We start from the raw sequence: 71,922 nt of genomic DNA, 5'->3' as shown, positions 1-71,922 counted from the left end.
ATGTTTTTAAACATTGTGAAGGTACCAGAATCGAAGAAAGCCTGGTGCATAGCAATGAGGCATGAAGATGCTATGAACTGAGAAATAGGCAATCTAAGAAAGGGCTGGGGGTCCTGTTGTTACTTTGCCTGATGATTTCATTTTAGCTGAAGATATTTTAAATCTATAATTTTCAGTTGAGCAATTTAAGGGCAAAAGAACCTGAGCCTATGCTCTGTTGTGGCTGTTGCTCTGCAACTAGATTCTCCCTGGTAGTGCAAGATAACACACTGTCCCCTTGCTATCCAGCTAAAAGCTGGCTCCAGCAAAAGGCTTTTGGACAGAAGAAAAGGCATATGGAGAGAGATATGCCACCTCTTTTACCTTGGACCAAATCCTAAGGGGCACCAGAGTGGCCCTGTGGCCTATGTAAAACTTGACACAGACTAGCAACTGTGGGGTGGGGGGTGGCATCAGTGAGGACCTGATGAAGGCAAGTCTGTCACATAACCATTGCAAAACCCTGCTTGTGCTACAGCAGCAACGGGTATACTAAGGAAAACCAGGCGGGAGAAAATAGGCAAAGAGTTCTCTGGAGGGGCAAGAACAAGCTATTACAGAGACTGCAGCAGAGGGGGAGGCAATGGAGGCAAGCACTTCAGGAGGGGTGGGACTCGCTCACCCTTTCTCTCTGCTAGCATTTACAGCAGCATGAATGAGGTGGATACATTGCATATAAAATCTGCACAGAAACATTTAATGGGAGCAAACTAGACACTTGGCAGAGAAAAGTGGTAGGGTTGGGACAAGATTTGTAGCAGAATGTTAACAAGCAGGAGGTTTTCCCACCTTGTCTGTCACTGTTCTACTGAAACACTTTCTCCTGAGTGTAGGAGCTCACCCCACTAAATGCCCAGGGAGAAAGTGTGAAGTTTCCTTTCATTCCACCAATCACTCAGCACTTGGTGACAGTCTCCTGACTCACCAAGAGATCTCCTGCTGGATAAGCAAAGTCCTCTCCCTTGATCCAGGCAGGTATGGGATTGCCCAAGTTAGATACCCAGGGCTCCAACTGCAGTGTCTCAGGGCAAAAGAAGGGATTGGAGCAGGAGTTAATTCCTCCTCCTCCTGGCAGCCCCCTTGAACCACAGGCTTCAAAACCTAGCCAGAACCCTCTGCTTTGCATCCTGTATCCTCTGCCTCCTCTCCATCAGCGGTTGGGGTTTTTAATCCTCCTGGGCCTTGTGAGCAGATCCCCTCCCTACTCACAGCTCAATCCTAGCCCCATTGACTGTAATGGAACTTACTTCTGAGTAGACATGCCAGGTTGGGCCGCCAGACTCTAACCTGCTACTCCTGTTGCCCTGGCAACCCAGGGAGCTACATCAGATCTCTAGAGCAGTGATTCCTAAACTTTCTAGCATCAGGACACACTCTTTTTAAACAATGCTCTATCACAGGGGTGTCCAAAGTTTTTGGTAGGAGGGCCACGTCATCTCTCTGACACTGTGTCTGGGGGCTGAATTAATTTACATTTCAAATTTGAATAAATTTACATAAATGAATATATTAGAGATGGAACTTATATGAATGAATGAAGATCTTACAGTAGCTCAAGGCATATAAAAGGCCTTGCACAAAGCAAGACAGGCTTTCACTGCCTTTCCTTCACTGCCACTGCTGCATTCCAGATGTGAAACAGCAAGTAGTGGAGGGAGCCCTTGTCCCACAGCTCAGGTGAGAAGTCAAACAGTCGTCCTCTTGCTGACCGCAGTTGCGTTGGGCCAGCACAGTCTCCAAAAAGTCTCTGGAGGGCCAGAGACTCATTGGAGACTGGGGGCTCTCTGAGGGCCTGATTGAGAGCCCCCGGGCCGGGGTTTGGGCACCCCTGCTCTATCAGGACCCGTCTAGGCTTACCAGACTTTAGAAAAAAAGGAAATATTTTACTTATTTCAAAGTAATCATAACAAGAAAAAAGACCCTCAAACATTTATCTCCCTATATTTACTGCTGCTGTGTTGGCAACCTTCAGTCTCGAAAGACTATGGTATCGCGCTCTGAATGGTGGTTCTGGAACAGCGTCTAGTGTGGCTGAAAAGGCCGATTCGGGAGTGACAATCCCTTCCACACCGGGAGCAAGTGCAGTCTGTCCCTGGTCTGTCTCCCTGGCTATGGGCCTTCCTTCTTACATGTGCTTGCAAACAAGCTCAGCTCCTTGCAGGGTAATTAGCAGCTATTTTGCAAACTGCAGGAGCTGAGCTCTTCACAGGATAATTAGCAACTACAGTATCTGATTTTTGACTGGTTTAAGGCTTCAGGCAATTAGTTATCTGATTTTTCCATCACTATTGGTGACCCACCAAAAATCAGGTCCTGACCCACAGTTTGGGAACCACTTCTCTAGAGGGCCAGCGTTTTCCAGGGCTTCTTGCTGGCCTCTTAAAGGCACCTCTCATGGGCTTGGAGATAGCAGATACTGTGACACAGCAAATACCTGTCTGAAGGCCAGGTGGAGGAAATGCAGATGTGGTGGGCACTAGAAGGGATAAGCACTACCTTCCTTCATCTGCTTCTCTGGTAGACATTTGCACCTATTTGGTGGAGACCCTTCCACCCCATCTCACATCTACTGTCAAACATCAACTTTGGCCCTCCATTAAATCTCTGGCTGGGGCCCAGTTCATAGATTACAAGGGCACTTTACTAGGTTTGGAATGATGAAGGTCCCCAAAATAGCATAGGTCATCTGCATGGGGGGAATGCTGGCAGAAGTGGTAGCCATAGGAACCCAGCCAGGTTGCTGCTGTGATGATTGAATGATGGAGTCACACTGAGATGAAGTGGCAAGACAAATCATGCTGAAACACTGGGTCACTGTGCTAGAAATGCCAACATTCATAGGTGGTGGTGGGCATGTACTCCTGGGAAGGGACTGTAGTTCAGTTGCTGAGCACAGATTTGGTGTGCCGCAGTCCCAGGTTCAATGCCAAGTATTTCTAGGTAGTAGTATGAAAGACTCCTGCCTGAAACCAGGATATCAGGAAAAAATTCCTGACGGTAAGGGTAGTTTGGCAGCAGAACAGATTGCCGAGGTGGTGAATTGCCCCTCACTGGAAATCTTCAAGCAGAGGCTCGACAAGCACCTGCTGAAGATGTTCTAGGAGGATTTCCTGCCTAAGACAGGGAGTTGGACTAGATGACCTATTAGGCCCCTTCCAACTCTATGATTCTATGAAACCCCAGAGATGCTGCTGGTCAGCATCCACAATACCATGTTGGGTGGCCCAACAGTTTGCCTCTGTATAAGGCCATTTCCTATGCTCAGCCTTCAGCCTCCATTCTGTTGCAAGTGCAGCATGGCTTCCTGACGGAGATGGGCCAATGAGCCTGCACTGTTTTATTCGATCCCATCATTCAAACAATATGGGATCTGGTCCCCGGACAGTGGCTTCTGCACAACAACCTGGTGCTTTGTTGTCACGTCCGGAAACCCCTTCCTCTCTCTGTGACACCCTTTGCCCTCTGCCCTCAGCCAGCCCTGGAGTCCTCAGGGAGCCTGCAAGGCCATTTGTTAGTCGCCACCCTACGACTAGCATGTGGCCTTCAGTCCACAGCCGAAGGGACCAGTGTGAAGAGGGCCAACAAGCCTGGTCACCGGATCCCCTTTGACCCTGAGCAGCAGAGCAGGCTGGGTTTGTGGTTCACCTTGCAACGCTGATTCCTCCCAGTAGTAAGTCGGGTGATTTACAGAAACTCAGCAGGGAGCAAAGTCAGATCACGAGCTGCGCCTGCCTGCGGTTTCATGTGTCGGTTGCAGCCAGAAAGAGGCGTCTGGCCACGCCTGGCTGGAGGGGGGGAGCGCGGGGAAGCTTCCCTCTCCAGCTCCTTGGCGAGGATCCCGCCAGCCCCGGGCGCGGGGTTAGCTTTCGGTTTCTTGCAAAGGGAGCGCTCTGAATGAAAGCGAGCAGAATTCCGGGAATTGGTCGCCGCAGCGGCCGCCCAGCAGAGGGCGCAGGAGCCGAGAGACCAAGACTCGTCTGCGCAAGCAATAAACAAGCCGGTAGGGGGAATTTCCTGGAAGAGGCGGATGACCCAAATGCAGGCAGCGAAGGAGGGTGGGAGGATGAGGAGGAACGGGGATGTTGGTCTGGAGAGCATCTGTTCCTATCTTGGGAGGGGAATGGGCCTGAACCCGGTGCCAGTCTGAGTGAATGCCCTCGCCATGCCTGCCACAAAGTGGGCACCCATGTCCAAAGGGTGATGAACTTGTTTGAAGCTATTAAGATCATCAGAAGAGGCCTGCAGGATCAGGCCAAAAATCCATCTAGTCCAGCTTCCTGCATCTCACAGTGGCCCACCAGACGCCTCCGGGCACACACAAGGCAGCAAGAGACCTGCATCTGGTGCTCTTCCTTGCATCTGGCATTATTCGTTTAGGACTCAGTCGGAATCAAGACCAACCCGCTAATAGATAAGGTGGCATCCTGGCAAAATACTGCTAATGTCACTATGCTCTACCTGCAGTGTAGATCAGGGGTGCTCAAACTTTTAACTTTAGGGATGCTGGACCTTTAACAAGTGTATAGAAGAGAGAATTTCAGCAGGTGTAGCTTGTCATCTGTGGGATGACAAGCTGCACCTGCTGCAATTCTCTCTTCTATACACTTATTAAAGGTCCAGCATCCCTAAAGTTGAAAGTTTGAGCACCCCTGGTGTAGATGCTAATGTCACTGCAGATTCTAATGTCACTGCATCTACCTGCAGTGTAGATGTGCATAGAAAGGACACATAGGCTAGAGCCCTTGGCTAGGTCAGGTGTGCAACGACTGTAGCCAGATTCAGCAAGCTCCAGGAGTGCACATCTGATGTGATGGCAGAAAGTTAACCTCCTTTTCCCCTGCGGTCCTGATCAGGAATAGGTCCTACAGCAGTTTGGAGTGAAAGAAAAGGTACTTCCAGTTGCAAGAGACCTCTTTAATGCACATTTTTGTATGCAAGACTAGTTTGAACTATAAACTCTGGGTCAAAGTACAGTACCTCCAATGTGGAATGCATAAGATGACCCAGTGGTTTTGGACATTTTTAATAAGGGGGGGAATGAACTTTCAGTGGCACCTTTCCCCCCCAACAAAATATCCTGGCAGTCTCCTTATGTGTTTCCTCTCTGTTTTGCCATCCTCTCTATAAACAAATTGGCAAAATTCCACATTGTCATAACATCTTGTTTGATCTTTAGGCCATTGCATCCAGTGGACCGAATGAAGTGAAAGATTGGTGGTTGTGATAAGCAGGACTTCCAGAATTGCATCACGAATCTTTGCTAGTTTTTGTGACTCAAAACCAGAGAGAAATCTTGTCTTCAAAACTTGGAGGCTTTTGGTCCTCTCTAGCCATATGTGTTCCTATGCCATTGTTGTCCAAATTCAGCACCAGAACCACGACACCATTCTTGCTTCCTCTCTATTTTTTAGAGCTGTGGTGTTAGAATAATTGAAATATTTGTGGTTAGGATTACAACCTGAATGTTTTTTAAAATGTTTTTTTTAATTGTGTGCAGATTTAAATGATCCATTAGTTGACCAAAACCTGTTAAGATTTGTTTAATTAGGTAACAACCCCTGCTAATGAAAGCAATTGTGAAATCACTAACCTAGTTGGTCTTCTTATTCCTAATTAAACTGTGACTAAGAAATGGATTAGATAACAGTTTGGATGCACAAATCCCGTGATGCCCAGACACTGCCCTAGGCTGCTAATCCTTCACTTTCTGCTACAAATATGGCATAAATCTTGATTGATGGCAAAAAAAAGTATGATTTCTAAAAAGAGGAATAGTGGGGGAGGGTTTCAAGTGTGCAACTAGCATCCTCTGATCTTAATTGCTGCAGGTCAACTGTAGTTTCTTGGTGGTAGGCAAGAAGTGCCCTGCATGTGGAGATGTCCTCTCCACATATATTCCAGGGGCTGAGAGCCCAATCCTAGGCATGTCTACTCAGAAGCAAATCCCATTATTGTTAATGGGGCTGACTTCCAGGAAAGTGTGGATAGGATTGTAGCCTGAGTGCCCAAACCTAGGCATGTCTACTCAGAAGCAAATCCCATTATTGTTAATGGGGCTGACTCCCAGGAAAGTGTGGATAGGATTGTAGCCTGAGTGCCCTGGCTGGAATGACCCTTAGCGTCTCCATGTCTCCTCCATTAACGCACTTGATGTGCTCCAAGCCCCCTCTGGGCCCCTGCGGGGTCGTGTGTGGGTCTGCACAGCTTCACTGTTGTCGCACATATTTGCGCGGTGCGTCAACGACGGGCACGGATCCACCGGGGAAAACTCGGCTTGGAAGTTCCAGATGGCCAGTGGGGGAAATCCCTGGGCTTTGGAAACGTCTATCCTGAAAGCACCTGAAGTTTTCTTCCTTGTGCCTCTGAATGGAGCTGCCAGGCAGCTGGCGGTGGGGGGAGCCTCTGACAAATATTGAGCCAAGAATCAATCCTGCGGAGACAAAACAAACCAAGTTCACCGTTCAGGCTGGAGAGCAGGCGCTTTCTTGGCAAGCTTTGCCGGGTGGGTCAAGCCAAGCGGAGCATTGTAGCGAAGGTTGACTTTGGGTTGAAATGGTGCGCCATCTAGAGGAACTCGCGGGAGTTTACACCTTGCGTCCCTCCCCGTCACCCCGCCTTTTGCAGGCAGCTTTTGGGGTTCCTGTACAATCTTGTGCTGAGTCTATATTCCCCCACCCCCGCATCTTGCAGCACATTTGCAAGTATAAGCTGATCATGAGGTTCTATAGAAGGTGACCAGGTGTCCTCTTTTTCCAGGACATGTCCTCTTTTTAGCATTGTGTCCTGGAAAAGATCTGAAATGTCCTCTTTTTCCCTGTGTGCATGCAGTGCAAAGCCTGCTGGTAATTAATAAATTATATGTAATACAAATATGTAATATGGTTTTAAATGTAATAATAATTAATATACGTAGTTTTTAAATCCACATGAAATTCATATATGAATGTTTTTGCTCTTATTTTTATTTAGCTTTTATTTTGTCATGTCCTTCATTTTTCTTGGCTGTCCTACATTTTGGGGTGCCTTGTCCTCTTTTGCAGTTGTGATATCTGGTTACCCTGGTTCTAAAGCCTGTGATGATACCTAGCGCTGTTGAAAAAAAGGGCTGCTGTTTATTCTGGACTGAAGTGTGTAGCTTCACAGCCCAATCCTATGCATGTCTACTCAGAAGTAAGTCCCATTAGAGTCAATGGGGCTTACTCCCAGGAAAGTGTGGATAGGATTGGGCTGCCAGTCATTGTGTCCTTAGAGCGAAGGTCTCTTGGGAAAGCCCCAGAGATTGCAAAACATGGGAATAGCAGGCACTTTTGCATGCTGGCCTGTTAGTCTGCCCTCCTGACACTGCAGTTTCTAAATTTAAGCAGACTATTTTGAATGAGGACCCAGAACTACTGAGGGCTATTATGTCCTTACTTAACAACCGTTCACCACTTTGCTTCTATGTTAATAACTCTGTTTGTTAAGCCATTTCTGCCCAATGTTGCATCAGGAATCAAATGTGTACACCTGTGGGCTTTGCAGAAATGGGTTTAAGAATGAGAGCTCTTGTCCAATTAAATAAATCTTAGAGCCTAATCCTATGCATGTCTACTCAAAAGTAAATCCCATTATAGTCAATGGAGCTTACTTCCAAGTCTGGATAGGATTGCAGCCTCAGGGTGCAATCTTACCCACCTTTCCTGCACCTGGTAAGAGCAATGCAACTCCAAGATAAGGGAACAAATATTGCCTTACCTTGAGGAAGCCTCCATGACTGCCCCCCAACTGCAGGATGTAACATGTGCCCCATTGGTACAGCTATGGCAGTGTTCCCCTGAGGGCTGGGGATAAGAATAGGCCCTCAGTTTGGCTGTACTTGTCGTAAGAGGCGACTAAACAGCCACCAGGTAGATGGGACTCGTCAGCCTGGGAAGGCAGCTCATCTGAGAGAAGGAAAACTCTGATCCCAAACCTCCACTGCCTTGTGGCTACATCCAGTTATGGAAAAGGCTTCAGGAGTCAACCTCGAGGCAAAATCCGGAGCCAGAGTCCATGAGGCAGTTCATGGCTGAACACAGTCACGTTCTGGCAACTCCTGCGACGTCACTGGAACCAGCCGTATTGGCTTCTGCCTTTCTATTGCACCATTTCAGCAACGTGGAGAGGGGGGATTTGCTGCATGGGTAACAGCCTATCCTCCATATTTACTTTACCCAGGCTTTGCGCACTGGAGAGGACACTCTGTTCCAGAACACTATTCAGAGTGCGATACCATAGTCTTCCGAGACTGAAGGATGCCAACAAGATGGCAGTGTTGCAAAAGTTGGTTAGGATTGTGCCCTTAATTAATTATGGGAGTTTTAATTGATTCTTTGCACACTTATACATGTTTTATCTGCTAGTAAGCCCCACCAAATATAATGGGGCTTACTTCTGTGTAAACATAGATAGGTTTGTTCGGTAAACTTGCATACGAGTAAAAGTTCTAAAGACCAAAGCTTTCTTTGTTCTAGGATATTTGACCATACTGTTGATTTAAGTAGACCACCTTTTTGCTTTCAGCCTATGTGACCAAACCAGTGTGTGGCTTAAACTGACTTTTATTCCTTCACTGACTAAGAACAAAATGATAGGACAGTACTTTTCTTTTGTCTGCCCAAGTCTGCTATAACAACTTACTTGGAGCATCAATGTTGCTGAATATATTTGACTTACACTTATATACCACTTTTATGCCGCCAGAGCTATTGTGTATTATTAACTAGTCTCCAGATTTTTCTTGTTAAAGTGTTCACATCCACAAAAGTTGGCCACTAGCTTAGGCCACACTCTAGACATGACCTTAAACATGTACATTCCCCTTCCAACTTTCTTTCTAAGAAAATGGTGAGTGGTTGAGACACAAAACAGCCCAGAATTGTGGCAGAGGAGCAGCGGGGCTTTAGTACTTTGCCACCACAGTGGTTCCAGTCATGTCTCCCACGTGCTATTTTTAAGAGAAAACCAATACGACACTCCTTTTCCCATTTAAAATAAGGTGTGCAGGGGGTACAACTCGGACTGCAGCAGAGGCTAAAGTACTAAAGCTCCCCTATGGTTTTGAGCCTTTTCATTGCCACCACTGCTGGGTGCTATTTTTTGTTTTTGTTTTTTGGAAGGAAAGAAAAACCCTGACTGTAGCTTGCACAGTCAGGGTCATGTCTAGTTTGACTCTTAGAAAACTTTAAGAAGGATGAGACAAATTTCAATGGAGGATAAACAACTACCATGTTTCCCCGAAAATAAGACACTGTCTTATATTTTTTTTTGGCTCAAAAAAACTCACTAGGTCAGGGCTTTTCAAACTGGGGCGTCGCGACGCGCCAGCCTGCGGGCCCTGGCCCCTGCCCCCTTAAGGATCCCCAGGATCGCGCCGCTCAGGGGGGCTGCAGAGGCTTGGGCACACGTACCCAAGCCCCTGCAGCCTCCCAGGGGTGCGGGGAGCCCGGCGCGACCTGCAGCAGAGCTCCCCGCAGCAGTGAAAGTGGATGCGGAGCGATTGCGCTCCATGTGGAGGCGGGGCACGATCGCTCTGCATCTACTTTCACTGCTGCGGGGAGCCCTGCTGCAGGTCGTGCCGGGCTCCCCGCACCCCTGGGAGCCTGCAGAGGCTTGGGTACATGTACCCAAGCCCCTGCAGCCCCCCTGAGCAGCATGATCCTGGGGATTGCGCCGCTGCCTCCCACTGCCCCTGCTGCCTTCCCCCTCCCGCCCACACAAGAACTTAGTGGCTCTCAAACTCTCCCAGAGAGTTTGAGAACCACTGCACTAGGTCTTATTTTCAGGGTAGGTCTTATTTTTTTTTTAATGTACAACAATCCACAGTCATTCATGTACAAAAATATACCTTACAAAAATATCCCCTCAGCACCCAGGAGGATGCCTGCCTGCCTGTCTACTCAGAAGTCAGTCCCTTTATAGTTAATGGGACTTACTCCCTAGAACATGTGGAGAGCCTCAGAGCAGGCAGGGTTGCCTCACTTGCTGCTTCCCGCCTCAGCTCCTCCTCAGCGTCCTCTGCCCAAGGCAGCACAGCAGGAGCTTTCTAGGTGGTGTATGGGAGTGCATCGTTCCCAGTCACGTTTGTTGTCCACCCACTCTGCCCAGGACCCCTCCCACCCCCATCCTGGCCCTGATCACAACTAGGTCTTATTTTCAGGGTAGGTCTTATATTTCAGCAATTCTCAAAAAACACACTAGGTCTTATTTTCGGGGTAGGTCTTATTTTTGGGGAAACACAGTAGGTATTGACCATGATAGCAAATTAGAACCTCCATGTGTGGAGATAGTATATCTCTGAGTGCTAAATAGTGGGAAGAAGTAACCGGAGAAAGCCATTCTCTGATGCATGGATTGTGGGCTTAGGGCCCAATCCTATCCAACTTTCCAGCACTGGTGCAGGCACAATGCAGCCCCAAGGTAAGGGAACAAATATTCCCTTACCTTGAGAAGACCTGCGTGATCGCCTCGGCTACACCGGCACTAAAAAATTGGATAGATTGGGCCCTAATTCAGCTACACTAGGTGGTCTTTTGGTCTAACTCAGCATGACTGTTCTCATGAAAGAATAAGAACCAGTTCATGTGAGAAATGGCTCATCTGCTGAAGGTATTCCTGACCTGCTGGCGATTTTGTTTAGTGATTTTGTTCTGTGCTGAATTGAGCAACTTAGGGCGCAATCCAAACCTGCACTGGAGCAGGCAAGCCAGGAGGCTTGTGCTGCATCCAGCGTAGGTTCGTTGGCTGCAGTGTCTCAGCCAGAGGCAAGGGGAAGCTGTTCCCCTTACCCCTGGGTAAGGGCTGCTGGCCGCAATGGGTCTCCTTGGACCTGCGTCACCTCTGGAGGTGGCGCAAGTCCAAGGAGAGTGGAGCGGCTTGACACCACTCCATTCTCCCCAGGGACGGGGGTTGGGATCTGGCATAACCGCTGGGTCCCAGCCCTGCCCCCAGCTCCCCACGCACCTGCCCCCGGGGCCGCCCATTGCCCGCCCTTCCCCTACCCAGAAACGCCTCCCTCCCGCCTCCTCCACGCCCCTCCATGCCTACCTTCACCGCTTGTGTCAGCGTGGGTGCGCTGACAGAAATGTGGGGAAGCACCGCAGAGGCTTCTGCTGGCCTCCATGCGTCGGCACATCTAGATGCGCCGACACACCTTCCGAGGCGCAAATTATGGCACGTTTGCAACCCTCCTGGCACACTTATGCCAGCCTAAGTGCCGGTTAGAATTGCACCCTTACTTGTATACTTGTTATTTGAAAAGAGTGGGAGGAAGGGAACAGGACGTAAAAGCAGAATTTTAAAATGCTGAATTGCCAACAGCCAGACACCTTCCTACACGTGTACCTGGGGGAGGAGATAGCAATTTAAGGCCCAGTCCTATCCAATTTTCCAGTGCCAGTGCAGCTGTGCCAATGGGACATGCACTGCATCTTGTGGTGGGGCTGCAATCACAGAGGCCTCCTTTAGGTATGGGAACATTTGTCCCTTTACCTTGGGGCTGCATTGAGATTGCACTGGTGCTGGAAAATTGGATAGGATTGAGATTGCAGTTGGCTATTCAATCTGAAACCAGTGCAGGAGTGGGTGCCTAACCCTTTCTTCAACTGCCTCTCTCCCTCTCTACGAGTCACATAGTGCAGTTGGTGGTCCATGGCCACTCTTGTAGGGCTGGAACAACTCCAGCAGATCTGTGGGATGATCTTCATCTTCTTCCATATTAGGTTAAGTAGAATGCATTTATTTTATTTAAAATAATAAAATTAGGAAAAAATGTATCTATAGAACACTCCAACCCTTCTTACTTTATACTTTATAATTGAATAGCAAAATTGCTCTCTCTTGTAAGGCCAGCAGAGGGAGAAATAGTTCTGTGACAGCTGATTTTTTTTTAAACTTGCATATTGGTTAATGATTTTTGTAACTATTCACAGATATGTACAGGGCTTCTCAAAAACAGGTGATTCCATTCCTGTAAAAAGAGTAGAAAATTGTAAGGTACCTTGTTGGGAACTGGCTTTGTTGGCTTCCCAGAACATACTTACACAGTAGATCAGATCAATGTGCAATTTTCACATGGCTGTGTACACAGATATACTCTTTTGCCCACTATTCTCCTGTGGGTAAAATGTTATATGAAAATGGGCTGTGAGTCTTTCTAAAAGAAAGCACACCCCATTTTTTGATATTTCTCTCTGGTTTCCTGCAAATTCTTCTTGTGATAAGGATGCCAATTTAAAGCCCAAAGGAAGGTAGAACATTTAAGAACATGAGTGTGTGCACACGCAAGTTCTTTCCTGACTGCAGCAGAAATAGTCATTGCAGTAGAGAAAAATTTGTATTAAATATCACCTCTAAAGTGTGGTTGAATGTGAAAACATCCTGGACCTCCTGAGGGGCTCTCACACTTAGGGCCAAGTTCCACTTGGAATCTGTCTAGGTGGTGGAGCATAGGGTAGTTCCTTTATCATGCTATTTCAACGCATTTTTTAAACTGATAGTCCCAGTGCATACAAGTCTCACTATAACGAGTGAGGCAGTTTTGTCACAGCTCATACGCAGAGTGACCAGTTCCCTGTACAAGCTGGAAGATCACTGAAGCAGTGTCTGCAATCTTGCTCAGAGACCAATGGAGTGCTCTAAGTTTACATGGAGTTTCTCCACACATGGCATCAAAAGCCAACCTTGTATTCTGTCTTGAAGCAGGAAATCAAGTCTTTTCTCCTTAATATTAGTGCATTATTGTCCATTCCATGTCCTGCTTATATTTATTTGACTGAGGGCACAATCCCAACCAACTTTCCAGTGCTGGCATAGCTGTGCCAGTGAGGCATGTGCTGCATCCTGCAGTTGGGGAGTACTCACAGAGCCCTCCTCAAGGTAAGGCAATGTTTATTCTCTTTCCTTGGAGTTGCATTGCCCTTATGTCAGTGCTGGAAAGTTGGTTAGGATTGTGCCCTGAGAGCCCAATCCCTTCCGACTTCCCAGTGCCGATGCAGCTGCAATGCAACCCTGAGGGAAAAAGCATTCTCTTACCTTGAAGAGGCTTCTGTGACTGTCCCCCCTCACTGCAGGATGCAGCACATGGTCAACGGGCATGGCTGCATTGGTGCTGGAAACTTGGATAGGATTGGAACCTGACTTGATTTATATTGGACTCATTTATATTTATAGCGGCGATGCCCGTGCATGTAACATTCTGTTTTATTCATGTAACATTCTGTTTTATTAGGCAATGGTTAACAGTGTTGGGTCAAACTTATAATTTTCCTATCATATCAGTTACTGGGGAGAACATCACACATTCTTGTGGAAAGTATTTGTCCAATAAAGAATTTTAGGTTATTTTATTTATGTAAATTTCTGGACAAGAGCATCTCAGGAAATAGGTTCTCCCTTGAAACTTTGATAAGAATCAACAGCAAATGACAGCATGTTTTTGTTTTTTTGGAGGGTACCATTTCACCTCTCCACCCACTCAAGGTTCTGAAGTTGGTTCTCTTTCTCTGCTCAAATTGCTATTGCCTCATATGTAGGGCCTTACTATAACTACTAGTGGACTACTAGTGACTAGTGACTACTGTGACTACTATGGACATGTTGGAGTTCTCTTAGCCTCCGTTCGACATGTTGCCATCCATCCTGTTTTCCCAGCAGATTTTACGCATGTGAAGAAGATGCCGCATGACATTTGTGGATGGGAGAACAGAACTTATCAAAAAGGTACAAAAGACAAGTGAAAAGAATGAAAAGATTGACACATTACTGTGGGGTTTCCAAAGGGGGTGGCTCTACATTTGTATCATGTAATAGCACTGAGATATGTGGCCTCCGCACTTCTTTGCAATGGTAGCTGCTGGGCCAGGAGGTGCACTGCCCTGAGAGAGGTACCCATCATGCATATTAGCATATACACCCTCCATATGCAGAACAGACATGCCCTGGGTTGTCATGGGACTTATTGTTCCCATCCCATGAAAAAATATGAAGTTGATGCATGTGAAATGTGCAGTTTTTGCAACACTTTCTTTCCTTGGGCCGTATTCCCTGTTGAGAAGTCCCCCAACCTCACTCTTGTTGCAGCACCGGAATTTGAAGTGTGGAGATGAGATAGAGGCATGCTTAATCTGTCTCCACTGGGCATGAATGAATTGTGTCGACTGCTTCCCAGGGATGGGCCACGACTTGGATGACTCTGACTTAAGTCATGAAAACACATATTTTTGCAACTCGTATGAACTTGAGTCACGCATATCAAATAAAAAATGTGGGCACTGACTTGGAACTTGGGGGTTTTACTCTAAAAATGAAAAGAATAGACTAGAGCCAAGAAGACACGCTTTTGTGGGTGCTTGCAACTTGCTTGCTGGCCCCCGCCCCACTTCCACGGCTTGACTCGCTTTTTGAAAGACTCAGGCTTGAGTCAGACTGACTCTAAAAACGTCTCTGGACAAGGTGCAATGGCCCCCATTGTGATTCATTTGCCACTTGAGTCAAGGGAGGGTGGAGACTCGGAACTTGACTCAAGACTTGAGGAAGTGGCTCCAGCACATCCCTGCTGCCTTCATGGATACCCAAAAACTCCGTTCCCTAGTTCTGAATGGAACGGTAGCCCAATCACCCCAGCCCCATGAACGTTACGTTCATTTGGAAATGGGGGGGCATTTTTTTCAAAAGGGGTTTTCCTTTAGGGGAACTCTGCTTCCTTGGTTGCAGAACAGAATAATGGGGTGTGGGACACTCCCATGTGTAAATTGGGACAGGGAATCAGTATATGCCTGAACCAGGAAATTTCCTATCCTGAGAAGGGCAAAGCCACAGGAGGACACTCCTGCCCCTTTTGGTGGACAAGTGCTTCTGGAATTTTTGCAGATCTAGGAAGTTGGCTCAAGATTGATTGGTAGCACAGGATGTAAGACTGGCATGGTTTGTGCGAAGAAGGAAGGCCTGGACTGCACTAAACACGTGGTTGCAAATCCCACATGAGTTGAAACACATGGATGTTAGTCACAGGTGCATTTTCCCACAGAACAGCTGAACACTTTGGTCTGGGCCAAGGCCAATGAGAGGAATTTTATCAGGGGGTACAAAGTTTCTTCTGGGTCCCTTCCCAAAGGGGAGAGGCACAATGGGGGCAGCAGAACATGGGCAAAATAGGGCAGGGGGGGTGCTGACAGCCACAATAGTCTTTGAAGCCCAGGTCTACTAGGCTTCTTGATGCAGAGCCCAGGTCTACCTGACATGCAGCATTGGCAGCTATATAAAGTAATATGGAAAACCAAACACTCTCTCTAAAATCTTTGAAATATAGAAAATCGATTTCAGAAAATCAGCATCATCATATTAGGCTCACACTAGAATGGACCAAATCGAACTTCTGCAGCAGCTGTAGCCCCACAGTTGGGTTCCCTGAGTTTCTATACATGCCTTCATGGGATTCCCAAGCCAAAGAACTACTGTTGCAGGCCAGGTTCCTCCCAGATTAACACTGTGTTAAGGAGAGTCATGGATGCCTTCCTGGGCATGGTGTGTATGGCTGGCGGCAGAAGTTAACACTGCACGCCTGTGGTTGTTCCCCAGCATCATGTGCTGGCAGTGAGTTCAGGTGAGATAGGAAAATGTCCTAGAAACTTTCTGGGCCCCCTTCTTTGGCTCCTGGGCCCCCTTTCTGACTCTGGGCCCAGGTACAAATTACCCTCTTTACCCCCCTCTCCTAGGCCCTGCTCTGGGCCTTATTTTGTCCCTCAGGTATCTGAGAAAGATGCCAGTTGTGCATGTACTTGTGGAAGAACCCCACAAGAGCCCAGGAGGCAATATGGGGCAGGTGGAAGCAATACGTACCTGTTATTATAGACTGCTTGATGAGATTGGAGGAAGCCTGGATTGATTATTATTAGAATGTGGGGTGGGCTGGAAACCTGGAGAGAGGAATTGGTCTCACTTTTAAAAATGGAAATATGAGTGTTTGTGTATTCTTTGTAATGGGGGGGGGGTGGAATGCATAGGGACAGGACTTTGCTGTTGTCAGGAAGGTTCTGGTGAGATTAATTGGCTACGCTTTTAAACATATGATTGTTGTCTTAAACTTGACTCCTGCTTTGAGAATATAAATTCCAAAATATAAGGTGCTGCAAACTGTTGGGGCTCTGCAACATGCTTCCCCTGTCCTTTTGCTTAGCATCTACCTGATAGAGAGTTCTCTAAGCCACAAAAGCTTGTTTGATACTGTGCTGATCTATTTAGGTCAAACCCAACATTTCATCCCACGTTGAATTGTGGATGTTTCTTCTTAGGAACCAACACAGCCACCTGTGATTTTATGTGTTGGTTTTCGGCAGGGGGAGTGGGGGCACAATCACATCCTTCATTTCAGGCACTGGACTGGCCTTGGCTGCTTCTTTCATCATAAGTGCCTCCTTGATTGGTAGCAACAGAACCTGACCCCTCCACAATGTTGAGTAGTCAGTGAAATTTTCCTACATGTACAGGATCAGCAAGAATCAAAACGAAAGACTTATGATCCATACCACGGCATCTCCCCACCTCTGCAAGTAAACTATCAAGAAACTTCATTACTGGAATAACTGGAAATATCATTAGAAGGTCACTAATAAACTTCTTAGCAATTAGTCATGTTCTGTCTGAAAGTTATTCACGGGCAATACCCTTTGCTATATGATTATGTAAAAAGCAAGATATTGATCTATTTTTTTTTTTAAACAGAGTTGGGGTTCAGCATTTCCAAATGTGACTGTTGACACAGACATCCTGGAAACCACTTTCAAGAAATCGATTTCTCCTTATGCATATTGCTTTCATTCCTTACTTTTTCTGTCCATTTGTTTGATTCTTTCGCTTTTAAATAAACTTCTTGTATTCTTAGTGTTTTCTTTTGTAATGTCTCAGCATTTAGCTAATGGAAGGTGCAGGAAATAGCAGGTGCAGTTCAAATATTGGGAAGATACAGAGAGAGTCCAACAGAGCTTGGACTTTCTGGTTGCAATTAGAACAACCAAATTGGGGGTGATTGTTTTGTACCGGGGGGGTGGGGGGTTGGTGGCTTTAGAGGCCTGTGCACCTCAAAGGACATGACTGCATTTGCAATGGTGAGGGAAGCCAAGGTTGCAGGCACTTCTTTTGTGAGTAGTAATGGTCTGGAGGCTTGCAGGATGTGGCCATGTTTACAGGTTAGACTTTGCTGACTAAGCAAGGTATGACTGGTCGTAGAATTTTCCAAAGGCGAGTCTTTTCCCAAGCCAGCCAATGAAGGGGATGGGGTTGCTTAAATGAATCAAGGTTTGACCTTTTCCCTAAAGGCCTGTGAAACTTGATGCTTCCTTGCCATCAGCCCAAACAAAACACCATGTACCCAGACCATGTGCAAATGCATATAAATGTATTGGGCTACAGCAGGTAGCAGCTGTGCTCCTCTCAGCTTCACACAGTGGCTCTAGTCATGCCAGCACAAAAAGGAGCATTGGAGCCCAACAGAAAAAAAATGGGGGGGGGGCAGTGCAGGAATTGGCATTTACCCACGGGTGCCACATGCTGATGTTTGGCCTGATGTGCTCCACAAGCTGTCTTAAACCTGTGCCATCCATGATGCAACCAATTTGCTGGGGTGAAAAATTAATTTCCATGGTATGAAAACCACCCAAGTTTCAGAACCGTTCTTGACAGATTATTTTCAGTAGCTGCCATCTTCATGGTCTTCCATTAAATGGGTTGATCAAACACTAGTACTGTACCTGATCAGTGATGAATATTAAAACTGACAAAAGAATGTTTGTAGCTTAAGGAAAAGGTCTATCATAAGGAGAAAAGTAATACAGGTTTTTTCAGGATGGGTTCTGACTATGACAGTTTGTAAGTCTGCTAATTAATTGCCACTGAAAGTCCTTTCCAGTGCTCTGGCATTCTGAATTTTCTCATACAATTTTAGCAGATGATAATGCTTGTACATTCAAACCACTATAAACCAAGATAATTCCCCAACTTTATGAAATTTTGCACTAGGAGTCCATGTATCTCTCGCTGTAGGGCTGCGTTCCTGACCTTGTAGTTTCTCCATACAGGAAACAATAGTGCAAAGCTCATTAAATGTAGCAGACATAGTCCGACCAATCAGTAGGCTGTTATCTCCCAAAAGACTCAGTAATTGCCTGGCAGTCGAAGAAGAATCTAATCTATATTGAGAACTATAAAATGGCTAATTTCACAAAGATTGGGTAAGAGATGACGAGATAGTACAGTTTTCAGGTTTTTCTTGAAACGAAGGATTCACTTGTCTGCAATCATTTTTCTTTTTGGTGACTATTTTTCCTTTTGCTAGTTTAGATTTTATCAAAACTTCTGAGAAATTGCAGGGGAGTAACCCTTCCTAATTCAATGAAAAACTGTTGTATATTCATGAAATTGAGGTATTTTAAAGTCTTAGTGGTTAAAAGAGAAACTTTAAAATAACTCAATTTCATGAATATACAACAGTTTTGTGTCTCAGATGCTGCTCTATCACTGATACACTTCAATGAAAATTTTGACTTAATCAAAATAATTACATAGATACTGGCCTATAGTACTTGGAATTTTTGGCAAGTAATCAAGCTCCAATTCTCACTTCGCCTTATCTCCTGGTCAATCAGAGGGCAAAGCCTTTCAACTCTGAAAAGTTTCTTTCTCAAGTGGCAGACAGGCACAGCTCCTTAGAAGCAATTTGTTAACCTTTTATTCTCCTTCCTTCTGCTGCAGCCTGATTCTGCTTTGCAAATGCTTATTTAAAAATAAAAATGTATCTTATTATCTTTAACTATGTTTTTAATAAATTAGAGACTACAGTTCTTAGGTAACAATTAGTGGTAGGTTATTTTTCAGGATCTGGCCTTGGGTAAAATCAGACAAAACTATAGTCAGACCCCCCCCCCTAAGTTTAACCTCCGACTTATCCAAGGGTCACAGAAAATTCCATGGTTGTTGGCTCCAAGCCTGCCCTCGACTTATGGGCGGGTGTCTGCGGTAAGTCAAAATTTCCATTGAAGTATATCAGTGATAGAGAATATTAGAACAGTCCCACTGGATCAGGCCATAGGCCCATCTAGTCCCGCTTCCTGTATCTCACAGCGGCCCACCAAATGCCCCAGGGAGCACACCTGATAACAAGAGACCTGCATCCTGGTGCCCTCCCTTGCATCTGGCATTCTGACATAGCCCATTTCTAAAATCAGGAGGTTGCACATACACATCATGGCTTGTAACCCGTAATGGATTTTTCTTCCAGAAACCTGTCCAATCCCCTTTTAAAGGCATCCAGGCCAGATGCCGTTACACATCCTGCGGCAAGGAGTTCCACAGACCAACCACACGCTGAGTAAAGAAATATTTCCTTAGAGCAGCATCTGAGACACACACACAGGGTTGCCTGCCATTTCATCCCAGAAGGACCCTTGCACCTTTTTAAAAAGTTGTATGGCAGACAGCAGAATATCAAGTATCACTGAGATCAGGCTCCACTGATCTCTGTATCTCTATAACGCTGTCTGTCACAGAGTTTGCAAAGTCACAGGGGCATGTCTAGAACAAGTAGGTCAGCAACAAAGAGGAACATTGGGAACATACTGGTCACTGCTATCAGGATTGCCAGATTCTTTTCTTGTGGTCTGCATCGCTGAGTATGTAGAGAGGGTTAGGTGTTTGTATGTGGCATCTTCCTGGGGCTGAGTACCTGCAATAAAAATTCTGAAATAACAAGTGTTCACAAAACATCTTGCATTCATGTTGTGGTGGCTGAAGGCTGTTTGAGCACAGTGCTCCCTTTGTGTGCACAGTGCTATTTCACCATAGTCCTATCACCAAAGTTCCTGTGTATGCATGACCTGTGTGTGCTCTAACTGCCCAACCGGAGCCAGAAAATTATATCCCCATGACGTGCACCCTGTCACCTAAGCCTGGCAGAGGCTTTTGGGGTTGGTGTGCTGTCATTGACTGCAATGCATAATTTCTATCCTATGTTCTGCTGTAGGAAAGTGGGCAGGGCAGGAGAGGTGGCTGGAATTGGATTTGATGGTGTGTGTTTTTCTCCCTATTGTTTCCTGTGGTTTTTTTAAAAAAATTCATATGCTAGTTCTGACATTGGTGTAATATTCCACTGACATTTGGGACACAACCATTATCTGGAGGGGAAATAGGATATGGTGGCCACCAGCTTCTCCACATCCTGCTCAAATTGGTTCAAAACAGTTGTGCCAACTGATGACTCAAGTGATGATGAGGGTATGCCAGTGTGGAACTGTACTTGCATGAGATGTGTTCCCAGGGGCAGGGACTGTATTGGTGAGGTTTCATACCCCTCATATCCTATGCCGCTTGGAACAGTGTTTCTGAAATATAGAACTGGGCTGTCTGCTTTTCGTGTATTACAAGGATTACTTTTCTAAATAAAATGGTTGGAGACTCAAGGATCACTTTGCATATTGACTGAACTTATTTATTTAGTTATATTAGTGTCATCTATACTCATGGCACTTTGCAAAAAATGAGAATGCAGGCCCCTGCCCCAAGGGGCTCACAATCTACAATAATACTCATAGAAAAAGGAGAGATGCAAAGGCAATGATTGCGCAAGTATATGCTGCTAATATAACTTTCTGTTAATAATTATTTATGTTCCCCCATGTTAATTATCTTATTATGTTCTCCAATGTTGGATAAGGCCCATGTTCCCAAAAACTTGGCATACATTTGCAGAATAGCAGCAAAGGCCATCACAAAGCTTAGACAGGTGTTTTTCAAAGTATGCTCCTAAGGGTGCAATCCTAACCCCTTATGTCAGTGCTTTCCAGCACTGACATAAGGGCAATGCAGCTCCAAGGTAAGAGAACAAACATTCCCTTACTCTGAGGAGGCCTCTGTGAGTGACACCCAACTGCAGGATGCAGCACATGTCCTATTGGCACCATTATGCCAGTGCTGGAAAGCACTGACATAAGGGGTTAGGATTGCACCCTAAGAGCCCAAGGGCTGCACAAGCATAAGTGGCTACCATCTGCTTGGTGCTGTGTAATTCACACACGTGCCAGTACTCTGGGGCTCCCGAAGACTCCGTACATGGACTCACAGGGCTCTCCAAAACTCCATTGAGGAGTGTAAAGCAGCGTTTCTCAAACTGTGGGTCAGGACCAACTAGCTGGGTTGCGGGCCAATTTCAAGGGGGTCCCCATTCATTTCAATGTGTATTTTGTGTCTGATATATTAGGCTTGATGCTACCATGGTATGTTGACTTCATTTGGGGAAACATTACAGATCTGTTCTTTTAACAGGCTACTATGTATATGCTTTTATCAATGAGAGTCAAAGGGGCTTACTCCTGGGTTAGAGGGGATAGGATTGCAGCCTTCGGGATGTTTGGGGAATTTTTTTTTTAACAAATCAACTGCTTGGGAGGATTTGAATGGTTCTTATTATTTGTTTATTAGATTTATGTACAATTTTTCTAAAAACCCAAAGCGGTGTACAACAGACAAAGATAAAACCTTAAAATCAGTTGTTAAAATAAAACCATTAAAAAAACTCATTAAAACAATTTAAAAGTTAACAATAAAAGAGCAGATTAAAACATCAGCAGCATAAAAATGCACAAAAGGTCCCTAAGGAGTGCCTCCCACATCAAAGGCCAGGCCAAATAGATGGCTTCTTCTTTACTTTAAATAAATTTTTAAACTTATACTTATTTTAATGTACTCATTTAAATGATTTGATTTTGTTGTATGGGGGTGTTATAAAAAATCTTCCTGCTTGATGATGTTACTTCAGAGCATGACGTCACTTCCAGATTGATGACGTCACTTCCAGCTTGTCCCAACAGGATGTCATTCTAAAAGGTGGGCCCTGGTGCTAAAGAAGAGTTTGAGAATCCAGGAAAGTGTGGCTGGGGTTGCAGCCTTGGAGCCCCAGCCTATGCGTGTCTATTCAGAAGTAAGTTCCATTGTAGTCAGTGGGGCTTACTCCCAGGTAAGTGTGCGCAGGACTGCAGCCTTGTTCTCCGAAGACGGGGTGAGAAGTGCGCAGGAGCGCCCACAGCAAGCCGGACCCCGGACTGCGGTTAACCCCTTTCTGCCCGGCCCGCAGGTGTGCGCATGTGGTCCCTGCTGCGCCTGTGCAGCACTGGGCGGAGAAACAAAGTCCCCACTGAGGCTGCGCAGAGACGGGCCGCTCTAGCCCGCTCCGTCTTTACTGCACCCGCGCAGGGGGCGTTAGAACGGAAAGCCCGGAGCAGGGAGGGTTGTGTGAGGTGCGTTCTCTATGGTAGAGAGTGGTCGTGACATCAGTCGTTGCGCCGCCCGCGCTGGAGGGGGTCGTCGGTGGCGCAGGACTTGTGCGTGGCGGGAGCGCCATCGGTTGGAAGCACGAGCGGCTCCAGGGGACTCGAGCCGGCCACAGGGGCAGCCCCTCCCCCGCCCCAGGCGCCTCCAGGGAGGCCGGCTAGCCAGGCAGGTGCCAAGCGCTCCAGCTGCCCCCCTGGGTCAGGCTGCCCGCTCCCCACACGCGAGAGCCTGACTGGCAGGTCTTGGCCCTGGAGGGGCTTCAAGGAAGGAGGCTTTCCTCCCTCCCCCCTCCCCCCTTGCGGCTTCCTGACTCATGACAGCGAAGGGCAGACCAGCTGCTCATCTCCTACAGTGGGTGAGGCAGGGAGACAGGCTTCAGTCCTACCCACACTTTCCTGGGAGTAAGCCCCATTGACTAGAATGGGACTTCCTTCTGAGTAGACATGCATAGGCTTGGGCTCTCCGGGCCTGATCCTCACCAATACTCCAGCGCTGATGCAGCCACCACACCCCCCCCCCCCAGGTAAGGGAACAAGCATCCCCTTACTTTGGTGGGCTGCCCCTCCGCCACAGGAGGCAGTGCAGGCCCCATTGATGTTGCTGCAGCAGTGCTGGAAAGTTGGATAGGGTTGGGCCCTCATCTGCCAGAAATTTGCCTGGTGGGAGTGGTGGAGGCTTGACCCTTTTGAGGCCAGGGGCCTGAAAAGAGGACCCCCCCCCCCAAGGCAGCCTGGGGAAGTCAGTGTCTTGAGTAAATGTCACAAGCCTCAGCAAGTGACCTTGGGGAAGATGAGGATGAGAGTGGAAACAGAGGCAAAAATATAGGGTAGAGCAGGGGTGTCAAACATAAGGCCTGGGGGCTGGATGTGGCCCGTTGAAGCTTTGTATCCAGCCCTTAGGTTCTCTGCTGCTGTCAGTGCTGAGGTGCTACTGCTGAAAGGGCAGCCCCATGAAAATTGGGCTCTAACATAACTTGAAATATGATCAAGATTTGCATATTTTGTCTTCTGCTAATGAGTTCCTAAGTGAGAAAAAGCGTTTATTTTTGGTGATGACCTTTTTAATGACGTTGCTTCCTGTCTAATGACATCACTTCGAGCCCTCAGCAGGCGTCCTGAATGCTATTCGGCCCGCTGTATGAAATGAGTTTGACACCTCTGGTATAGAGCTTCTGTGGCTAGTGGCATGTAGTACTAACTACTCTCTGTGAGAAAAATGTCAGTGATTCATAACCCTTTTACTAAAGTACCTCAGAATCTGATTCAGAAGTTGTCTTTCTCTTCTAATACCTGGTTTGGTAAAGAGAAACTCTTACCTGTTTGTGTTAACCAACACGAGCTTTCCTGCAAGGCCCTTGCAACTGATAAATTGTTAAATCATAGTTTATCCTAATCTCATTCATATCTCACCTGTAGAGAAAGAAAGGGAATGTTGGAGCCAGGGATGAGTAACTTAGGCTGCTGTCCTAAATGCAATTACCAGGAAGTAAGTGTCATCAAACAAAATGGGACTTCGGAGTATAGTGTTACAGTGTTAGATATGGTTGCTTGAAGCATCTGAATTGTACAATGTGTTCTAGATTCAACTGTGCTATACCAAAACAACTTGAGGATATATGAAAACAAAAGTTTCTTGCTGCTGTTTCTGACCACTTGCTCTAGTTTGACAAAAGGATTTTCTTAAATTGTGTACTATTTTTCATATTTTCCAGAACGAAAGTGAAGTAAAGAAAAATGGTGTATTTGATTTTTTTTTTCATTAAACTCTTCTTTTGTAGGATATTTTAAATGCAAGTTAGTGCTTTCTGGAAAAAAGATATTCTACAGCAATGTCTAGAATAGATAAAATGAGCATCCTTGGTGTGAGAAGCTTTGGAGTAGAGGACAAGGACAAACAAGTGATCACTTTCTTTAATCCCTTAACTATCTTGGTGGGACCAAATGGTGCTGGTAAGACGGTAAGACCCAAATGGATTTAATTTCATTTTAAATAATCTGCATATTCATTATTCCTTGTCTATGTGGGCCCATAACTAATCACAAAACACTGCCAGTTTTCAGAATGTGGCTGCCATGGGAGGATGTGGTTCTGAAATAATGTTTTCTGTGGGGGGTACACAGAACCACTTGCCCACTGCTTATAATTGAGGATTTGATCCTTTGCAGTAAACTCGGATGTCCTGCTGAATTATAATAGCTCATGGATGAAGCCGTAATTCATATATGCCTGTCTGTGAAACTGTTGTGTGCTTAGAATTGTCATTTTAGAACAGCATTGCAGAAAATGTTCGATAATTCCCTAGTAATGCAAGATGGTGTGCTCTAAGGGACCTGGCCATTTGTTTTATTTGTTTTGTTTATGTGTTTAAGATTGCATTTGTTAAACATGTTGGTTAAGCATGGTGGGTTGTATGAAAAATACACACTCAAGGAAGGGACATTGGGAACACTGCAGACTAGCTGCTTGGAGTCAATTGTACTCCAAAAGTGTCAATCCATGTTTATTGGCATGATCTGCTGAGTTCCCTGAGGAATCCCTGGCTCAGTGTGGTTCACATTGTGTTCTTGAGTAAACTACTTACATAAGCTTTTAAATATGCCAGACAGTTGAAGAAAGTAACATATGAACATCTTCTAGTTTCTGTTTGTATGTCATTCTTTGAAAACAGGGAAATGTTCTTTCATATTATTGACACTTGTTTCCATTTGTATTAGACTATCATAGAATGTCTCAAGTATATTTGCACTGGGGATTTCCCACCTGGCACCAAAGGCAACTCATTTGTTCATGATCCAAAGGTAAGTGTTAGGATGGTCAGTTTGTGTAGCTATTACTATTATTAATATAGGCCCATCTATGTGCATAGGACAAACTCTCTTACAGCCCAATCTTATGGTTCCCAGCCCATAGTTCCAGCTGCATCAAAATGGCGACCACCAGATCCTGTGGGTGCCGGAGGGCTCCTTGGGGGAAGGGAACATTTGTTCCCTTACCCCTGTTAGGCAGCAGCAGGCGACAGTGGGTCTCCTCGACTCTGTGCCCATGTTTGAACTGTGCTCTGGTCAGATCCGGAGAGTTGGGGAGGGCCACATGCAGAGTTTCTTACTTCTGGAGGCCTTATAAGGCCTTCTGAGTATTGGGGACGCCACGTGTGAACTTCTTAGTCCTCAGAAGGGCTTCAGGACCCGACCAGAACACAGCTCTGGGTTTGGAGGAGAACAGGTGGCCAACCCCACAGTTTTGGAACCTATAGTTATTCAAATCCACGGGTACCGAACCCAGAGATATGGAGGGCCACCTGTATATTAGATGGCTATGAGATATTGAGCCTTTCCAGCAGGACCCCAGCTAAATAACTCCCTGCTCAGCAAAATTTGCTTAGCACCCTCCCTGCTAACTTTCATGCCACATGGGTAAACCTTTTTTTATTTCAAAGAAACTTTAATTGAACTTTTGGGGGGGGGGATTACTGTATTCTCTATTTTCTTTCTTGCCCTGATTTGTTTTTGTTGTAGGCATTTATTTTATTGTAAACTTCTCAGAGCTTTACACAAATGCTTAATGTTTGGAATAAGATATTTCTGATAAAAATATGACTTATCTTAGTGATTATTTATGAAGACAGAAACACTGATGTGCACAGAGTACTTCCCCGTTAATTCCAAGATGAAGCAAATCTACATTTTTATCCTTCATTATGTTTAGATCTTCTCTCTCCAATGAAATTAATGGAGCAGTCTGTGTGGATGTGGTAGAACACTGGTTGCATTGTTAGAATTGTTTTACAGAATTTACTACTTCTTTTGCTGAAGGTTGCCAATGAGAGAGATGTCAGAGCTCAAATTCGACTTCAGTTTCGTGATGTTAACGGAGAGCTTGTAGCTGTCCAACGATCCATGGTATGCACTCAGAAAGAAAAGAAAACAGAATTTAAAACTCTTGAAGGAGTTATTACCAGAACAAAGTGAGTGAGTGGGTTGACATGAATGTTTCCTGTTGCATATGTTTTTATATGTACCATAGATACTCATATATAGTACCTGAAATTTTTGCCAAGTAATCAATCTCCAATTCTCACTTTGCCTTATCTCCAGGTCAGTCAGAGGACAGAGCCTTTCAACTCTGTAAAGTGTCCTTTCTCAGTTCAGCTCCTTAGTTGCTATAGTAATTTTCCTGGGACATTCCAGCCAAAGTTAACCTTTTATTCTCCTTCCTTCTGCTGCAGCCTGGTTCTGCTTGGCAAATGCTTGCAAAGCAGGTCTGTTTTTTGAAACACCAGGATGGGATCCTCCTTCGCAGGCTACAATTCAGTGCACCATTACTTAAGAATAACACCCATGGAAAGCAGTGGGTCTACTTCTGAGTAAAAAGGGTTGCAAATATATGCAGCTGCATCTCTCTGCTGTGAATTGAATTGCACACTCAGTTATGTGTTATGGGTTATATGTTGTATGTAGAGCTTCTGGCTTAACACGCCAGACACCTTAAAGCTGGATTTGATTCATGGATCTCCGGCAGTGGTTCCCAACATTTTTCACTTGCATATCCCTTGGCAGCCCATTTCCATAAATTGTTCCCTTCATATTAGCAAAATGTTTGTAATTAATAATACAAGCCCTCATCTCCTCTCAGACTTCATGTATTCATCACAGTGTTTTCAATCACTGGTTCATAGATGAATTGAAGACCAAAAACTAGCTATTGGTGGGACTTTCACAGCCAACTAGCTACCTCCCTTCCTGCCTTGCTGGTCCTTGCAAGGCATTCCTGTTTTGCAAGGCATTCTGGAGCAGGTCCTCTTGAGTGTCCCTGGGAGTACATGAATCCCAGGTTGGAAACCACTGTTTTACTGGTATGTAGTTTACGGTGCATTTACTCTGATAGTGTTTACAAAAAGGTGGTGAAGACCAGAATTTAAAAAGAATAAAAATGTATCTTATGATCTTTAACTATGTTTTTAATAAATTAGAGACTACAGTTCTTAGGTAACAATTAGTGGTAAGTTATTTTTCAGGATCTGGCCTTGGGTAAAATCAGACAAAACTATAGTCAGACCCCCCCCCCCAAGTTTAACCCCTGACTTATCCAAGGATCATAGAAAATTCCATGATTGTTGGCTCAAAACCTGCCCTCAACTTACTCCTGGGGTCGACTTATAAGCAAGTGTCTGTGGTGAGTTAGATTTGTCTTGGCTCTCATCCTTTCCAGCATCTGCTTATTCTTAATCAGGCTCAGTTGAAACAAAGTGTTGGGACCTTTATTTGCTAGGATTAATTTTTAAAGTTGCTATACAAACTTACCTGGAGTAAGTTCCAACTACTACAATAGGGTTTCTGAATTTTAAAAAAGCATAATATTGGGCTGCACAGGTAGTAGCTGCCGTTCTAATACACTGTTATTAATGCAGTTGTGTAGTAGGAATGTGGACGCATTTTTGCATATTGCTGAAGGAATTGTAATCTAGTATCATACCTATGTTATCGTTCGTTCTAAACACAAACAATAAAAAGTCTGGGATTTTTAAAAATAGATGTTTTTAGTTGTTCATCCGGAACCTTCTTGAGCTTTCTGTTAGTCAGTTGTTCATCTGGAACCTTCTAGAGCTTTCTGTTAGTCAGTTTGGATGACTTAAATAATAAATGTTTTGCTTTTGTGTTTGCAGTTAAACTATTATATGTGAAGTATTGGCAAAACAACTAATAGGAAAATAATAATAATAATCACATTTGTATATAATGTGGAATGATTTCCATATAAGGAAAGAATTCTTTTTATGAATACGCTCGTCAGTTAAAAAAAAAATAAGCCGTTGTCTGACCATGTATTACAATTTTTATTAGTCTTCGGGATTGTACTGCATTTCAAACTTATATGCTTTCCTATCTCTCATCATACAGACATGGGGAGAAAGTAAGTCTGAGCTCCAAGTGTGCAGAAATTGACCGAGAGATGATTGGTGCCCTTGGTGTTTCCAAGTCTGTGATTAATAATGTTATTTTCTGCCATCAAGAAGACTCTAACTGGCCCCTAAGTGAAGGAAAGGCTCTGAAACAAAAATTTGATGAGATATTTTCAGCCACAAGGTTAACTTTTATCTGTAGTTTCATTTAACAGAAGTAAACATTTTATTTTAATAACATTTAAAACACTTATTAACCATATTGTTTATTTAGCGCATGACGTATAGTTTATTTATTTAGCGTATTGTAATAACATTCTATACAATAAGGGTGTAAATGGTGTTTGAATTTGAAATGTATTTTTTTCTTGAAAGGTACATTAAAGCATTGGAAACCCTTCGTCAGGTGCGTCTGAAACAAGGTCAGCGGGTTAAAGAGTGTCAGGTGGAATTGAAGTACTTAAAACAAAATAAAGAAAAAGCACAAGAAATTCAGAATCAGCTGACTAATAGGGAAATGCAACTGGCTGCCTCTAGGGAAAATGTCAAATCTATTGAGAATCAGCTTGAACCTTTAAAGGTAATCAATCATTTAATTATTTGATTTTGTCTATAAACCATTTAATGAACTTTTTGTTGAAAAGTAGTATATAAATACTGTTAGTAATGATGATGATGTCTGGTGGATTATTTGGAGGGAAAGGTGGGATATAAATCACTTGAATACATCAAAGTCTTCAGGTATTAATTGTGGCTGTCCTGAGAAGGCACAGAAAAAATTGTTATAAGGAAAGTTTGCTGTTCCTGGAATGGTGCATAATTTATTCTTCCCCCCGTTCATAAAACTTTTTTGCAGCTAATTTGACTGGGAACGAGCCCTTTCTATTTTCCTCTTTCTGGGAAGAGAGTAATGTATGAGCTAGGAAATAACAGGTTTGCCTGTAACAGAAATCCCTCTATACCACACCTTCACTTAGAGCAAGGGTCTCCAAACCCCGATCCGGGGGCCAAATGCGGCCCACAACAAGCATCTTTCCGGCTCACATCCAACCTCTTGTCCCCTGAAAGCCTCTGGCCAACTCAACTGAACTTGACCAGAACTGTTCTCTGATTGTGTCTAGAAGGTGTTCTGAGGACCAGAGAGGTTCAGTGAATGAGCCCATTCATTCATTTATTCACTCATCTAAGTTCCATCTCTAATTTATTTATTTAAATTTTTTTTCCGGCCCTCCACACCACGCCAGACATTTGATGTGGCCCTCTGGCCAAAAAGTTTGGAGACCCCTGACTTAGAGTAACAGCAGCTTTAGTAAGGCCCTATTTATAGGTGAACTTGGTATTGCCTGGGTTCGCATACGCTATTTCTGATCTGGGGAAAAATGCATGGGGATGGTGCAGGTGAACTCAAAGCTTTAACCTTCCTTCTTGTACTGAATACTGAAGTGTTTTTATGAGGTCTCTCAGGGTTTTTTCAGTTGTTTTTAATACTGAGATTATGATCATAAAAAGAAAACAGTTATGAGCAGAGTTAGTGTTAGGGCATGTCACAGATATGGTTTTATCCAGGTAGAGTTCGGGACCAAAATATTCACTCTCTTCTATACTGACTTTTTTTTTAAAATAAAAATAAACCTGTTTGTGCAAGCAGCATGGATAGGAATAACATCCTCTATCTGTTAGTTGCTGACCCAGTATAATCTGAAGTTCCCTATTGATATGCAGTTGGGAAAATGTTTTATAACTTCTATAATTGTAATGGTCCACATGCTTAGTGATGTTTCCTTCTCAGAATCGTTTGACTCAGATAGAACAGAATCTCATAAAAGTAATCCGTCTTGATAATGAAATTAAAGCTCTGGAAAGTCGAAAAAAGCAAATGGAAAAGGATAACGAGGATTTGCAACAAAAGATGGAGAAGGTTTGTTTCATGTTGCTTCTCTTGTTCTCTGAAACTGATATGTGAGAGAATAAAATCCATGTTGCTATAAATAAGACATACATTTCTCCCAATAATATTTCTTAATCATTAAGCCAAATTGTTTTAACAATTAGAATTTGTACTGCTGTTTTTTAATCTCTTGTAATTTTCACTAATCTTAAGTGTAGTATTGAGTAAATTCATTAGTTACTAGAGAGTATTGCTGCATCCATTGTTTTCCTATTTCATTAGTCTAGTGATGGAACAAGACCATGGTTTGTATCTGCTTTGTATTTAGAACATTCCCCATGCAATTTCTGACATCTTCAGGTAGAGCTGTGAAAGAGTAGAGAGGCACTGCCAGTCAGTAGTTTATACTACTGGGCTAGATAGATCAGTGATCTGACTCTGTACAAGCAGCTGTTGCAAATGTACTGCGTTTGTCATGGGGAAGGCAGGTCAGAAATATTTTCTAGAAAATTCCTAAATTATGTGAACGTTCACCTTCCTCTGATGTTGTTTGCTCCCACTGGAGAACAAACTACTGCTGTTTTGGGACATTTTTCTTCTGTTAATTACTAGAAATTTCAAGTTCTCCATTCTCAGTGAACAGGATAATGGCATGGTGCTATGTAGCCAGGAGCTGTTGGTAACAAAGCCTATTCTGAATGTGGGTAATTTTTCCTAGTTGGCACAAAAGATCTTAAAAGCAATTGCCACAAAATTCCTTATGGCATGTTCTTTTGAACACTTGAAAATTTTGGGGAAAAGTGTACCAGTTTTGAACTTGAGTCTCTTTAGTGTGTATTTGCTGTCTTTTTAAGGACCAGGTAGCAAGGTAGAATAGTAAATAAGAACTGTTATGTGATGATATTTCCATGGTTGGAAAGTGGCAAAAGGTCCAGGAGATCCATGATCATTTAAAGGTTTTGTATGCATGTGTGTCTTTTAAGTTAACAGGTCGCTTTGAAGATTAGGAACTGCTGCTTTGGGAGAAAGCTTTCAACCTTCCCCCCCCCCCTTTCCCAGACTCATCACCCCATCCATGCTGCAGCTATTAGATTCATTGGAAACACTGCTTAAGTGTTGCTAATAGCAGCTGGAGGGGAAAGGAATTAAAGGTTAAACAGGCTCTCCCAGAGTACCACTTTCCAATCTTAAAAGTGTCAACATGTGGCTGCTGATAATAAGGTTTCTTTTTCAGTGATAGATCCTAATCGCATAATTGCTGCATCACTAGTTTGCCATTTAGGCCCCATACTGAAACACAAAACATTTTTAAAGAACCGTATTTTTTTTTTTACACCCGCATTTTAGGTTTTTCAAGGAACTGATGAGCAGCTTAGAGATATGTATCAAAACCATCAGAAAACTGTGAGAGAAAAAGAGAAAAGATTAACAGAATGTCAGAGGGAGCTGGAGAGAGCAAACAAAGAATGTCAGAGGTTTAACAGAGAAAAATCAGAATTGTTGGTTGAACAAGGTATAGTGGCCTGTTTAAAACAAACATTTAATATGTGATTTCAACAAAGTGCATGAAAAATGCATGCTTCTTTCTTGATTAGAACATTGAAATTTGTTCACAGATTAGATTTCTGTGAGTGGTTAATTTAATCAGTCATACTAGTATAACATATTTGATTGAAAATCTTACCATGTTGTACTTGGTGATCTAACATTGGAGCAGAGGTGGTTAACTGCCTGTCTGTGACTCAGATTCAGGCCCCAACACCTTTTTGTACAGCCCCATCTCATTTTAATCAAAAAGTGGTAAAATTCACTGGCTTATGCACTCATATGCACAAAATGTATGTATTCAAGTTGTAAGAGCATCATCAGTGCTTTAATATTGTGTGTGTTCTTGGACTTTCTATGTAATGTCAATGTGTTTTCTTAACTTGGAGAATTATTGGAAGGAAAACAGCTACTGGTTTACAAATTGCATTATTCGAAATAGCCCTCCTCCTCTTGCATAAACAGGGCTTCTTTTTCTCTTGAGTACAAACGAAAATTTAATTTTTTATTATGAACCACTTTATGCAGATTTTGATTGGTCAAAGTGGGGTGCAAATATGGTAAATAAAATTAAATTGCACAAACACATTCTGTTTAACTCAGTGGAGTTTGTTTTTCAGTAAAAATGCTTAGGAACCATTTACAAGCAAGATCTGGAAAGAGGGAACAGAAGGCAGACTCTCAAGTTCATGGATTCAGTTATCCACGGATGGGAGGGAGGTGTGCCTATACACATAGTTTAGAATCTTACCAGGGTAGAAATGCTCTTTCTTTTACAGGTCACTATAAGGTCGCCTTCAAGCTTATAGTGACATTAAGGAAGGCTGCCGGCAACCTGGATGCTTGAAAAGACTCGATGTTAGCAGGAAATTCTAAACTGCTAATGAGCATACAAGGGCCACGGAGACAGGGTTTCCCTGGTAGACAGTGCTGGGGGAGAGGTAGCGGCTGTGGTGCATGTCGGCACCAACGATGTGGGCAAGTGTAGCTGGGAGGTCCTGGAGGCCAAATTTAGGCTTTTAGGCAGGAAGCTGAAAGCCAGGACCTCAAAGGTAGCGTTCTCTGAAGTGCTACCTGTTCCACGCGCAGGGCCAGCTAGGCAGGCGGAGATCAGGGGTCTCAATGCGTGGATGAGACGGTGGTGTAGGGAGGAGGGGTTTAGATTCGTTAGGCACTGGGGAACGTTTTGGGACAAGCGGGGCCTGTAGAAGAGGGACGGGCTCCATTTGAACCAGAATGGAACCAGACTGCTGGCGCATAACATTAAAAAGGTGGCAGAGCAGCTTTTAAACTGATCCCTGGGGGAAGGCCGACAGGAGCCGAGGGGCATCCGGTTCGGGACTCCTCATCCCTATGGGATGAGGATGGGGAGGTTAGAGAACAACAAGACAAAGGCAGGGTAGGAGAAGAAATTGGGAAAGGTAGGGTGATGGGATGTGATAGACGGTTTGGCACAATGAGAGGATGCGGGGACAAAGGAGCGAATAAGCAGCCCATCCTGGGGCATTCCGTGTATAAATGCTTTTATGCGAATGCCCGAAGTCTACGAGCAAAGGTGGGAGAACTGGAATGTCTGGTGACAAGAGAAAATATTGACATAGTGGGCATAACGGAAACCTGGTGGAATGCGGAGAATCAGTGGGATACCGCAATCCCGGGCTATAAACTCTACAGGAGGGACAGGCAGGGGCGTGTTGGAGGTGGAGTGGCCCTTTATGTTAAGGAAGGGATAGAATCCAGCAAAGTAGAGATTGAAGGTGGGTCCGACTCCACCGTAGAATCTCTGTGGGTTAAATTACCAGGCTTGTGCAGCGATGTAATACTGGGGGCGTGCTATCGTCCTCCAGACCAGAAATCTGATGGGGACCTTGAAATGAGGAAACAGATCAGGGAGGTGACAAGGAGGGACGGGGTTGTAATCATGGGGGACTTCAATTATCCTCATATTGACTGGGTCAATTTGTGTTCTGGTCACGATAAGGAAACCGGATTTCTTGACGTGCTAAATGACTGTGGCTTAGATCAGCTAGTCACGGAGCCCACCAGAGGACAGGTGACTCTGGATTTAATTTTGTGCGGTACGCAGGACCTGGTTAGAGATGTAAACGTTACTGAGCCATTGGGGAACAGTGATCATGCTGCGATCCGTTTTGACGTGCACGTTGGGGGAAGAATACCAGGAAAATCTCTAACAAAAACCCTTGACTTCCGACGGGCGGACTTCCCTCAAATGAGGAGGCTGGTTAGAAGGAGGTTGAAAGGGAGGGTAAAAAGAGTCTTTTTCAAATATGTTAGAAGCAGGAAACCCGCCAGAGAAGCGGTTGGCCCTCTGGATGGTGAGGGAGGGAAAGGGGAGATAAAAGGAGACTTAGAGATGGCAGAGAAATTAAATGAGTTCTTTGCATCTGTCTTCACGGCAGAAGACCTCAGGCAGATACCGCTGCCCGAACGGCCCCTCCTAACCGAGGAGTTAAGTCAGATAGAGGTTAAAAGAGAAGATGTTTCAGACCTCATTGATAAATTAAAGATCAATAAGTCACCGGGCCCTGATGGCATACACCCAAGGGTTATTAAGGAATTGAAGAATGAAGTTGCAGATCTCTTGACTAAGGTATGCAACTTGTCCCTCAAAACAGCCACGGTACCAGAAGATTGGAGGATAGCAAATGTCACGCCTATTTTTAAAAAGGGAAAGAGGGGGGACCCGGGAAACTATAGGCCGGTCAGCCTAACATCCATACCGGGTAAGATGGTGGAATGCCTCATCAAAGATAGGATCTCAAAACACATAGACGAACAGGCCTTGCTGAGGGAGAGTCAGCATGGCTTCTGTAAGGGTAAGTCTTGCCTCACAAACCTTATAGAATTCTTTGAAAAGGTCAACAGGCATGTGGATGTGGGAGAACCCGTGGACATTATATATCTGGACTTTCAGAAGGCATTTGACACGGTCCCTCACCAAAGGCTACTGAAAAAACTCCACAGTCAGGGAATTAGAGGACAGGTCCTCTCGTGGATTGAGAACTGGTTGGAGGCCAGGAAGCAGCGAGTGGGTGTCAATGGGCAATTTTCACAATGGAGAGAGGTGAAAAGTGGTGTGCCCCAAGGATCTGTCCTGGGACCGGTGCTTTTCAACCTCTTCATAAATGACCTGGAGACAGGGTTGAGCAGTGAAGTGGCTAAGTTTGCAGACGACACCAAACTTTTCCGAGTGGTAAAGACCAGAAGTGATTGTGAGGAGCTCCAGAAGGATCTCTCCAGACTGGCAGAATGGGCAGCAAAATGGCAGATGCGCTTCAATGTCAGTAAGTGTAAAGTCATGCACATTGGGGCAAAAAATCAAAACTTTAGATATAGGCTGATGGGTTCTGAGCTGTCTGTGACAGATCAGGAGAGAGATCTTGGGGTGGTGGTGGACAGGTCGATGAAAGTGTCGACCCAATGTGCGGCGGCAGTGAAGAAGGCCAATTCTATGCTTGGGATCATTAGGAAGGGTATTGAGAACAAAACGGCTAATATTATAATGCCGTTGTACAAATCGATGGTAAGGCCACACCTGGAGTATTGTGTCCAGTTCTGGTCGCCGCATCTCCAAAAAGACATAGTGGAAATGGAAAAGGTGCAAAAGAGAGCGACTAAGCTGATTACGGGGCTGGGGCACCTTCCTTATGAGGAAAGGCTACGGCGTTTGGGCCTCTTCAGCCTAGAAAAGAGACGCTTGAGGGGGGACATGATTGAGACATACAAAATTATGCAGGGGATGGACAGAGTGGATAGGGAGATGCTCTTTACACTCTCACATAATACCAGAACCAGGGGACATCCACTAAAATTGAGTGTTGGGCGGGTTAGGACAGACAAAAGAAAATATTTCTTTACTCAGCGCGTGGTCAGTCTGTGGAACTCCTTGCCACAGGATGTGGTGCTGGCGTCTAGCCTAGACGCCTTTAAAAGGGGATTGGACAAGTTTCTGGAGGAAAAATCCATTATGGGGTACAAGCCATGATGTGTATGCGCAACCTCCTGATTTTAGGAATGGGTTAAGTCAGAATGCCAGATGTAGGGGAGAGCACCAGGACGAGGTCTCTTGTTATCTGGTGTGCTCCCTGGGGCATTTGGTGGGCCGCTGTGAGATACAGGAAGCTGGACTAGATGGGCCTATGGCCTGATCCAGTGGGGCTGTTCTTATGTTCTTAGTCTCTCCAGAGTGCATGGAGGCTGCTTAAAACAACAGTAATAGAGGCCCAGCAGAGGTGTATACCGCAAAGAAAGAAGGGTTCCACTAAATCCAGGAGAGTGCCCGCATGGCTAACCAGCCAAGTTAGAGAGGCTGTGAAGGGCAAGGAAGCTTCCTTCCGTAAATGGAAGTCTTGCCCTAATGAAGAGAATAAAAAGGAACATAAACTGTGGCAAAAGAAATGTAAGAAGGTGATATGGGAGGCCAAGCGAGACTATGAGGAACGCATGGCCAGCAACATTAAGGGGAATAATAAAAGCTTCTTCAAATATGTTAGAAGCAGGAAACCCGCCAGAGAAGCGGTTGGCCCTCTGGATGGTGAGGGAGGGAAAGGGGAGATAAAAGGAGACTTAGAGATGGCAGAGAAATTAAATGAGTTCTTTGCATCTGTCTTCACGGCAGAAGACCTCGGGCAGATACCGCTGCCCGAACGGCCCCTCCTAACCGAGGAGTTAAGTCAGATAGAGGTTAAAAGAGAAGATGTTTCAGACCTCATTGATAAATTAAAGATCAATAAGTCACCGGGCCCTGATGGCATCCACCCAAGGGTTATTAAGGAATTGAAGAATGAAGTTGCAGATCTCTTGACTAAGGTATGCAACTTGTCCCTCAAAACGGCCACGGTGCCAGAAGATTGGAGGATAGCAAATGTCACGCCTATTTTTAAAAAGGGAAAGAGGGGGGACCCGGGAAACTATAGGCCGGTCAGCCTAACATCCATACCGGGTAAGATGGTGGAATGCCTCATCAAAGATAGGATCTCAAAACACATAGACGAACAGGCCTTGCTGAGGGAGAGTCAGCATGGCTTCTGTAAGGGTAAGTCTGCCTCACAAACCTTATAGAATTCTTTGAAAAGGTCAACAGGCATGTGGATGCGGGAGAACCCGTGGACATTATATATCTGGACTTTCAGAAGGCGTTTGACACGGTCCCTCACCAAAGGCTACTGAAAAAACTCCACAGTCAGGGAATTAGAGGACAGGTCCTCTCGTGGATTGAGAACTGGTTGGAGGCCAGGAAGCAGAGAGTGGGTGTCAATGGGCAATTTTCACAATGGAGAGAGGTGAAAAGCGGTGTGCCCCAAGGATCTGTCCTGGGACCGGTGCTTTTCAACCTCTTCATAAATGACCTGGAGACAGGGTTGAGCAGTGAAGTGGCAAAGTTTGCAGACGACACCAAACTTTTCTGAGTGGTAAAGACCAGAAGTGATTGTGAGGAGCTCCAGAAGGATCTCTCCAGACTGGCAGAATGGGCAGCAAAATGGCAGATGCGCTTCAATGTCAGTAAGTGTAAAGTCATGCACATTGGGGCAAAAAATCAAAACTTTAGATATAGGCTGATGGGTTCTGAGCTGTCTGTGACAGATCAGTAGAGAGATCTTGGGGTGGTGGTGGACAGATCGATGAAAGTGTCGACCCAATGTGCGGTGGCAGTGAAGAAGGCCAATTCTATGCTTGGGATCATTAGGAAGGGTATTGAGAACAAAACGGTTAGTATTATAATGACGTTGTACAAATCGATGGTAAGGCCACACCTGGAGTATTGTGTCCAGTTCTGGTCGGCGCATCTCAAAAAAGACATAGTGGAAATGGAAAAGGTGCAAAAGAGAGCGACTAAGATGATTACGGGGCTGGGGCACCTTCCTTATGAGGAAAGGCTACGGCGTTTGGGCCTCTTCAGCCTAGAAAAGAGACGCTTGAGGGGGGACATGATTGAGACATACAAAATTATGCAGGGGATGGACAGAGTGGATAGGGAGATGCTCTTTACACTCTCACATAATACCAGAACCAGGGGACATCCACTAAAATTGAGTGTTGGGCGGGTTAGGACAGACAAAAGAAAATATTTCTTTACTCAGCGCGTGGTCGGTCTGTGGAACTCCTTGCCGCAGGATGTGGTGCTGGCGTCTAGCCTAGACGCCTTTAAAAGGGAATTGGACGAGTTTCTGGAGGAAAAATCCATTATGGGGTACAAGCCATGATGTGTATGCGCAACCTCCTGATTTTAGGAATGGGTTAAGTCAGAATGCCAGATGTAGGGGAGAGCACCAGGATGAGGTCTCTTGTTATCTGGTGTGCTCCCTGGGGCATTTGGTGGGCCGCTGTGAGATACAGGAAGCTGGACTAGATGGGCCTATGGCCTGATCCAGTGGGGCTGTTCTTATGTTCTTATGTTCCCTGTACCCATGGTGGAAGGGCTGGGCTGGAATGGATCCCTCACAGATATGGGGGCCCTCCTGTATTCTTCTCGTTGGGTAACTTCAAAAAAGAAATTCTTTTTTATTTTCTTCCATTCAAAACCCAAATATGATGATCCATTTTTTCCCAAACTGAAAGCCCAAGCATGATGCTGGAAATTTGTGAGAAAGCTCCTGATTTGTTTGATTTTTTTTTTTTTAAACCTGCAATGCAGTCAATGGGGGTGGTGCAAACTTGATCTTGAACTTGATTGGTACTGAAGAGAAGGTCCATAACTATTGCCATGAGCTGACTTTTGCAATCAGAATTGCTCCCCACTCCCCCAAAGCTAGTTTTTCATCTGTGATGGAAAAATACACACCCATTTCAGTTTAAAGAAGAAACAGGTAAACTTCCAAACAAATTCATCTTGGATCATGTTGTAAAACAGTGGTTCTCACACATTTGGCACCAGGACCCACTTTGTAGAATGAGAATCTGTCAGGACCCACTGGAAGTGACATCATTGAGCAGGAAAATTTTTAGCAATCTTAGACTGCAATCCTACCCACACCTACCCAGGAGTAAGTCCTATTTACTATCATTGTTAAAAATATATATAGTAGCTTGTTAAAAGTATAGGTCCATAACATTTCCCCAAATGCAGTCACATATCATGGGAGCATCAAGTTTAATATATTAAAAATAAAATATTGAAATGAATGGGGACCCACCTGAAATTGGCTCACAAACCCACCTAGTGGGTCCTGACCCACAGTTTGAGAAACGTTATAGAAGGTAAACAGAAGAAGATAGTTCCTAGTATAAGCTAGCACAGACCCTTCCCTAAGAGTATAAACAGGTGACAGTGCAATTCTAAACACACTTTGCTAAGAGTATAAACAGGTGACTGACAGTGCAATCCTATATACACTTTCCTAAGTAAGCCCCACTGAACACTGTGGAATTGATTTCTAAATAAACTTGCATAGTATTGCTCTGTTAGGCAATAATGGATCTGAATTAAGCCCTAAACACAATGAAAGGCTGTTTATAAAACAAAGCAGAGGGCTTCAGATGTGACTGGCTCAGTCATTATGCATGGCTACTAAACTCTCACTCAGTTCTGAACCTAGGCATGTGCTCTGGATTTTGCTTTTGAAAGGGCGAGACTTCTGCTGAAAGATAAGCTGTAAAGGGGAATTTTGGATCTGGATCAGCCTGGTTACCTGGAGGCAGTGTGTACTGACCCTAGACAACCAGGCAAGTAGTAATTTGCAAGCCTATTTGAAAGCATGAAATGGAAATTTCTATTTTAGAATAGGCTGAATCTTTTGTAGGTCCAAGCACCTAATAATGACAGTTGAGAAAAAATTTTGAGCACTGAAATTGTGTTTAAACCTAATTGTTATGTATTTGTGAAGGCCGTCTTCAGTTGCAAGCAGATCGTCACCAACAGCATATTAGAACCAGGGACTCGTTAATTCAGTCTTTGTCAGCTCATTTGGAATTGGAAGGATTTGAAAGACCACCTTTTAATGAAAGACAAATTAACAGTTTTCACAGACTTGTGAAGGATAGACAAGACAAAGACATGGAAGCTGCTCATCAGTTGATGGTAAATCTTCATGTTCTTATGTTCCTTAAGGTTTAGTTAATATGAAGTATTTAATATCTGATTGATAAAGATTTTAAGATGCTATCTTAAGCACATATAGTTCAGCCTAAATTCCTTTGGAATAAATTAGGCTTCCAAGTATTTTTATGATTCGAGGGTTGCTATAAACTCCAAGGTATGGAGGTGTATGCCTTGTCACACATGCTATGTCTAGTTATAACTGGTAAAAATGAGTTTTAGCTGACAGTGCAGCAAGACATAATGGATCCCAGGTTTTTATGGGTAGTTAGGAATTTTCCAGATGGAACTTGTATTTTGTTTTTTGTGTCTGTTGAAAAGAAAAAGAGATCTCCTAGAACAGGGGTGTCCAAGCTTTTTGGCAGGAGGGCCACATCATCTCTCTGACACTGTGTTGAGGGCTGGGGAAAAAAAGAATTAATTTACATTTCAAATTTGAATAAATTTACATAAATGAATATATTAGAGATGGAACTTATATGAATGAATGAATGTCATGCAATAGCTCAAGGCCTATAAAAGGCATTGCACAAAGCAAGGCTGGCCTTTCCTTTGCTGCTGCTGCTGCATCACAGATGTGAAATGGGCAACAAAATGGCAAATGCGCTTCAATGTCAGTAAGTATAAAGTCATGCGCATTGGGGCAAAAAATCAAAACTTTACATATAGGCTGATGGGTTCTGAGCTGTCTGTGACAGATCAGGAGAGAGATGTTGGGGTGGTGGTGGACAGGTCAATGAAAGTGTCGACCCAATGTGCGGCGGCAGTGAAGAAGGCCAATTCTATGCTTGGGAACATTAGGAAAGGTATTGAGAACAAAACAGCTAATATTATAATGCCATTGTACAAATCGATGGTAAGGCCACACCTGGAATATTATGTCCAGTTCTGGTCGCCGCATATCAAAAAAGACATAGTGGAAATGGAAAAGGTGCAAAAGAGAGCAACTAAGATGATTACGGGGCTGGGGCACCTTCCTTATGAGGAAAGGCTGCGGCGTTTGGGCCTCTTCAGCCTAGAAAAGAGACGCCTGAGGGGGGACATGATTGAGACATACAAAATTATGCAGGGGATGGACAGAGTGGATAGGGAGATGCTCTTTACACTCTCACATAACACCAGAACCAGGGGACATCCACTAAAATTGAGTGTTGGGAGAGTTAGAACAGACAAAAGAAAATATTTCTTTACTCAGCATGTGGTTGGTCTGTGGAACTCCTTGCCACAGGATGTGGTGATGGCGACTGGCCTGGACGCCTTTAAAAGGGGATTGGACAAGTTTCTGGAGGAAAAATCCATTATGGGGTACAAGCCATGATGTGAGCAGCTGCATCAGGCCAGTGTGGGCTTCAGCAGGTCTCCGGAGGGCCAAAGGCTCATTGAAGACTAGGGGCTCCCTGAGGGCCGGATTGGGAGTCCTCAAGGGCCACAAGTGGCCCCAGGGCTGGGGTTTGGGCACCTCTGTCCTTGAAGGTGAAAAGAGGGGGACATTATACACAATATGTCTTTTGCATGGACTGATATGTTCCTGACTGCCAATGATGATCTTCCCCTTCCCAATCCAAGATTCAGGCATAGTCTCCATGCGCAGTAGACTGGCGTGGTAGAGCAGAGTAGATTGCAGTACTTCAGGCCCCAATCCTATCCAACTTTCCAGTGTCGGTGCAGCTACAGTACAGCCCCAAGGCAAGGGAACAAATGTTCTCTTGCCTTGTGGAGGCCGCCATAACTACTCTCCCACCACAAGATGCAGTGCACACCTCATTGGCACAACTACACCAAGGTTGGAAAGTTGGATAGGATTTGGCCCTCAGACTGCAGGGAAAGAGCTAGAACAGCCTTCTCGGCACTCTGCTAGTTTTCTACTTCGAGAAGTTTTGTGTAGGAATGGATATGCACACATGTATATTTTAAATTTACAGGGAATTCATTACATACAGGCGCACTAAGACACACAATCTGGAGTCTAAAATACAGTAGTTCAAGAAAGAAAGCTTGTATTTCTCACCCCAGCAGTGTCTTTTCTAGTGGCTGTCTGCTGGTGTTGCATCTTTTTAGATTGTGAGCCCTTTTGGGACAGGGAGCCATTAGATATTTGATTTTCTCTGTAAGCCGCTTTGTGAACTTTTTGTTGAAAAGCGGTATATAAATACTGTTGTTGTTGTTGTTGTATTTCCAAACATGTAGTTGAGTTCTTGCATTTCATTGCTACAACACCCGCAAATCTCCATCTGTTCCTTGTTGTCAGTCAAGGAACAGTTGACTTTTGTAACTTTAATGCCCATCTGAATCATGCTTGGGATCACAGCCTTTGTGAAAAAAATTTTTTTGACTCTTTCAGAGAGAATTTGAAGAGAAGGAAACAATGAAGCAAAAGCAACTCGATGACATAAGAGATAAAAAAACAGGACTTGAAAGAACCATTGACCTGAAGTCAGATATTCAAAATAAGAAGCAACTTGAAGTTAAGAACCTGAAACATGAATTGCATCAGCTTGAAGGGTCCTCGGGTAGGCTCCGGGAACTGGATCAGGAACTTGCCAAAGCAGTAAGATTTCAAATTTTTGTTTCATTTAATTAACAGAGATCTGTGGTATAATTACCACTCCTAAGAGCATCTTGGTCAAGCAGTTAAAATTCTTTCTTTCCAGTTACTTATACATTATTGGAAATTGTATCCCTCTGCAGTTATGTAGCCCTCAAGAATGCTGAATGTCACATAGGAATATGGACCTATATGCATTGGCCTTATTCAAATGGCCGGATCACAAAGGATCTCCTCTATGGAGAACTCGTGCAAGGAAAGCGCCCTACAGGTAGACCACAGCTGCGCTACAAGGACATCTGCAAGAGGGATCTGAAGGCCTTAGGAGTGGACCTCAACAAGTGGGAAACCCTGGTCTCTGAGCAGCCCGCTTGGAGGCAGGCTGTGCAGCATGGCCTTTCCCAGTTTGAAGAGACACTTGGCCAACAGTGAGGCTAAGAGGCAAAGGCCCATAGTCAGGGAGACAGACCAGGGTCAGACTGCACTTGCTCCCGTTGTGGAAGGGATTGTCACTCCCGAATTGGCCTTTTCAGCCACACTAGACGATGTTCCAAAACCACCTTTCAGAGTGCCATACCATAGTCTCTCGAGACTGAAGGTTGCCAACAGGCTATTCAAATGATCTTTCTACATACGTGTGTGCACAAACACTGTTTTGTGGGTAGACCTGACTTGAGGAGAAATGGCATCTGAAACTCCACAGCAATTCTGCCATCACACCCCCCATTGTTGCAGCTGCTTTTGAGTTATACCCTCGCCACTTCTGCTTCAGTTTAGAAGCAGAGAGAAGTGGTGGCATCTGCTTTACCCAGCCATTGCCTCAAGATCCTTCTCTCTTGATGTCTTGAGACTACAGTGATGAGAGCAGAGGCCCCTTAGCCTGCCCATCTGCCACTGTCTTTGCGAATGAGGAGAAAACAAGATGAAGGTAGTCTTCTTCCTGGTTAAGGTTTGGGATTGAAACCACTACTGCTATCTACCTTTCTTGCTGCTTGCTTAGCATACCTGTTTCCTCCTTTCTGCTTTGCTGTTTTGTTTTGAAATAGTGCAGCAGAATATCGTGAAGCAAGGAACCTAGGAAAAGCAGTAGTGTTGTAACCTGCAATGGATTTTTCCTCCAGAAATTTGTCCAATCCCCTCCCTCCCCCTGGCATGCCTCCTCCCTTCCCTCGCCCCATAACACCTCCTCTCCCCATGGCTCCACCTACCTCTTCACTGCCCTGAAGTTTGGGCAACCACCGAGTGGTGAAGCACTAGTTTTGCATCAGCACTAGCCCAACACAAGCTGGCATGTTTGTGACAATGCGTGCCAGCAGTAAGCCAGCACACAGAGCTCAGGGTTGGACTATTAGTCATAACTGACTAAACTTAGGATACAGACTTTAGAAGGTTTAAACATATCAGTAAGACATAAAAGTGGAGTAGGAGTTCGGTTTCAAAGAGTTTTTTGCATTCTTTGTAGTATACTTGTTTGTATCCTTTTCATCCATTGAATGCTATTGCAATCCCTTTAATGTTTGTTCAAATGCTTTTTTCCTAATTGGTAAAAATGTTGTTTGCCTTTATTTCCTCCATTTTAGAAACATGAACTAGATGAAGCTCAGAGGAATTGCAATGCAGAAGCTTTAGAAAAAGAAATACAAGAACTTCAAAAAGAGAAGTCAAATTTGGACACCGTTCTTCGGAAACTGGATAAAGAAATGGAGCAGTTGAACTTGAATACTACAATAATAACGCAAATGGACATGCTAAAGAAAGATAAGGTAGTGCATTTTTTCTTGATCTTCTTTGTCTTTATTTTCTTATTTGTCGAATGTTACATTAAAATATTAGACTGGTTCTGATGTAAACAAATCTTTAAGAGCCCCTGTGCTTGTGTGTTCTTCCTCTTATATGTAATGATGCCCTCTAGTTCAAGGCAAGTCATTGTTTTCTATTTCATCAAAATCGACAAGCTATGGTTTGTGTTTGTCCTGCAAACCTTTATTGGATACCAGGATCAAACTGGTTTCCGGTTCTGGTTTGCTGAAGAACTACCAGTCATATTTTCTTGGTTGTATGAAATGACAAAGTATTTGCCTTGAACTTGTGAGGGAAGATGTGTTAGCATGTTGGCAGGAGTGCATGAGCCAAAAGGTCCTTCAAAGCTTGGTTACATAGTGCTAAATATTGACTCTATGTCAGAAACAGATCATTGTTTTCAGAATTAAAGTTGGTTTAGTTTCCTATCAGGTATTTAGAATTCTAGTTTTGTAGCTACTAAAACAAAACTAAACAGGCTGAATCCTATCCCTGGCCACTGTACAGTGGCACCAGAACGACTGCTGCCAGATCCTGCAGGGCCAGGGAAGCAACCGGAGGTCTCCTCAGGGTAAGCTCTCTTCAGGGTAGAGCCCTGGCAGCCCCTGTGGGTCTCCTCAGAGCTGCAACAGCTATTTAGCTGGTACAGAACTGTGGAGACCCTTGTCGGGCTCCAAGGCCTGGGGTGGTGGTGGTGGTTGTGGATAGGATTCAGTGCCAGCCTATGCCACTATCCCCATCACCCAGCCCACCCTTTTTCCTCCCAGAAATACCTCCCCACCACCCAGCAGGGAATTTACAGCAGCGTGCTCTTGCTGAGTGTTGGCGTTGATTTCTCTGCCATAAGAACAGCCCCACTGGATCAGGCCATAGGCCCATCTAGTCCAGCTTCTTGGATCTCACAGCGGCCCACCAAATGCCCCAGGGAGCACACCAGATAACAAGAGACCTGCATCCTGGTGCCTCCTTTGCATCTGGCATTCTGACATAGCCCATTTCTGCAACCTCCTAATTTTAGAAATGGGCTATGTCAGAATGCCAGGTGCAAGGGAGGCACCAGGATGCAGGTCTCTTGTTACCTGGTGTGCCCCTTGGGGCATTTAAACTGCCAACACAGTTTAGCTCCTGGCTGCCCCAACTTGCCTTATGACACATTTGTGACAGCTATTGCTAGGGCAGCGCCAGTGCTGCCCCCATATTGGATCAGGTTGCAAACATTGTTTATATGTATTTTTTTATTTTTTAAGGCTGATAAAGAGGAACAGATCAGAAAAATAAAATCCAGACACAATGATGAGTTGACTTCCTTGCTGGGAAGTTTTCCAAACAAAAGACAGCTTGAAGATTGGCTTCACTCTAAAATGAAAGAGATTAATCAGACAAGAGACAAACTTGCCAAGCTAAAGTGAGTATATGTTGGCTTCAACGTGTGTATGTGTAGCTGGCAGATATGCCTGTCCCCAAACTGCAAAGTGTAAGGAAGCTTTTAAAAGGCTACATTTTTAAAGTGCCAAAAAGCCATTTTTAAAAGAAAAAACATGAACCTTATCTTCCTTTCAGCAAAGAACTTGCTTCGGCAGAGCAAAACAAAAATCATGTTAGTGTTGAATTAAGGAAAAAAGAAGAGCAGTTGTCCAGTTATGAAGAGAAGTTGTTTGATGTTTGTGGAAGCCAGGATTTTGAAAGTGATCTCTACAAACTTCAAGATGAAATTGAAAAAACATCCAAGCAACGAGGCAAGTTTATAATGCCTTCCTCAGTCTCCCACAGTTTCTGCAAATCGAAATCTAGATTCATTAGATGCTGCAACATCATTAGATGCCCTGTTTTCTATACAGTATAATAGTAAAAGTGTGTTAAAGTCAAAATTGAACCTGAAGTTTTTTCCTTCTGTATTTAAAACAATTCAAGCCTTCCTTCCTTTTTGTTTTGTTGAAGCAACCACCATCAAATCTATTCAGTTCATTCAAAGTTATTGTCTTTTGTTTCATAATTCTGATACTTGAAAACAGACTGGTGTGGAATTTGAACATGAGCCCAAATTATTGAAACTTTTTGTATTAAGCAGTGTAATACTGTAATTTTTATCCATTTGAACTAATGCAAAGTACTTGATACAGTATCTAGTTTTTATTAAAATATTATTAGCTAATACTGACTGCAGCCCTCAAGTCACTTGCTCTGAAATAGTCTCAGTAAAGGCAGTTGAATCAAAGATGCCCCCCTTTGCCTCATTTTGATGCACCCATCCTTTTCTTGTAGCTGTTTCAAGTTCCAAGGCCAATAAGCAGCTCCATAGAATGAAATGTAATGGTTCTAATTCTTAACAAACCACTTTAGCAAATTCAGTTTGTGTTCTTTTTGTCCCCCAGAAAGCTCCACAAAATAATTTATGTAACAAACTTACTAAGCAAAAAAGGGGTGGTGATTAAAGAGTCAAGGAAACTAAAATTCACTTTTGAAAATTTAACCCAGTCTTTAAGACAGCCCAGTCTAAAGTATTTCTAAAAGTTGACCAGGAAGTGCTAAATAGTCTACTGAGTGGGGATCAACCAGATTGAGAATCCAGAGGGCTTTTGGAGGATTTTTTATAGTGGAAATGCAAAATACAAATATGCAGCATACAAAAATACAATAAATTAGTTATCGAAAGACCAGTTTAATCACATCTTTTATTACCTAGGTTGGTGAATTTTGATGACATTCTGACTTCTTCCTCTGGAATACATATAGTGAAAACAATATTCTTTGTTGTTCAAAACAGCCATGCTTGCAGGTGCCACAGCAGTTTATTCACAGTTTATTACACAGCTAACAGATGAAAACCAGTCATGTTGTCCAGTTTGTCAGAGGGTCTTCCAGACAGAGACAGAACTACAGGATGTAATAAGTGATCTTCAGTCTAAGCTGCGCCTTGCCCCAGACAAACTGAAGGCAACAGAGTCTGAACTTAAGAGGAGAGAGAAGAAACGTGATGAAATGATGGGACTTAAACCTGTCAGGTGAGGCAGAAAGCATGGTAAAACTTTGTTTTTACCTCCTTCAGTATGAATATGCCATAGGAAAGGTAAACAAAGTTTTCAGTAGAGTCATTTTAAAATCCCCTCTTAGTTTCATTCTCTGACCTATTTTGGGAAGGAACTGTGTTCAGTATATAAGAAATGTGATTTGGATTTGGCAGTTACCACCAACATAATTGCAGTTCCCTGGGCTGCATGCCATTGCTCTGTAAGGCTGCAGTTGTACTCACCTGCTTGAGAGTAAGCACCATGAAATGGGCAGCTCAATCCTGAGCTGCCCGGTGCCCAAGGCTGCAGTGGCACTGAAATGGCTGCCACTGCATCCTATGGATGCCCATCCCAATGCCTCTTCAGGGAAAGGGGCATTCATCCCCTTCCTTGGGTAAGATGAGGTAAGAAGCCCTGCAATGGGACTTCTGTACTGGTGAAGAGCCAGGAGGAAAATGAGGGAGGAGAGCCATGAACAGGGAAGGCAGGAGGGTCAGACAACCAAACTAAGCAGGGGGCAGATGGCAGCTGTTTATGGTGTGCTTGTGGAACCACTGAAGGAGTCTCAAGAGGAGCCTTTGAGAAACACTGCTCTAGAGTTTTGGATCTCTCCGTTTGGTGCTGTCTGCACATCTGATGGTCATCCCGTCCCTCATCATTTATAAAGACAAGCCTGAGACGCACCACTTCCCTCTTGGTCAATGAGGAGCTGTTAAAAGGCACCCCCAACAGTAGCATTGTCTAGCCCACATCCTACCAGTTTGTTGACCAGGAAGTCATAGGGAACCTTGTCCAAAATCTTACTTAAATATATCCAGATATATTATTCTACACCAGGGTGCCCAAACCCCGCCCTGGGGGCCACTCGCAGCCCTCAAGGTCTCCCAATCTGGCCCACAGGGAGCCCCCAAACTCCAATGAGCCTCTGGCCTTCCGAAGACGTATTGGAGCCCACATTGGCCCGATGCAACTGCTCTCAGCATGTGGGCAACTGTTTGACCTCTGGTTTGAGCTGTGGAACAAGGGCTCCCTCCACTGCTTGCTGTTTCATGTCTATGATGCAGCAAAAGCAGTGAAGGAAAGGCCGGCCTTGTTTTGTGCAAGGCCTTTTATAGGCCTTGAGCTATTGCTAAACTCATTCATTCATATAAGTTCCATCTCTATTCATTTATGTAAATTTATGTAAGTTTATTTAAATTTGAAATGTAAAAATTTTTTTTCCCCCCGGCCCCCAACACAGTGTCAGAGAGATGATATGGTCCTCTTGCCAAAAAGTTTGGACACCCCTGTAATCTACACCATACCCCATTTGACCAGTACTAATAACGTATGCTAGAATAAATATGCTGTGTATTTTTTGTCTCTTCAGAATGGGGAAGAGAATTGGGGAAGTGGCAGGGTGGCAGTCATACATTATAGAATTACACTATATTCATGATTTTGGAACAGATAGATTTTATTAACTAAATTAAAATATTTTCCATAAAAATGTTTCTGTGCACTTATGAATCCAAGCAACACCTCTTATATTGGAGATGATTCTGTTAGTTGAAGGAAAACATTGTTATTCATTTATATTTCTTGCTAAGGCAAACAGTATCTGAACTCAAAGAAAAGGAAATACCTGACTTAAGGAACAGGCTACAGACCCTAAACAGAGAAATTCAACGCCTTAAAGGACATGTAGAAGAACAGGAAACCCTCTTGGGTACACTTATGCCTGAAGAAGAAAGTGGCAAAGCATGTCTGCAGGATATTACTCTTATGGAAAGGTATCAGGTAGGGTGCTACACACTTTTCATACCAAGAAACTATGATGCATGGCAAACAATACCTTCAAAATAAAATTTTATGGAAAAAGTAGGGGTGAAGGGAATCATTAAATCCCCTAGGGTCTTTCTTTGTAAAGTTTTTGAAAGTTTTAAAGGAGACATGTTTGTATACTCATGGTATACATGTGCCAGGGAGTTGCAACCAATCAGTTCCAGTCAGCCTCTGTGTTCTGTTTGCACTGTCTTGCATTTGCGTGGGGGGGTGGGGTGGAGAAAATCCTTTTTTCCATCTCCAGTGTGCTGCATATCATCTTATTCCTGAGAATATCCCAACTTCCAAGAGTAGATTTTTGGGATGCAGGAGGCTGAAGGAAAAATTGCTAAAACTTGCAGCTCCTCCACTCTTATACAAGACAGTGTAAGCCGCATAAAGGGTTTGGATACAAACCGATGTTCCTGTGTTACAGACACAACTCTTTCTTTCAGAGGTATGTGTAGTACTGTGTTCATATACACATGTATTAAAAAATATGCATGTATTAAAAAATACATACACGTATTTAATACATACACATGTATTAAAAAATACATGTATTAAAAAATATGAAACTGCTATTGTTTCCAACTAGAAAAGAAGTAAAAAGGAAAAAAAAAACTTGAGACATCTGCAATGTTTTAGGCAGGAGGAGGTGTGCCAGCAGACGAAGGATTGGGCTACATTTTCTGACAATCCCATGACCCCTGCTATCATGGTGTTGAACAGGATAGTTTGTTTATACAGCAGAATCGGTATGGTGCTGCTGTACTATTATAATAGGAACCGTCATCAGACTGTTGCCATTATAAGTGTTTTATTTAAAACATTTTTTTTCATCCTATAGGGAGGCTCACAGCAATATAATACAAGCAAAGGAGAATAAAACTATAATTATTCAGGAAAGCCACAAGAGGTAGCAGAGTATATAGCAGAACCATCCAAGGCAGCAACTGATCATTCATTTTGACCAAAAGCTGCCTGGAATACCGATGTTTTAAGGTTGTATTGCAGACAGTAGAAATGGGGCAGGACTAGGATTTACTAAGCCACTACTCTCAAGGCTTTTTAGTCACCATGAGACTAGTTGTGTTACCAAATAGTCTACCTATTTGGTATGTGTTCATTGTCATTGGGATAGACTTACCTTGCTTGCCTTCCACAGGATTCTGCCTATAGCTGTATTAAGACATTCTGTTCTGTATTCAGCTACATATACTTTTAGAATTTATAAAGTGATGTGCTAATCTGTCTGTCACATAAAGCAAGCTCATTAAAGCTTACTACTCTGAACTTAAAAAATATTCTAACTCCTGGACTGTTTAAAATATACAACGCTCTTAATTGGGTCAGAATGAGATATCACTTAAAGACATTTCTAGTGATTTCTCTTAAACTCATTGAGATTTAAATATTCTTTACAAAAAATGCTTTCTAATCTTCAAACACTACATGAATATCAATATTTTCCTGTTATTTTCAGATTGATCTAAGAGATGTTGAGAGAAAAATTGCTCAGCAGGCTGCTAAACTCCAGGGAGTGGATTTGGGTCGAACTATTCTACAAGTGAGTCAGGAAAAGCAAGAGAAAAAGCATCAGTGGGATACAGGTAATATGTGGAAACTACTAGACCAGTGGTTGTCAAACTTTTTACTGCTGCAAGTCACTTTGTTGGCTGCAGTGGTTGCATCATGCCTCAGAATACCTTGCAGCTTCCAGGTCGCATCCCAGAATGCAAGGTTGCAAGGTATTCTGGGAAGCAGTATAGCCAACAAGGTGGGTTGCGTGCCAGCGCTACCCAGAAACCAGTAGTGTAATGCCTTGCAGTTACTGGGTAGTACCAGCCTGGTAACCTGCTTTACTAGTCACTGAAATCTTCTTCTGTATGTCCAACATGGTTATAATATAGAAGGCCCATGGATTGCAAATTCAAACATTACTGTTTTCTGTGAGCTGCATCCTAAGAAAGTTAATCCATGACTAAGGGCCCAGTCCTATCCAACTTTCCAGTGCTGATGCAGGCATGCCAACAGGGTGCGGGGTGGTGGCAAACATTTGTTCCCTTACCTTGGGGCTGCATTGCAATTGCATTGGTGCTGGAAAGTTGGATAGGCTTGGGCTGTCCCATTAAAATTAATGGGACTTAGGTTAGTTATGAATAACTTGTCTCATTAATTTCAGTGCTGCTCAGTTATAGCTAATGTTATTAGGACATAATGCTGTATGTCAAATTTAAACACATTTGCAATACAAAATGAACTTTTGCATTCCAAAAATGTTCTTACCTTCATCTGTAAACCTGTTTACTTGATTGCAAGCAATTTGTTTGGAAAAACAGCAACACTAAGCAACCATGGGATTGCATCCATTTCCAAGTATCTGTTTAAAACAGTCTGTGTCACTTGACAAAGTTCAACAAAATCTGTATTTTTTTCTATTTTACTATTTGAGAAAGAAAACTAAAAATCTGCATTTTATGTATATAATCTTATCTAATCAGCATGATATAAAATTATATCCTCCAGTGCTGATGGTATTTTAGGTTAGATTTTAACTACTTTACAGCACAATCCTATCTTGCTCTGGAACAGGCAGGCCAGGAGGCCTGCTCTGTATCCAGAGCAAGATTGGGGCCAGAAGTGGCTCAGCTGGAGGCAAGAGAAAACTCCTGTCTTTACCCCCAGGTAAGCCACCACAGCCTCAATGGGTCTCTTTGAACCTGCACCACCTCAGGAGGTGGCATAAGTCCGAGGAAAATTGAGCGACTTAGAGCCGCTTCGCGTTGCTCAGGGAATGGGGTTGGGATCTGGTGTAACTGCCAGATTCCAGCCCCACTTCCTGGTCCCCGCCCCCTGGTACACCCTCTGCCCACCATTCCCCACCCCAGAACACCTTCCTCCCACTTCCTCCCTGCCCTCCCCAAACCCCTGCATTGGCTGAGCTCGGCCAAAACAACCTTCCCTCCCCAGGTTGGTGGAGAGGCTGGATGCATCCTCTGTGGGCCATCACACATCCCTGCACCAGCCCTGCTGACACATGAGGAGACACAAATGTGCTTTATGGCACTTTTGCGACCCTCCTGGGCCTAACACAAGGTTAGGATTGCGCCCTGAGATGTAAGTTGTGTTTTGATTCTCTAGTTTATGGCAGTGTACCTTGCTTTAACTGTGCTTGCAGTTAATGGCAAAATAGAATTGAAGCAGAATCTTAAACAAGAGCAACAAAATCAGGTCCAACATCTAAAGAGTACTGTGAATGAGCTGAAAGCAGAAAAAATTGAAATTTCTAGTCGCATGCAGCGTCGACAGCAGCTGGAAGAGCAGATGGTGGAGTTGACTACAGAAGTACAGTCACTGAATAGAGAGATCAAGGTAAAATGAATCGCTAATTTTAGCGTGAGTTCCATCACCCTGCCCCAGCATGCTTCTGTTTTGTCAAGATGTACCTAACAAATTGTTTTTTTTTAAATGAACCTTTTTGTAAGAACATAAGAACAGCCCCACTGGATCAGGCCATAGGCCCATCTAGTCCAGCTTCCTATATCTCACAGCGGCCCACCAAATGCCCCAGGGACCACACCAGATAACAAGAGACCTCATCCTAGTGCCCTCCCTTGCATCTGGCATTCTGACATAGCCCACCTCCAAAATCAGGAGGTTGCGCACACACATCATGGCTTGTACCCCGTAATGGATTTTTCCTCCAGAAACTTGTCCAATTCCCTTTTAAAGGTGCCCAGGCCAGTCGCCATCACCACATCCTGTGGCAAGGAGTTCCACAGACCAACCACATGCTGAGTAAAGAAATACTTTCTTTTGTAATTTCTAACTCACCCAACACTCAATTTTAGTGAATGTCCCCTGGTTCTGGTGTTATGTGAGAGTGTAAAGAGCTTCTCCCTATCCACTCTGTCCATCCCCTGCATAATTTTGTATGTCTCAATCATGTCCCCCCTCAGGTGTTTCTTTTCTAGGCTGAAGAGGCCCAAACGCCGCAGCCTTTCCTCATAAGGAAGGTGCCCCAGCCCAGTAATCATCTTAGTCGCTCTCTTTTGCACCTTTTCTATATCCACTATGTCTTTTTTGAGATGCGGTGATCAGAACTGGACACAATACTCCAGGTGTGGCCTTACCATCGATTTGTACAATGGCATTATAATATTAGCTGTTTTGTTCTCAATACCCTTCCTAATGATCCCAAGCATAGAATTGGCCTTCTTCACTGCCGCCGCACATTGGGTCGACACTTTCATCGACCTGTCCACCACCACCCCAAGATCTCTCTCCTGATCTGTCACAGACACCTCAGAACCCATCAGCCTATATGTAAAGTTTTGATTTTTTGCCCCAATGTGCATGACCTTACACTTACTGACATTGAAGCGCATCTGCCATTTTGCTACCCATTCTGCCAGTTTGGAGAGATCCTTTGTCATCTGCAAACTTAGCCACCTCACTGCTCAACCCTGTCTCCAGGTCATTTATGAAGAGGTTGAAGAGCACTGGTCCCAGGACAGATCCTTGGGGCACACCGCTTTTCACTTCTCTCCATTGTGAAAATCACCTATTGACACCCACTCTCTGTTTCCTGGCCTTCAACCAGTTCTCAATCCATGAGAGGATCTGTCCTCTAATTCCCTGACTGTGGAGTTTTTTTAGTAGCCTTTGGTGAGGGACCGTGTCGAACGCCTTCTGAAAGTCCAGATATATAATGTCTACGGGTTCTCCCACATCCACATGCCTGTTGACCTTTTCAAAGAATTCTATAAGGTTTGTGAGGCAAGACTTACCCTTACAGAAGCCATGCTGATTCTCCCTCAGCAAGGCCTGTTCGTCTATGTGTTCATCTATGAATCTTTCACATTTATGATGAAGGCAAAGGTTAAAGCAAAATAGACACTGTGGTGGCTTCTGTTTCTCTTTCAGGATGCAAAAGAACAGATATTTCCTTTGGAAACAACTTTAGAAAAACTGCAGCAAGAGAGAGAAGAGTTAATGAACAAAAAGAACACAAGTTACAAAGTGACACAAGAGAAGGTTAGGCAGTTTGTCTTCCAAGAACTTTCAGCTGGTTAAAGTTGAATTTAGCTTCTTGTTGTAGGCAGGAGTTTAAGACTATATTTTGTCCATCTCTGTCTGCATGATGGCTATAAGCACATTTTGTTTTCAAGGATTTCAAACTAGGAAATTTTAGATTTGAGGTGAGACAACTTTTAAAAAGATTTAATTGTTCTGAAAACTTCTTTTTAAGGAAATTTCCTGTTGAATTGAACTCTTAAGAACTTCTTCGCTTGACTAATAGTTAGTAGGCATTTAAATATCTGGTGGATTCTCCCTCACTCAAGATCTTCAAGCAGAGGCTTGACAGGCACCTGCTGGAGATGCTGTAGGAGGATTTCCTGCTACAGGCAGGGGGTTGGACTGGATTGCCTTGTGGGTCCCTTCCAACTCTGTGATTCTATGAAATCATTTGATCATCTCTCTCCAGCAGAGCCTTCCCTAAGTGAAAGAAAGGTGATCCCTTTGCATTGGTGAAGGGAGGGGCTGAGTGTAAGCTCTCAGCTCCTTGTAAGCGATTAGAGAGGGACTGATCTCTCTACCTGTAGTTAGTTCAACCTGTAGTTAGTTAAAAATCAACAAAACTATATAGAACTCTGGCAGAGTAGAATATAATATCAGTATTAAACCGTATAATATCTATATATTGTTTTAAAGATATAAATACCACCTTTCTGAGAGCAGACATTCTACTTTCTTAGAATTAGGAAAATAAAAATCATAAAGCTCATTTAACTGAATTAAGGCATAATCCTATGTTGTCTCTGTGCTGGTGGAGTGACCACTCTGCCAGTGCAGACTATCTCAAACGTGTCATAAAGCGCATTGCAACAGTACACCATCTGAATCTGTCAGAAAGAAGGCTGAAGCCTTCCTGTGTTACCAGTGCAAGAAACAGCATATGCCAGGAAAGGTAAGCTCTTCACTAAGTAACATGCAGGCAGAACGGGGTGGGGTGGGATGTGAGGATCAGGCCTCGGAGGGCATGAGATTGGTGTTGCTGGCACGTGCCATATCCTATACCCCTTCCTGGACCTGATCTGCTAACATGAGGCAACACGGACTTGTGTCAGCAATTTTGTTGGTGTTGGCCCAAGTAGCCCCACTGTGACTGTAGGGGCTTACCTTGCCTGAGGGCTTGCCCCCTTATCCTGTGGAGAACTCTAGCAACTGAAATTCCCATGCAGGAAGCTGCATAGCCCATGCCAGTGCTGCTGCATTGCTGCACAGGAACCAAGGGAAGATTGGGCTGTAAAGTATAGTTACGATAACAGTATTTTATTCTAGTGGTTGTCTGCTAGTGTTCTTTTGCATCTTTTTAGATTGTTAGTCCTTTTGGGACAGGGAGCCATTAGTAATTTCATTTTCTCTGTAAACCACTTTGTGAACTTTTGTTGAAAGGTGGTATATAAATACTGTTGATGATGATGATGATGATGATGATGATGATGATGATGATGATAATAATAATAAAGTATTCTTTATTTGAACTGTATGTTTCCATCTGAATTTAAAATGTATTTCTTGGAAGTAGAACTCACATTTCTTTCTTTTCCCACAGATAAATGATATTAAAGAAAAAGTTAAGAATATCCATAACTATGTAAAAGAGATTGAGAATTATATTCAGGAAGGGAAAGAAGAATATAAGCAGGTAATTATAATATCAAAATGACCAATACCTCTCCACATGGTGTTAAGTTCTAACTGAATTTTTTTTCCTTTGATAGCAAAAGGAATCTGAACTTGATGAAGTCAAAGATCAGCTAATGGAATGTGAGAAAAAGAAAGAGAAGATAAATAAAGAAATGGGAACAATTAGACAAGATATTGATACTCAGAAGGTAGATTTATTTTGCTCAAATATTGGGTTGGTGTCTATGCATTGTAGACAATACATCTGCATGATTCCAGACCACCAACAGCATAATTAAGGACTAATGGAGTGGGATGATCCCCGCATACAAGTTAAGATTAATCAAGTCAGTTGGAGCAGATAATAAAAATGTTTTGCTGAATTTCCTTAGCAATATTCCTTAGCAATATTATATCTATTGGGCTATTTTTGGCAAAAACTGCTGTGACATGTTAGATTCTCCACTGACATTAATTTTTGTAGGCATCATCAGTTTAATTGACCAAGTACCTTCAACTGACCAGTTAGCCCATCTATTTAGTTTTAGATACTACAGTTGAGTAACATAATTAAAATCACATGCCCACGCATTTCATATTTGAGAAATGAGCTGGCCCGGTTTGCTTACACAAATCTGCGTAACATCCAGCTGTTGCTTATTACCACCTTCAAGCAACCCAATACAATAATGCAGATCAAAGAATCCTCATCCTAGTTCTGTTACTTGCTCAGTGCTGGCACATTACTGGACCCAGTAACACCTGCAATGTTTTTCATTCTTCTCTGCATATACAGGCAGCCCTTGTTACCAGTGAATTTGGAACCTGCAGATTTGATCATCCCCGGGTTCTGAACCTGCAGATGGGTCAAACCTGTATCCTCCAGAGATGAAGGGAGCTGCACTCTGGTTGCATCTGGAGGACCTGAGGACCAGATAAGGTCTGGAGGACCTTATGAGTGTTCCAGAAGGCCAAAAATTGCAACTTTGGCCAAAAACTGGACATGACTGAAGTGCAGCTGTAGATGAGTTCAGAACGTTTGGGGGCATGAAACCCATGGATTCAATCATCCATGAATTTCACTGTCTGCAGGAGTTCCAGGAACAGAACTCCCATGGATACTGAGGGCCACCCTATATATTGCTGAGCAGTAATAGCCTCTGTTTCTATGTCTTAAAATTGTTTTAAGACAGAGAATGAATAGGACATCAAATCTGGCCACAAACAAAAGATACCTGAAAGCTGGAGCAGATGACAAAAAGGTATTCTTGTGTACTTAAGTCTGTGGTGGTACGTAAGATTTGAATGATCTTTTTACTGTTCATAATTTCTCAGAAGTAGACTATTGTATTGCACATCAGTTCTTGATGTTATTTACTTCAGATTTCAGTTAAAATGACTTAGGTAGCTAAAAGTACAATTAAAATTAATGTACAGCAGTGATTGACAAGAAAGCACTGCTAGGTTTTGTGTAGTAAGTACAGAAACAGCTTTGTGAACTTTCTTTTGTTGAAAAGCAGCATATAAATATTCTTAATGCCCATTGTTAACTGCAGCCTATTTTTATCAAACTATAGTAGAACAAAATTGTGGCGAATAGCTCACTAATGCATTATATTTGAATTTAGGTTCAGGAGCGGTGGTTAGAAGATAATCTCACTTTAAGAAAAAGAAATGAAGATCTAAAAGAAGTTGAAGATAACATAAAGCACCACATGAAAGAGATGGGGGAAATGCAGGTCCCACAGCTGAAAAAGTATAGTCTAATCTTCATATTTAAAAAAAAAATTACTTAAGGGCTACTTTTCAATTATTTGCATATTCACTTCATCTTGATAGAGGTGTTTTATAGGCCAAATTAATTTTTCTCTTTTTTGCTCAGATTATCTCTTCCTCTAGATCTGTGGCTGTTGTGGCAATTACAGCACAAGCAATTTAATTACATTGAAAAATGGTGCTGAGTCTATAATGTTACCAAAAAGGCTGCTTTGTTTAGGGGAATTATTTATATTAGCCTTCTGGAAACTTTTGGGACTATAGGCTGGATACAAGACAGCGTAGAGCAAAGAAATCCCTTGTTTAGCTTAATGAAGAGACTGGGAGGAAGGTAACTTTCAATCAAAGTATTATATTTTTATTGCAAAAACACACAAAGGTAACATAATACACATGGAGAATCGATAAGTATATACTTTTCTGGTGTACCTAACTCGTGGTGGATGCATGTGCTATGTATTTGGGTGCATCCGAAAAGGAAACAGAAATGGTTAGGGTGTAGGAAGGTATTTTAGGGGTTCCTTAATCTGCTAAACCCAGTTGCTGACTAAAGATGGGGGGAGAAGGGAGGGATAGGTAGGGAAGAAGGGGGGGAAGTTTAGACGCACGATATATTTACCTGTCGGGGGGGGCAGTTGGAGGAAGAGTCCCGCAGGACCACTCTCGCAAGAGAGCAATCAGAGAGAGACCGCATGTGCTCTGAGTTCTCTCTTAAGAGTTGTCTTTGACCTGGAAGTCAATCCAAACTGACCGGAAGTATCCCAGAGCTGTGGGCATGCTCAGTAACACTTGGAGTATGTAAAGAAAAGGTGGAAGGGTCCAGAACTCAGTTATCAGCAAAGCTTGACTCTGGGGGAGGGGGAGTAGCTTACTTCCTGTTGCTACTGGATTTGAGTCTGGAGGTGGCTTAATGGTTGTGATTTAATTAACAATAGATGGTAGACTTTGCTGCCAAAGTCCTCCTCCTTTAAGGTGTTTGCATATTCAGTGATTGACTTAAACAATAAAGACATTTCCAGTGTCTCTAGAGGAAATGAGTCTCCCCAGACTGACAAACAACATGAGAAATGAGTGAGTTTAAGATTTGACTCCTTTTGTGGCTTGAAAGAGAAGTTTTAGGCCTGCATTTTAGTAAAAATCACAACTTGGAAGGGAAAAAGGGGATTTTCACGTAACAGAAATGCTGTATACAGGTGGGGTCTCGGTATCCGTGAGGGGTCTGTTCTCGGACCCCTTGCTGATACCAAAAATCGCAGATAATCAGATCTGTGATTTTTCTGCTCCTTTCTCCTTCCAAAGGGGGCTGGAGTATTTTCACATGGTAGCAAAATTGTTAATAGTATTTTCTTAAGATTTTTATCAAGGTCGATGTCAGTATACTTTTACCAACAGCATACCAAATGGCTTCTGACTCCACAGCCCTTGTAGCATGGCAGAACGTTATTATCCCCCCCCCCAGGCTTCAATTTGGATTAGTGTCCTGCAGAGCTGATATTTACCGTACATTTGAAAAATCAAATGCATAGGCATATTGTGTAGTTTAGTAATAGTGAATTGTAGTTTGAATGATTGATTCTCCAAAGGCCATTGTATCTCGAGACAGAGGAGTACTGAACCATAGATCGCCTGGTTAGGAAGTTCAGCCAGTGGTTCACACAAACTGTGATTTGATTTGAAACTGCCTGAAATTTTTCTTGATCTGTCTATTGTGTGTGTTTTCCCTCCGTCTCACTCTTTACTGAAAACAAAAACCAACCACCTTTAAAATGGTGTTAATGTGGTTGGCACTTGACTCAGTTATGGATCATTATCCACCAGCCACAGGATGATACTTTATGTAATGTATAATCTCAGGTAACCCAATTCTTAGAAGTTCAATTTAGGTATTGTAGAACCCATTGCAAAACCATGGATTGGTGATCAAGAGTGTCTCTTACAAGATTTCATGCTCCTTTCTTCCCCCAACACCTCTCCCCAATTATTTGAGATAACTGTAATTTGAATCGGGGATTCTGTGCTTGCTGCTAATCAGAGGTTGTCACCACACAGTGTCACCATGTTTGTTTAAATGGAAATAGTGACTTTTTCATGCATCATCTGGAGGTCATTCCAGAACTTTCAGGTTAGCACCTCCTTCTAGAGCATTAATTGGAATCTTGAAGATTAACACACCCTCTCCACCCTATCCTACTCTCCCAGACTAGACCAGTCCTAGCACAGGGACAACTTGGTGCTGGAATTTAGTTGTATGCATCGTCCCCATCTCCCAGATAGGGAATGTGGGTAAGGGACAAAGAAGGGAACAAACTACCTTCCTGTCTGTTCATGGGTAAGGTTCCAGAAAAATGCTTTGTTCCTTCCTCTCCCATCTGTACCAATATGCAGGAGGGGGGGGGATTGCACCCAGCAGGAGCAGAGGCCAGGAGATATAGAGGGAAATGGGAGTCAGGAGGGATAAGGGTAGCCTGGGACAAGCTGTGTGCCTGTTCCTCACAAGGACAGGGAAAAATTAGTCCACACAGCTTTTTCTGTACTGAAGAGCTGACATTGTCCTACCTCTCACTAATGTGAAGCTGGAGCAGTTGCTTAACAGCATGTGGATCTGATGATAAACCTGCTGTTTCTTGGATCTCAACTGAATGGGAAAGAACCCCTGTGACAAATGGGTAGAAGCAGCCTTCAGCAGGGCATCTGTGGTGTTGGTCATGACTTTTAGACACAAAAACTGGAAGCACTGGCATTTGCTTGAGTGGGAGAACCCTTTCAGCAGTGTTACAGCAGATGTTGCTTTGGTGCTATCTAGTTAGGATCCAGGCCATGGCAGTCAGTGTGGTGGCCAGAAGGACTGTATGGCTCAGAACACTGGATGTTGACCCAGGCTAGCTCACAGTTCTCTGGATCTCCTGGATGTCATTCTCATCAGAACAAGGAACAAAAAAAAAAGTACTGCCTCCTCTTCACAAGGAAGGAAAAAAACCACATCAGTCCTTTCAGTCCCCCAGAAGCTTACCCATATTGAAGGGCTTTGCAAAGTTCAAATGGCAAAGATTCAAGTAAGGTAGCCAGCAGCAGAATTCCAGCCACTTGGTGGTGCCCCATTTGCTAAGATGGCCTTGGTTCTCAAACATAAACCTGTCAATACTGGACTGTTGACACTTCTTGTAGGTAGCAGATCTCTCTTAGGCTAGCAGTTAACCTCAACTCGAAAGTTGCCATTTGGTGCTTGGAAGGGTTACATCTGCTCATCTGGTCTCTGTGAGATTAATCCCTGCCCCTGAAGATAGTATATTAAACTTGAAGACCATGCCTATCACTCCAGGAGGAAGTGCTAACCCAAAAATTCTGGAATGCCCTCTGAAAGACACAGATAACAGGAATTCATTGTAAGAAATTTCCTTTTGCTGCTCCTACCAAAATTCAGCAGTATTTTTTCATTCTTAATTATTTGAGGAAAGAGAACAAGTGAGTGAAGATAACATCAGGCACCTGTTCCATCTCTAAATTGTCCCTGTTCTCACTACAGGGCTAACCAAGGCTGTAGTCTTGCACATTACACATGTGTGGGAATAAGTCCAGTTGGACTCAGTGGGACTTAGGTCTGAGTAGACATGCGAAAGTAGACAAGATTGCATTGGAAGACCTACTGCCCTGTCAGAAGGAATCTGGGGTGGGGGGAACCCAGCAAAGACACATCAGATTTCTATTCCTGCTTGAATGGACTTTCCTTTAAGCAAATTTTTCAATGTCTGTGGATTTTATTAGCATTGTGATTTGCTTTGGGGACTCTAGTTGACAATGAGATATTAACAAATACTTGCTTAGAATCACATAACACAATGAAATTGTATATTGACCATTGTTTGACAGGGACCAACAGCATTTAGAAGTGAAAATAGAAGATTTAAAAAGAAATCACAGCTTGGCACTTGGTCGCCAGCGTGGATTTGAGGAAGAGATCCTTAGGTTTAAGAAAGAACTGAGAGACTCGCAGTTTAAAGACGCTGAAGAAAAATACAGAGAAAAGATGATTGTAATGAGAACAACAGAATTGGCAAACAAGGACCTTGACATTTACTACAAAGCACTCGATCAGTAAGTAAAAATGTATTGATGATGACAGTCCTTTCATTGCGCTATAACAGGGGTGTCCAAAGTTTTTGGCAGGAGGGCCACATCGTCTCTCTGACACTGTGTTGGGGGCTGGGGGAAAAAGAATTAATTTACATTTAAAATTTGAATAAATTTACATAAATGAATATATTAAAGATGAGCTTGTATGAATGAATGAAGGTCTTGCAATAGCTCAAGGCCTATAAAAGGCCTTGCACAAAGCAAGGCTGGCCTTTCCTACGCTGCCGCTACTGCATCACAGACATGAAACAACAAGCAGTGGAGGGAGCCCTCATCCCACAGCTCATGCGAGAGGTCAAACAGTCGCCCTCACGCTGAGAGCAGTTGTGTTGGGCCAGTGTGGGCTCCAACAAATCTGCGGATGGCCAGAGGCTCATTTGAGACTGGGGGCTCCCTGAGGGCTACACTGAGAAGGGTTGAGGGCCACAAGTGGCCCCAGGGCCGGGGTTTGGACACCCCTGTTCTAACCTATTATTAGTTTTCCATAGTAATTTAATAAGAACTGTCCTGGACTTAGCTGCTTATGCCAGAGTTGTTCATCTGTAAAGCATGACTCTCCAATGCAGCAGTTTTTTTGATGTAATCAGTGATAGTTTAGCTAATGTAGTCTCTATGTAGAAACCTCTATAAATTGGTCCACATGAGACTGTAGCAGAGTGGGAGATTTGCCACTGCATATGTTTGAAAAAGAAGTACTTTGGTAGCGTGATATAGGTTGCCAATCCTGTACTTAGAACAGTTTAAAGAAGGATTAACCCAGTAGTCATAACATGTAAACCAGCCCTGAGAATTGAGTACTTAAGATCTGTCATACTAGTGTCATAAAGTCCAAACTGTAATGGATATGCATTCTGAGGGGAAGAAACTGTAACATAAGTCTTTTTTGGAAAACATAGTGTATTTGTAATACCATGTTTTTATAGGATGTTTTTCCACCTTTGTTCAGGTGGATTACAATACAAATAAGTTGACTCATTGACAAATCTTGACTTCTCAGTTTTAGGTAAAGGTAGAAAGTAGCAGAAGAATTTAGAAAGTAGGTAGAAGAATTTGCTTCTTCAGTCTTATCTGATGAAACCAAAATATGCCACATGGTTCGCCATCCAAAAAACCATGACTCAACATTACAGCAGAGTTGATGTTATCAAATGGAGAGCTGCTACAAAATGCTTTACTATAACGGAAGCTGTGACTAAATGTAACCAACAGGAATAATGAAAGTAATTTTTCTTGGTACAGTGGAGACTGAAGGAGTTTCAGACCAAGTGATCATTTTCCATCTTTAGATGGAATAGTGTTACAGAAGGTGTGCAGTGTCCTGACTTTTCAGGTCTGGTATGTCCTTCCAGTTCAGAGGATAAAGAAATGTATGCATGCTTAGTCTGGTCAAGGGTGTGTTTAAAGCACATGGGAGCTTCCCCATATAAAATGTACTGATTGACATATTGGGAGCACCTTTGCATGCATGATGCAGATGCATGTATGCATGTTGTTCTCCAAATTGAAATCAACACGAAGGCCTGCCCAGAGGAGCTATTTGTGTGTATGCATGCACACATTACACTGTGGCTAGCATCTAGATCTGGAGTCAAAATGTTCCAGTTAGTTAATCCACAATTTTTTTTGTGTCTTGTGCTAGTTTAGTTTGACATGGAGGCAGACTTACTGTTAGCATTGGAGTAACATTTTAGCACATTTTAAAACGTTGGCTTTATATGTGAATTTTCCACTCCTTGTTTTTGATGGCCTGTATGTTACCTCATGACTATAAAACACACTATTGTGTGTGTTTTTAAGAACAAAACCAGGTCTTCAGGTCATAAGTGTATTAGATCATTGAAATGCACAGAACTTCAAGTTTGTTTTTGGATGTCCTTTGGTCCATATTAAACATTTTACTAGTTCCTATCCTACTTAGGCACATTTAATTAATTAAAATCAATGTTAGTTTGTGGCTTTAATTGTTGGCAAAGGACTCATGGGATTTATTTTAGTTTGTCTTGTTGGTATCGTATCTCTTGCCCACAATGGCTCTTTGTATTTTTAACTATGTAAACCACAAAGTCATAGGGGCCCACTGGTAGACCGCATACAAAAGGTCTTAGGTTTGATTCTCGGCATATCTGGAAAATTCCTGTCCAAAACTCTGGAGAGCCTCTGTCAGTCAGTGTTGACAAAACAGACCTAGATGGACCAATATGATGGGTAGCTTACTATAATAGGATTTGTACTAAAAGAGTCTCTCTACTGTGTTAAAAGAATCTTTTGTGCTTTCTATTGAAATAAAATCAAAGGTTGCATTAACATGTTTTAAAACTGGTGTTTTGGTAAGTCTATGGCCCCAGACATGAGAATAAAAAGAGGATGAGCCATATACATTTCCCTTAGCTCCTTAAAAGAATTACAATATATAACTGTGATGAGTAACACTAATGTACAAATCACATGGGTACAAAGAGAGATTCAGAACAGGTAGTTTATATACTACCTGTAACCATAGTGGTGTTTGCAGAACATTAAGATTCTCTGTGATATCATCAATTAGAAAATTACTAAAGTCGTGAGACTTATTTGCAGTATTTTATTTGCTGACTAGGAAGACAAATTGAATAATTTTATCAATAATTGGAGGTGATTTATTATTTATATAATCAACTCGCAATTCTTTTTTTAATTTTGTTAACAATATATGGTTTGTCTGACAGTGAGAAATGTCGTGTGACTGATGTTATATATAATTTTTATTTTTGTGTTTAATTGCTTATAAAAGATCCTCACTGACATTAATTCTAGCATTTGTTTTAGCACAGACTTGAGTACAGAGATATGATGTCTAATGGAAGGATCTTCATGAGCAGAGGTCAACTATAATTGTTTGATATTTTCTGTCTTAGAGCAATAATGACATTTCATAGCATGAAAATGGAAGAAATCAACAAAATAATTCGTGACCTTTGGCGAAGCACCTATAGGGGACAAGGTACAAAAATGGTTTTTATCTTGTTTTGATTTATACTTTAAGTCTGAACAATTCTGAATGTTTAGATACACATTCAGGGGAGGGGAAATAAAAATATATTGAGAGCTCTACAATCACGAATGTCATTAAATTTTTTGATGGCAAAGGAGGAAAGCAGGGAAAACTGCAAGGTTGGCATCAGAGGCCAATCATGTTGGTCACTGGTGGAGGGCCGACTTGGCCAGGCCAGTACCCTCAGTACTACTGAGAATGGTAGTAGATAGTGCACCATCAGAGAGTGAATAGGGAGATGCCATGGGACCCCAGTGCAGGGTTTTCCCCAGGGCCCCCAACAACCTGGCACCAGCAGTGGACCCCTGTTAAATTTATAATAGGTTTTCAAGTTGGAGCCTGGCAGAAGAGTTGGATTTCCTTCCTATATCAAGCACTATGACTTTTCTAGCTTGAGTCATCTTAGTTTTTCCTGCTCAATGCATTTCATACAGTCACTCCTGTCAAGGTTCATCTTGGTTATTCGTCCTCTTTGTTTGCAGCTGTTAACCATGGTTATGTGGATCCTGCAAACATTCATGTTAGTATTAAGCCCCAGATTTAGCAGTCTGACTCTCCCCACTCACTTTTTAAAATGACATTTTTAGCACTTTTATGACTGTCAAGAGAATATCTTGGGTTGTGCAGGTTACACAGGACTGGGCTTCTGTGCTTTGCATAGCTATCTCTGCTTAGCAGATTACATGAGTGTGACACATCATGCTCCCTTGCCCTAGGCTGGACCACAACAGCATATAGGTTGTTTTAAAGTCAGCAAATCCATTGTATTGGTAACTCACTATGAAACTGTCTTTTATTGCAACTGTAGACATTGAATACATAGAGATTCGGTCTGATGCAGATGAGAACGTGTCTGCTTCTGACAGGAGGAGGAGTTACAATTACAGAGTAGTAATGATAAAAGGAGTCACTGCCTTGGATATGAGGGGCAGATGCAGTGCTGGCCAAAAGGTTTGTGACCACACTTTGTTTTGATGCCCGTTCATGGGATGACATGTTGGATTTTGATTTGGATAGAAGGCTAGCTAAAATATGTTTTAGCTTTATGAGGAGGAGGGAGCATTGTCGGTATGGGGTGAGATCACTCCCTTACTGTTGCTGTAAAAGAAAGATATGGATATGCGTATTTATTTGTCTAAACTTTGGCTGTAAGCTTCTAATAAGTGTTTCCTTTAAAAAAAATCAGATTTGGTGCTACTCTAATTCATACGTTTTAACTACATGACCATGTTGCAGTTAGAAATGTTCAGCGAACTGTTGACTAAGAAGATAAGGCCTCTACACCCACTATAGTCAGATAGTACCTGATGGAAGGGTTATCCTACAATTACTGTAGCATTTCCACCCAGCCTTGAGTTTTTACTGATGAATCATGATTGCTGATTTGGTTTTGTAGATGATATAGTACTACTAGAATCTCTCACAGTGCGTTCTAAATGATACCTTCTGTAGCCATCACCCAGTTATCTTGCTTCACAATCAGCAGCCTTCAGAGAAATGTGTTGGGACTTTAGAAAATGCTGTCATGGTACTCAGGCTGGTAAATACCAACTAGCAAAGAAAGACCAACAGCTACATCTAGTCATAGCCTCTTGAGGACCATTTCAAACAGTGAAGATATTAGTGGTCCAAGCCACTTGAGAGGGAATTCTATAATTATGGCATCACTATAGAAAAGGCCCTTCTTCTTGTTGCTCTTAGTCGAATGTCAAAAACTGATGGCACACACAGGAGGGCCCCCCAGGCAATATCAGGATTGTTTGGAAGGAGCAATCCCTAAAATAATCCTGCCACAAGACATGACGGCTTGCTTGCTTAGTGTCAAATTATCTTCTTGACTTACATCATTGTTTAAGAGTATCTGCAGTGCAATTGTAAACTGATAGACTCCTGCTAGAATTCTGTCATTGTGGGAGACCTTGTCTATTTAAACTGGCACAAAACCAAATGTTTCTAGTGTGGGTACTACTTCTGTGCGCTTGCAGTGATCATGTGATATGATCATTTGGCAACCTTAGTTGGCTCTGGTCTATCAAAGGGCACAATCCTAACCCACTTTCCAGCACCAACAAAAAGGCAATGCAGCTCCTAGGTAAGGAAACAAACATTTCCTTACTTTGAGGAGGCCTCCATGAGTGCCCCCCAACTGCAGGATGCAGCACGTGCCCCACTGGTACAGCTACACCAGTGCTGGAAAGTGGAGGATTTGGGCCAAAGTGTCTTAGCATATTCTGAGAGCATACTGAAGATTGTAGGGATAAGTTAGATATGGCATTGTTGATTGATCTTTTCAGTTTTAGTATCATTTTCTTTACAATTAAGTAAGTAAGTTAACCTTGTTGTTGCTGACTAGTTGTGCTACTTCAGACAGGGCTGGCACCAGGGATGACACTAACATGGCTGAGTGCTTCTCTCTACACATCTCCCCCCCCCCTCCAAAGAAAAGATCTCTCATCTCTCCGTGAAAACTTACAAGTCAGATAAAAAGATAAGCTAGAGCCCTTTTTCCTGACATATTACATTTTCTGTGTGGAAGAGATTTCAGCCATTTTAGAGACCTATCTGTGTTTGGACTAAGCTGTAGTAACATGGCCTTTATAATCCTTTATGCTTTAGGTAATATACTGGATTTATGGACTCTCATTTTTGGTTTTAGGTTCTTGCTTCCCTCATTATCCGTCTTGCTCTAGCAGAATCATTTTGTCTCAACTGTGGCATTCTTGCACTAGATGAGCCCACCACAAACCTTGATCGAGAGAATATTGAGTCTCTTGCACATGCCCTGGTGGAGTAAGTATCTGTGAGTTTTATTGAGAAGCTCCCGGGAAAGATCCTGTTATCATAAGCAACTACTGTAGTGCCCATGGGTCAATATGGCCCGTTCCTAAGAACCCTTTTCTAATTCAGCCCTTCGGCTTTAGTAGAAGGATAATAATTGTCTAGAATGTCATGCTGTATGTTTGCTAATTGTCAAAAGTTAGGATGGAACTTTCATTTATAAAATATATTTCATTTGTAACTTTTTGCAGGATAATCAAAAGTAGATCCCAGCAGCGCAACTTTCAGCTTCTAGTAATTACACATGATGAAGACTTTGTGGAGCTCTTGAGTCGTTCTGAGTATGTGGAAAAATTCTACAGAATCAAGAAGAACCTTGATCAGTGTTCAGAGATTGTCAAATGTAATGTCACATCTTTGGGATCATATGTTCATTAGAGATTGCCAATTATTTTGTTACAGGATTGCTTGATGACATTATGGGGTAAAAAGGAAGGCTGTATTCTTTGGATAAAGGAGCTATATTCTTATGATGAGAGAGCCTTTTTTGATGAATGTATATTGTTTGGTATTATTAAAACAGTTGAACTGTTAGTCTGATGTGTTTTCCTCCTCTTAACGTAGTAAAAACTGAGCACAGAAATCTGCTGTTCTAAAAACTGCTGCTACAATGCAGAGGATGTTGTATTACATCCAGAGGATACAGATGTAATACAGAGGATGCTTATGCTGTAATACAGATTATACAAGAGAGAATGTGCTCACGCCCGTTACTAGCACTTTTGAAATTAAATGGAGTTGCCATAGCAGACAGTCTGTTACAGGATAGGGGAACTTAACACAGATGACCCTCAAGACATTCTGGCCTTTATGAAACCAACAACACAAACTACTGATGCATTCCAGCAGTGTTGCTCAACCAGTGGTTCTTGAGGTGGTGTCCAGTTGTACTCATAAGACCTTCAGACCCCTGCTGCCTGGCAGCAAGACCAGTATAACAAGCAGCAGTAGGATGCTTTTTTGGGCAGGCAGAGCTCCAGCGTGTACTTTCTGCACACTTGAAAAAGGTCTCCTGACCACCCTGAGCATCTTACCAGTGTTTGTCATGTTGCATCTGGCCTCCCAAACTGGAAGTGACTGGCGATGACATCATCCAGTAGGTGAACCTTGTGAAGTGGTACAGTGGGGAACAAATTTTGAGAAACGCTGCATTACAGTAATCAACTAGAAGAGTGGTGGTGCAAGGTAGTGCTTTGCCACTTGCCTGTGATGGCAGTGACACCACTTGGCTGTAGTGCTGGCTTAAATGAAAGGGAGAGGATCCAAAAGAGCTCCATTCACACGCTGGAGACTTCACAAACCAGTTCACTAAGGATTCCTCCACTTCCAGGACATGCTTTTTGAGGTGCTACAGGGAGAGAAGGGTTGGCAGAACAGCCTTCTGGTTCCTGGCCATAAACTGACTTAAATGAGGCACAGGTTCAACAGCCTTCAATCAAATAAATAGTAAATTATTTTAAAAGCATAAGTAAAGCTACTTTGTACATGGGCAAAAATATAATAGCTTTTTGAACATGAAGCAGGACAACACGTATCAAATTATTTTATACCATGCTTTTCATTTTAACAAATTTTGCTTCCATTTGGAAAAAAAGTTTGACTATTTTGTGGTATTGTTTCTTTGCATTTCTCTAACACGGATAATAGTGATATGGTGAGTTTTACTGTATGCCCACATTATTTGCTTATACATTAAAACTTCCTGTGTGTTATATCCAGAATGAGAAAGAAATGTTTCAGAAACCAATCTCTGATCAAGAGATACTGTGCTATGCTGACATGAAATTTTATATGGTGAGCAACCTGCATCTTTTTGTATACATTTTATGCTTCTTTCCAAATATGATCTCAAACTGAGTTACAATAATTAAAAAGGCCTATTCATTTACTAAAACACCGCATAAAACCACCAGCAGCAAGGGTAGGCTGTTTCTAGTGCCCCTCTTGGGAAACCACAAATGGCCAGACAGGTATAATTTCTTGCGCGCCTTGGTCAACAGTGAGAGAGGCAGAAGAGTGTTGGCATGTTTCAGCACTGCACCAGGGACACTTTTTGGTCATTAGTTTGAGGACTACTCGCAGGTATCTGCTGGGCCACTGCAGCATGCTACAGGGTAGGAAGCAAAACTCCCAAACTCAGGGTAGGAAATCAAATGAAGAAAGTTTCTGCAGACATGTTCGGTCCTTTCCTACGTACTTCTTAAAGGCAATTCTGAAAGCAGCACTAAAATAGTAATTAAGATCAAACAATCTTAGCGAAGATGTAAAATGGAAAAATCGCTCTAAGTATTAAACTCTTGGCGCTGATCTTCATGAGAACAAAGACAAGATTGTGCTAGGTTTTTTAATTTGTAAAGCAGTGTTTACTATGAGCAAATGAAGTGGCTCAAGAGGTCGCTTGTAGTCATGCGCCTAGTTGGTCATTTTCTCAGTTGTTTCCTATGCCATACCAGAATAGATGGGACGTGCCAAAAGGTGTAATCTGTTGCAAGATTTTGGGTTCAACATTTAATTCGTCTGGAAAACAATGAATTTTTAACTTGTCAATATATACAATATGCAGTTAACTGATGGAACTTACTGTCCCACCACCTAGTAAAGTAGTCTGTTCTGGAAAAGAGTTAGACAACTCCATGGAGGTCTGTCATCAATAGGTATTACTAATACTAAGCACAGTAATGGAATGGAACCTCTTAAATGCTGAGTTGGTATATCTCAGAGAAGACAATGCTGGGCTACGTGGAGGTTTGGTTTGGTGCAGTGGTGAATAGTCTTCCCAATAGGATGGTAATCACAAAACTAGCAAATATTATAGTGCAGGATCATGATTACCAATTAAAATGTGTGTAATTCCTGCCCCATTCTTCTTTCCTCCCTTGTCTTGCTCTTGCTAGATAGAGAAGGTGGGGCAGATGTATGCTGGTACAACAATGGGCTGCCTGGTGCCCATATAAGGACCCCTTGTTGAGCAGCTGTTACATACATACACTTCCCCCCCTCCAGGGGGGTAGGTAGAGGAACTGGGTTTAGGTGTCACATGGCACAGCAAACTCAGTACCCATTAACAAAAATAGAAGAGCTATCTTCTGTTCCTGCATGTACCTTGCCCACATCAGCAATACTAACACAGTAGGAAAAAAGGAAATCCGTGAAATGTTTAACAGTAAAAATTTTTTATATTCTTCTTATGTATATATGTAAATAGTTTTTATTTCACATGCAAGATAACTAAGACTTACAAAGTCTAGATCACTGTCTAGTGAGCCACAGGTATCCCTCAAATGAGTCCTTTGTAATGACTAAGTTTAGTCTACAACACTTTCTCCCAAAGAAGCAGTTCACTTTCAAAAAACGTATCTAAATCTGTCATTACATGTAGGATAGCTGATTGTAAGTCACTGCGACCATTTTTTACAGAGGCAGCCAATTAACACGAAACATTAGGCAATGCGGTTAAGAGCGTTTAACATGAACTAAAACTTTGCTTTCGCTTTCCACCCCCTGCATTGCAACTGTTGCTGCAAGTCCAATGTCTTCAATTTTTAAATTTGACTGGCTTGCAAATCCCAACCTAGTCTGGGACAAATTCTCAGAATGCCTCTCCATTGACTCCTAAGAATCTGGCCTCCGCTCACGCTTTATGAAGTATCGCAACCATTTCCAGTTCTTTGTCTTAAAGTTTGGTACTGTCATTTTCTCTTCAGCGTCACTTTGTGATAACATCTTTTATCTCCTTGCCTGAAGTGACATGTCTGCCCCATCAGGCTATTTTAAGAACGGACTCTTTCCCCCCCCCTTTTCTTGTCAACACAAAAATCTAATCACATTTTTTAAAAAGGAAAAAAAATTGGTTCCTTTGCCCATATTTGTTCTGACCTATACAGCAATTTTTCCCAGAGTGTAGTCTTTTTCATTTCGCTAATCTCTGACAATCTTACAATTGATATGCAAAAACCCAACATGAAAAAATAAAACTTTCTTATTATTTAAAAGGGGGTGCATAGCCGCATCTGCTGACACTATACCACCTATATCACCTCCCTAGTACACTTTTAAGGCAATTATAATGTATAATTGTAATGTAAATTTTGAATAAAAACACAAAACATATCTTTCTGTACTTCTAACTTTTGGAAAACACTGAAATCCAGAAAAAAAATAGTACTGGGTTCTCCCACCTCTACATATAGCAAAAGAAAAACCTGTAGATACTTAAGTTTATTTTTTAATTTTATATGCCACTACTTCTGGCTGACTCAAAGCAGCCAGGAACACAATACGGAGGGGGTCTCCTTTATGAAGAGGTTACAGATGAGGAAGCTTGGAATTTTCTCCCCTTGAGCAATAACCTAAATAGGTTATACCCTAAATAGGGGTCAGTGTTAATGGGGACAGTAGGACAGTACACACACATCCATGCCCTGCCCTGGATTTAACAAGGGAAATGGTCTCCTATAAGAAATAAAGGAATAAGGTAGGGATAGGGACTGTAGAGAGAGATGCAGTTCTGAGCACATAAACCTGAACAACTCAAC

At 43.1% G+C, this 71,922-nt stretch overlaps 1 protein-coding gene across 3 annotated transcripts; it reads left to right on the top strand.

Moving 5' to 3' along the window:
- The first annotated feature begins 21,957 nt into the window (after positions 1-21,957).
- RAD50 (RAD50 double strand break repair protein) lies at positions 21,958-67,893 on the top strand. Of its 3 annotated transcripts, none has more exons than XM_066616423.1 (26): positions 21,958-22,021; positions 24,149-24,328; positions 25,086-25,169; positions 26,184-26,335; positions 28,269-28,454; positions 28,646-28,850; positions 30,060-30,188; positions 31,506-31,671; positions 39,548-39,741; positions 42,101-42,307; positions 43,885-44,067; positions 45,352-45,509; positions 45,665-45,840; positions 46,869-47,106; positions 48,702-48,891; positions 50,402-50,528; positions 52,097-52,290; positions 53,845-53,955; positions 55,538-55,630; positions 55,707-55,820; positions 57,240-57,367; positions 61,255-61,479; positions 64,413-64,498; positions 65,358-65,500; positions 67,206-67,339; positions 67,579-67,893. In XM_066616423.1, the coding sequence occupies exons 2-26, from the start codon at positions 24,200-24,202 to the stop codon at positions 67,763-67,765; spliced, it is 3,939 nt and encodes a 1,312-aa protein (XP_066472520.1). In that variant the 5' UTR covers positions 21,958-22,021; positions 24,149-24,199; the 3' UTR covers positions 67,766-67,893. The 3 variants fall into 3 exon arrangements, with proteins under 3 accessions (XP_066472520.1, XP_066472519.1, XP_066472517.1); XM_066616422.1 differs by lacking the exon at positions 21,958-22,021 and adding an exon at positions 22,262-22,337; XM_066616420.1 differs by lacking the exon at positions 21,958-22,021 and adding an exon at positions 22,352-22,536.
- The last annotated feature ends 4,029 nt before the right edge of the window (positions 67,894-71,922 follow it).

The sequence above is a fragment of the Tiliqua scincoides genome, chromosome 2, assembly GCF_035046505.1.
Source record: "Tiliqua scincoides isolate rTilSci1 chromosome 2, rTilSci1.hap2, whole genome shotgun sequence".
Taxonomy (NCBI): domain Eukaryota; kingdom Metazoa; phylum Chordata; class Lepidosauria; order Squamata; family Scincidae; genus Tiliqua; species Tiliqua scincoides.
The sequence above is the reverse complement of the archived record's forward strand: the minus strand, read 5'-3'. Positions and strand labels throughout refer to the sequence as shown.

Excerpts from the sequence above, each read along its gene's own strand:
- RAD50 (XM_066616423.1), top strand. The coding sequence starts at position 24,200 with ATGTCTAGAATAGATAAAATGAGCATCCTTGGTGTGAGAAGCTTTGGA. Across the intron at positions 44,068-45,351 it reads ACATGCTAAAGAAAGATAAG|GCTGATAAAGAGGAACAGAT; the intron begins GTAGTGCATTTT and ends TTATTTTTTAAG. Across the intron at positions 67,340-67,578 it reads CTTGCACATGCCCTGGTGGA|GATAATCAAAAGTAGATCCC; the intron begins GTAAGTATCTGT and ends AACTTTTTGCAG.